The sequence below is a fragment of the Chrysemys picta genome, chromosome 7 (genome assembly GCF_011386835.1).
Source record: "Chrysemys picta bellii isolate R12L10 chromosome 7, ASM1138683v2, whole genome shotgun sequence".
Classification (NCBI taxonomy): domain Eukaryota; kingdom Metazoa; phylum Chordata; order Testudines; family Emydidae; genus Chrysemys; species Chrysemys picta.
The window spans coordinates 9,214,500-9,286,588 of record NC_088797.1 but is presented as its reverse complement, the minus strand read 5'-3'; the positions used below and the strand labels follow the sequence as shown (position 1 = coordinate 9,286,588).

The following is a 72,089-nucleotide window of genomic DNA, read 5'->3' as shown; positions in this document are numbered from 1 at the left end:
TCTTGCACGACTATCCCATTCGCAGAGAAAACAGCAGTACTTTGTGTATCCAGTCTGCAGACCAAGCAAGAGAGCAACAACCTTCAAATCGCCACAAAGCTGCCACTGATGTTGGTCATAGTTTATGCACCTCAAAAGTTGTTTCATGTTGTCGTAGGTTTCCTTCATATGGACTGCATGACCAACTGGAATTGATGGCAAAACATTGTCATTATACAGTAAAACAGCTTTAAGACTCGTCTTTGATGAATCAATGAACAGTCTCCACTCATCTGGATCGGGAACGATGTTGAGGGCTGCCATCATACCATCGATGTTGTTGCAGGCTACAAGATCACCTTCCATGAAGAAGAATGGGACAAGATCCTTTTGACGGTCACAGAACATGGAAACCCTAACATCACCTGCCATAAGCCACTATGGTTAAGAAAGCCTATCACCTTTATTTTGGCTGCAAAATTGGAGATCAGGACAAGAGATGGCCCCACACATATGCTGCAACACTTGTGCAACAAATCTTCGCTGGTGGTTGAACAGGAAAAGGAAATCTATGCCTTTAGCAGTGCCAATGATTTGGAGAGAGCCAACAGATCATAGCAGCAATTGTTACTTCTGCATGGAGCCTCCAGTTGGGAAAGGTGTGTCAAAGAAGAAAAAGTGGACTGTGCATTATCCAAACATTCCATCAGCTATACGCCCAGTACCCCATGGAGAAGGACTGCTGGTTCCTGATGCACCAGAATCATTCTCACTTGAGTCAGACGAGGAAGAGGAAGAGGATGAAACTTCTGGTCCTGAACCATCAATGTCACAGGACCCACATTTTCTCCCATCCTCCTCCTCTGAACCACACCTCATAACACAAGGTGAACTGAATGACCTTGTCAGGGATTTGGAACTATCCAAGAGTAAGGCAGAGCTGTTGGGCTCCAGACTACAGCAGTGGAATCTCCTGGCAGGTGATGTTAGGGTTTCCATGTTCTGTGACCGTCAAAAGGATCTTGCTTTTGTGATGCAAAAGTCACTTCACCACAAACATAGCAGAAGTTATCTGCACTGTTCACACAAGTACGAGGCATCTCTGCTCACTTTAGCTAAACAAAAATGTGTCCCTTTGCAAAATCAAACACTGACAAATAAGAGAGCACGACACTGTATGATTTCTAGAGCTGATATAGGGCAATTTGTTCAGCAGTGATGTAAGCTTCGTTATGATTGCGTCATCCATGACTTCTAGGAATAACATGATGCAATTCATATCATGTATGACGCAATACCAGCTTCAGATTGCATCATTCATTGTTTTGCCTAAAAAGCAAGTACTGTCCAAACCCAGTCATAGATTTATTCATAGATCCAGACAAAGATGTATTTTAGTCATTTCTGGTTTAAATTGAGATCCCTTCCCTTTATAACTCACTTATCCTCCGCCATTCCCAAGTCAAGGGTCGTATATACTGACCCAATAGCATATCTTGAAAACTAGAGCCAATCAACAATTTTAAGCATCATTTTCATTCTCAGTGACCCAGAATTAGTAAAGTTTGACTACATTTATTTCAGAAGCATTTTGGCTGTAGAGCAGTGTTATGGACCTGATTGTAATCATGATATTCACACCAACTAGTACCTTACTCCTCAAGTAGTCCCACGGGGTAAGGTCCTGTGCTGCATCTCTTAATGGCACCACACAGAATTCTCAGCCTGGAGCAGGGCTAAGATGGCTTTCTGGACTGCTCCTGGAGGTTTTAGCAGCCCTCACTATAACTTAGGGGGTCTAAGCATATGTCTACAGTGTAAATTGGGTCCACTCACTTCTGATTCTTTACAAGAGTCCAAACCTATTTAATTTACCTCCCGATGGGAGGGTATGCTACACTGCAAACTAAGGTGTGATTGTGGTGTGGGTAGACATACCCACACAAGCTTTAATCTAGCTAACAGAGGTAACAATATGAGTCAAGATGTCATGACATGAATTTCACTGCAAATAGCAATCTGAGTGCACCCCCAGTGAGCTTATACTAGGGCACTACGTCTCTACCGTTGTTACCCATGCTAGATTAAAGCTAGCGCAGGTATGCCTACCCACACCTTAGTTTGAGGTGTAGACATATCCTAAATTCGGGAGGTTAATTAAGCAGATTAGGACCCTTAAAGATTCAGAAATCAGTGGACCCAAATCTGCTCACACACGCATAAACTGGCTTCCCAAATTAAGCTGAAGGCAGGGATTTGGTTCAGAAGCTTTCAGTCTCTCTTTCCAGCATGAATTCTGGTAATGGGTTTGGACAGTTTTATAAAAGGCTGCTGGTGAAGTAGGATCTTTCAGGCCTATTCATACAGCAACAAATAAAATAGCCAAATACCTACACAATGAATGCTGTAATCTTAGCTGACACTGTCCAGCTAAGAATGACAAGAAAAAGAAGACATGTTGCTGATGCTACTGATCCCAGAGGGTTGGAATTCCTGGAAGGTGCCATGTCAGCTTCAGGACTATGACCAAATGAATTAATTAAGACAACCCTTCCTTTAAGTTGTAAAACAGTAGATTTAAAGACTCTCCTCCAATGGAAATGGAGTATATGAAATGTAGAATGATTCCAGTTCACGGCTCCTAATGGCAGTTTTATAAACTGAGTAGTCCTTGACCTCTACACTGCAGACCCCTTGGAAATGAAAAAAAAAATCAACTACAGCCATATACTACTAATGTGCAGTATATGAATAAGAAGGCACACTGTTCCCCAGCAATAGGAAGATATTGAAAAGTAAACTTCCACTCTGAAAGTCAACGGTAAAAATGGTTCCCTGTCTGTTAAGTCTTGTTTCCTTTCAGTTCAAATTTGCTCAGTTGCCAGGAAAAACTAGTTGTTCAAACTAGCATTTTGGTAAACAAGCCAAGCCCTGAAAATAGGCTATGTTCTTTTTGTCTCATGCATCAATAAAGATTCTGCAGGCCAAATTCTGCTCTGTGCAACTTTATGGTCTTTAAATTTTGCCCTTGGTTGCACAGGTATAACCAAGGGCAGAATTCTGCGCCAGAGCTACAATTTAATTGATAATTTTCTTGGTGATGTGCAATCCAGAATAGACTCCAACTCACTTTTCCTTAGTCCTCTTAGGTGTCAACAATTAAAGACTGCAGAATTTGGCTCAAGTGCGCTTACAAGCTGCTAGACCAAGATCTTACTGAAGCAGTTGTCACCAATTTTACTGAAGCAAAGGAGTTGTTCTGGCTTACAGCTGATCTAAATTTGCCCCAGTATGTTTAAAGTAGCCAGTAGAAACCATCTTTGACTCTGTACATTGCAGACAGAGACAGCCAGGCGTTCAGGAGGCAGCGAGAGCCAAACATTCCATTCACAAGGTGTCTCAGCATAAGCCCTCTCACCTCGGTTAAGGACCTATTAAATGCGAAACAGGTCTGTTGTACTCCAGTAGAAGCCAGAAAGATGCATGTATGTGAATCGGCACAATAACTATGTTGGATTATAAAGAACGTTTACTGCCAATAAAAGTGGTGAGTATTTCAGAAGACTCATAATAGAATTGTTAAAGATCCTGAATATAAAACCTCTCTCTAACAAGAATTTGTTGGTATTTGACTCTAGTACAGAGGTGGGCAAACTACGGGCTGCGGGACCGTTGTCCCCAGCCTCCGAGCTCCTGGGCTGGGAAGCTAGCCCCCGGCCCCTCCCCTGCTGTTCCCCCTCCCCCGCAGCCTCAGCTCGCTCCGCCACTGGCGCAATGCTCCGGGCTGTGGGCTGCGAGATCCTGGGGCAGCGAAGCTGCAGAGCGCGGCCTGATCCGGTGCTCTGTGCTGCACAGTGCGTGGCTGGCTTCAGCCGGGCGGAGCAGCTGTAGTGCCGCCAGCCACTGGTGCTCCAGCAGCACAGTAAGGGGGCAGGGAGTGGGGGAGGTGGATAGAGGGCAGGGGAGTTCGGGGGGTGATCAGGGAGGAGGGGTGTGGATAGGGGTCAGGGTGGTCAGAGGGCAGGGAACAGGGGGGTTGAATGGGGGCAGGGATCCCGGGGGGCAGTCAGGAAGGAGGGGGGTTGGATGGGGTGGCGGGGGGCAGTCAGGCGCAGGGTTCTGGGGGTAATCATGGGACAGGGAGAAGGGGTGATTGATGGGGCAAGGGTCCCGGGGGGGGCAGGAAGGAGAGGAGGGGTTGGATGGGGTGGCAGGGGCAAGTCAGAGGCAGAGGTTCCAGGGGCAGTCAGGGGACAGGGAGCAGGGGATGGATGGGGGGGGGCTATCAGGGAACAGGGGGGGTTGGATGGGGCAGGGTGGGTGCTGTCAGAGGGCAAGAAGCAGGGGGGTCGGATAAGGGGCAGGGGCCAGGCCACGCCTGGCTGTTTGGGGCGGCACAGCCTCCGCTAACCAGCCCTCCATACAATTTCCAAAACCTGATGCAGCCCTAAGGCCAAAAAGTTTGCCCACCCCTGCTCTAGTACATCTATCATTTCTAGTAAGCTGTTTGCTTTTTTTCTAAGGTAAAAGGGAGCATACAGTTACTTTCCTTAACCAATGGAAACATTTTTGAAGGCTCAAAAAACAAATAATAACTGACACCAATTGTACTCTGGGATAATTGTACTGACTTCAGTGGGTAGCTTTTGATTTATACTGGTCTCAGGGGAGGATAAGGCCTGATGAAGCCACATATATTGTGTGTGTATCTGTAGGCTTACTACTGTGAAAAAGCAGTCTGCACTCCTGTTAGTGAGAATTGTCACTGTCTCACTGAGGTTTTCCTAAAATTCATTTAGAAATCTTTTTTATTACTTAAGAGATAACCCATCAGAAATCATCTGCTGTATAGGCCAGATTCTCAGCTGCACCCAGCCTGCAGGGGAGTTCTAAAGAAGTTGGTGGCAATCACGCCAGCATAGGTTAGAGCAAGCTGGAGCCTGCTCTAAACTACCATACCTGGTGATGGACCCCATTTCCTGAATGAGTTTATAGTCCTTCTGCAAATAAACAGGTTTCAGATGCATACATTCCGAAGTAACCTATGCATCTTTTCAAATGGAAGTCCACTTTCATCCATTGGCAGGGAAGTATTTCAGTGCGACACCTGCACATTTTTACCATTTAAGATTTTTTTTTTCATAGTTCAAAAGTTTCTCTTTGCACAGGTACCATTTTCAGAAAATAGTTTCCAGCTTTTCGAGGTTATGTATTGATAAGAAGAATGAATCAGGCAGTGTCAGTCATTCTGAGGAGTGCCCCTGCGACAGTTGAAGTAACACGACCTGATTGAATTCCTCAAAATGAAAAATAAATTAGAGCTGAGGCACTGATCAGTTTTTATGGAGGGTCAAAGGTCTCCCACTTTTCTTTTAACAAAGTAGGGCCTTATTCACTACAGGTGGAATTTATCCCTGTGCAAAGGATCAACATGAGATCTCTGCATGATTTAAATACCACTTAAGTGGTGGGCAAGCTTTGGCTGGCCCTCTCCACAAGGTGATGTTCACCCTACTTAAGGCAGCAGCCTCTTCAGGTTTCTCCAGTTCCCTTCTAGTTTCTGGCTTTAATCCCAATGAACACATTCAAACAACATTCAAAATTAGGTAAATGATAAATTCAGACAGATTGTTTATTATCTTCTTAATGCACCCATGATTGCACTGTCTAAGAAGATAATGTTATATATTCTTACACACACATTCTATATAGACACACTCCAGAAATCTGTGTAACAAAAACCTCTGTGTGAACACGTTGACAAGCTCCAGAGATAGAAAAGTAGATGAATTCTTCTCTGTTGAGCTCCTCCAGCCAAATAAAAAGGTTTCAGTGCTGAGGATGCATCTTTGAACTGATTACTAACACAAATTAAGCTTCCCTACATCATTGCTGAAATATGCCCATAAGCAATTTGAAAGGAAAGGAAATATTGTTCCAACATTTGGAGAGGATGCAGGTGCCAAGTTCTCTAAAGTTTTTAGAGATTAAATAGATGTGATGGGTACACAATTTAGCAGTATCACTGCATCCATAATGAAAAGGAAAATATGTACTCTGCTTCAATATGATCGTGTAAGTAGGGTCTAGAGAGTAAAATAATACAGGGCCTATTAATCTCTTCCCATTGAAGCAAACCAATCAGGAATAAAATTTAAGGAGAGAAAGGTCCTGTCTATTTGGTAATTTATAGAGGGCAATTTTCTAAATAAAAAGTATTAGATCAAACAACACATTGAAAAGCAGTTACAGGGGAAAAAAACAAAAACAAAATAGCTTTATGCCGATGGAAAACAGACAATGTGTGTGGGCAAAAAGGAGATCACATAACCTACAGGAACCCACAGACATTTGGATGCCAAAACCAAAGTCTGAATCTGCAAATCTCCTTCCTATTCCCGTAGCATATATAAAACAAGTAAATTATATTAAACACAATCACTGTGTTAGCTGCATGCATATTTTTCAGTTAATTGCTATTCAGTCTTTACAACTAATGAGTAGGGTTTTTAAAAATGAATTTTCTGTGCAACGTGGGGGAGATTTGGGGCCTGCATATTTTCATTTAATTTAAAACAGAATATCCCTTTGGCCCAAAGCAGAATCATTTATCTTCCAACCTTTGGTTATTCAGATACAGAACCCCGGTTCCAACCACCCTTATTTTGCAAACTAAAAAAAATACCCAAAGAGACTTTCCAAAGCCAAATGCAAAATTATACTGGTATTTCCCATTTCTGTTTTTCCAAGTATTATTCCAGTTGGTGAAATTTACCTCTGTGTGCTCAGAGCCAGCACAAAGTCCATGCATCAATTAATTCCCACTTAAGCCTTCATGAAGGCCCTCTGCACAGGGCCGGCTCCAGCTTTTTTGCAGCCCCAAGCGGCGAAGCGAAAAAAAAAAAAAAAAAAAGATGAAGCCGCGATCGGCGGCACTTCAGTGGCAGCTCTACCGCACTGCTTCATTCTTCGGCGGCAAGTCCTTCCCTCCGAGAGGGAGTGAGGGACCCGCCGCCGAAGTCCCGGACATGCCGCTCCTTTCCATTGGCCGCCCCAAGCACCTGCTTCCTTCGCTGGTGCCTGGAGCCAGCCCTGCCTCTGCATGGAGATAAATTTCAGCTACATAGGGCTTAAATACCAAACTGATAGGTGCTGCATAAAAGCCTAGGATACATTCTCATGTTATTCCAATTATGCAAAGACAAGCCTGATTTATCTACATACACCCAGTAGTTGCTTTTCCTGAGACCACCTTCACCCTTCCACCTTGTGAGTTAACACTCATTTTGCATACCCATTGAATGCCAAACTGGTACAACTTACACTACTTTATTATTAACGGGCCACACCACCTTGAATGGTCCCATGGACTATGTGCTAACTGCCTGTACTAAACAATCTGTTCCATCTTGCATTTTGCTGTGACTCTTGGAGTACCTTTCCCAGACCTGAGGAAGAGCTCTGTGTAGCTTGAAAACTTGTCTCTCTCACCAACAGAAGTTGGTCCTATAAAAGATATTATCTCCCTCACCTTGTCTCTCTAATATCCTGGGACCAACATGGCTTCAACAACACTGCATACATATCGCCTGCAAATTGAATCTTTCTGTTCATCGGATTCTGACTAGCATTTGCTGAGTTGCAATCCTCTCCAATACTTTTTCATTGTTTATGCAGTCCATTCTTATATTTTGAGACTTCTTCTATAACACCATAGTTAAAAGGATTGCATTAGATTTTAGGAGCTGTGTATTGCTAGCCATTATCAATACTATCTGAGCATCTTCTGCATTAAATAGATTAGCAATAGTGAAGCCCCTAGGGAGTTCAGGGAGTCTGTCTTTCTATTTCAGGTTTCAGAGTAGCAGCCGTGTTAGTCTGTATCCGCAAAAAGAACAGGAGTACTTGTGGCACCTTAGAGACTAACAAATTTATTAGAGCATAAGCTTTCATGGATGCATCCGAAGAAGTGGGCTGTAGTCCACGAAAGCTTATGCTCTAATAAATTTGTTAGTCTCTAAGGTGCCACAAGTACTCCTGTTCTTTTTTCTATTTCAGGTTATAGAAAGATCTGCTTGGGGTAGGGATGATTTCAAGTGGCTAGTGTGAGTTGGTTGTGGTTGAGAATGTCGCTCTCTTTATCGTGATAAAGTTTTATCAAATAGGAAAGCTCTGCAGCATTTCCTAAAGGTGCTCAGTCTCTGGATTTGTCTAATCTCCTCTGGAAGTTCATTCCACAGCTGGATCCCCTCAAATGAGAATGCTTTGTCTCTGGCTCTCATGCGCTCTGCCTTGAGCAATGTGATCTCCACTCACCCAGAGGAGAATTTATGCACAAAATAGATAGAACATAAGCAGCAGTGCAAACTTCTCCACATTGTTCCAGCAGGGAACCGCCAGTAGTCATGAAAGGATAGTATAGTCTCCATGCCTTAAAATGTTTTCATGTAAAATAAATAAAATATAAAACTAAGCAGCGGTTTTACAGTATGACACAGCAGTATTACTTGCATTAGGCCAATTTACCACTTATGATAGCAGTAATAGCACTAAAAGCCAATAAAAACGGTCTGTTCGTTCAGAGATTGGCTTTTATGGCTTATTCTAAATATTATCAAGTGAATCAAAAGCTGTCATTATAGTGTCTAAAAAGCCTTCGTACCTTGTAAGCAAACAGTGTGACTTTGACAAATAATCATTAATATGCCTGTGTGAGGCCAGGGCAAAGAAAGAAAGAAAAAGGAAAACCCAATATTTCACCTAACATAACTCATTACGATAATTTCAGTTAGATTTTAAATAAGACAGTTTTATACATAAAATGCCACAATTTCCCCAAGATTTTTTATCTGTGTATAATTTTCAGCCAACCAAAAATGCTTAGCTAGGACAACAATGAGGCGTTTAGCTGGATATAGTGACATATCTTCATCAGCTCTGGAAAATGCTTCCGGCTCGATTGTGCTTTTAGGCCCAAATCTGAGCAAGGGGTAGCGCACAACCCTAGGAGGCATTTTGTCTCACAAGCATGACACTGAGGCCCTCTTCCCCGGCTCTCTTCTTGCTCCAGGAGGGAAAGTATGCTACTGCAACCCTTGAAAGAGTGTAGTGTATTTCCTCCTTTACACCTGCCCAGCAAGAAGGAAGAGAAGAACCAAGGGTCCAACAACTACCAACCACTCTCCAGCCACTTTCTATCAATTTGCCTGTAAGAGAGGAGTATCCCAAGAGCAGGGCTGAGTAGGCCTAACAAAGGAATGGGAGATTTATTCTCTCATGCTGCCCTACGCCGCTGAATAAGACAAGCTGTTACATATTTGATTGAAACTCCACCAGACCCAGTCTTAGCCATCTACATTTGTCATTTCTAGCCTTCGAAGCCCTGACCACACTATACCTCGAAATGCAGTACCTATCTTGTTCTGTGCTTGCAACTGACTTGCAAATACAACCATCGCTAGCATGACTGCTAGCACAATTTCCCTAGCCAGTTTTGACAAGGAAAACAGCCATGCTACTGCACTTCTACAGACCACCATAGTGTGGGACCATAGCATAGCTTCTTAACACGACTGTATCACTGTGTAACCAGGCTAGGTGTGCACAGTTGTTAAGCCTGACATTTCAGAAATCTGGAGATTTCACTCACATGACTTAATTTGCCTAGTTGATTAACATGCATCATCTTGTTTACACAGATGGCAGCAAATGTCCTGCTTACCAGAATGTAAGATGGATGAGGCTTCAGCCTGGAATGAGCTTTAAGGACACAGGAATTGCTGTGCTCCTGCTGACTCGCCTGGTGCCCTGCTTGCTCTTTGTCCTAAAAAACTGTGGTGGGGTTGCTCGGGCTGCTGCTTGCCCTGGGCTGGGGTATGGAGGGGTAGGCTGGCACCTGAAATCAGCTGGGGGAAGCTCTGGCTGGGCTGCTAGCTCCAGTTGGGTACCTAGGCCTGGCTGCTCGTTACCCCTCGCTTAGGGGCTTTAGCTGTCCTGCCTACTGCTCCTAGTTATAGCTAGCAGACCCCTGGGGTCAGGGAGAAATGGCTGATCCATGTCACTGTAGCCATAGTTCCACTCTATGGTTAAAACCTTTGCAGGGGTGGGGGTGTTAGAGTCTAAAGTCCTTGAGGACTCTAATCACAGAGACCCTGTCTAGAGGAGCAGCCTAGAGTGTCTCCTCAGCTCTCCAAGCTGGGCGAGAGTTAAGTCCCTAGGCACAGGCCTCCCAGCCAAGCCCATAGCCTGAAGGGTCTGGGTCTAGGCCATGTTACCATAGCAACACCCTTACTAGGCCAGAGGTCCTGGCCGGACAGGGCCATCATTGCAGGTTCCTCTCTAGGCTCCCCTTCTTGTTTTGTGGGGTTTTTCCTCATGAAGGCCCTCTGCATGGAGGTGAATTTCAACTTAAATACCAAACTGATAGGTGCTGCATAGGTGCTGGTTGGGGTCCCCCTCTATCCCAGTAAACACTTGAATGATCCCAAGTGGCAGGGGCTTTGGACATCTCTCGTGTTCAATCAGATAAAGATATTGAGTACAGTTTAGAGGCAGATGTCTGTGCAGAATGAACCAAGCTGAAGCCAGGATTAATCCATTTATTTTTTCACTTCTGAACATTGTCATTCAAACAGAGTCAGATTTCATGGCCTAAAGGGACTATTATGTTCGTCTAGACTGAACATAGACTGAACGTAGACCATAGATTTCATCCAGAAATTCCTGCATCTTGGCTAACAAAAGCAGGTTGAACTACAGCTGCTGTTCAGTGGCCAGCAAGAGGTACAGTAATTCAGGACTGAGGAGTACAGGCTGCCTGGTGAAGATGGTAATACCAGTGTTGCCTATCTGTCACTTTCAATAGCACTCTCCAGGATCGGCTCCAGGCACCAGCTGAGCAAGCTGGTGCTTGGGGCGGCAGATTGTTCGAGGCGACATTCTGCCCAATCCTAGGGCGGCATGGCCGCTTTTGTTGTTGTTGTTGTTCTGCTCCGGCCGCCCTGTAGGGGGCGGTGGCGCGGAGAACCAGAGCGCTCTGCAGGGAAGTCCTCTTCCTTCCCTCCCCGCCGACCGGAGCAGAGCCCTCGCGGCAGGCGGCAGGAGACGGCGCAGCGGGAGGGGCCGCGTGGCAGCGCCCCTGCTGTAGCCCTGGCCGCCCCCTTCTCTCTTTCTCCCGCCCGCTCCCTCCTCCTCCCCTCCCCCAAGCCGTTCCCCTGCACCTGCACTCCAGCCGCGCCGCAGGTTTTTGTTTTTTTTGCTTGGGGCGGCCAAAAAGCCAGAGCCCTGGCACTCTCCAATAGTGATTCATCACCCCTTCCTCTATCTCAAAAGTTACTACAAAGTTAAGAGGTAAGAGAAGAGTCTAACTCTGTGAAGGTTTGAGAGCTTGGGAAGTTTGAATTTAATCTTATGAATTTGATGTGCGCGTTGATCAGGTGACTAGCTCATATTCAGCTATTAGTCATGATTCTCTGTTTTAGGGTGAAACTCATCCCAGTGCAGAGGACCAACACAACTTCAAAGCACACTTAAGCCCCATTTTAGGCTCTGTTTTGAAGACTCTGCGCTAGGCACAATGGTGAATTTCATCCCTAGAACCAAAGCTGCATCACACCACTGCCACATGCAAAGCCCCAAATGCAGTGGAAATACAGAATTTTTGTTATAGTGGCAGGAAAAAGAGTCAGCACAAGAGATTCAACTACCTGTTGCACACCACAAGGCAGTGGTCCACGGTGACTGGATGCAGGAGTGTTGAGAGAGGCATTGTGGGAGGGCCACATGAGTATGGAATATGATTTTAAGCAGAGTTTTATGACAGAGGCCCCGATTCAGCAAGATACTTAATTCAGTGGGATTTGTGCATTTAAAGTTAGGCACGTGCTTAAGTATTTTGCTGAATCTGGCCGTAATAGAATAGGAAGATGAGGAAGGCTGTGGGCATTACTTCTGCCAATAGGCTGTAATACACTCTGTGGCCCCGGTGCAATGTTACTTATCACCATCCCTTTGATTTTCTGACGGGGTAGGTACGAATCTGTCCTCCCCTGACTCCACCTGTGTAAATCCATTGTGGCTTTGCCTAGTGGCCCAGGACTTGGCCATATTTTCCATTTTTCCTCTTTAGTGAGACATATTGATATTTTTACCTATGTGTATTTTGTTTTGTTAATGGGAACTTTTTCAAATACGGTGTGGTAATGGACTGTGGCGTATGGGATTATACATTCATTATTCTCAAGAGCACCGTGTAGACTGTACCATTAAGACACAAGCAAAACTGCAGATCAGGAGCTTGGATTCTGGCAAATAAGCCCTTCCAAGCTCACTGCTCTGTGCCCATCAGGGTTGGTTTGGCTGCCCTTTAAAACGTTGTGCTGACTGAGTTCCGATTGCTCCAGCCACATGTGTTACAAAGAGGCTGAGACTCTCCGACAGCGTGAGATCACTGAGCACTCTGCTCTGGGTCAGTCAGATCAAATCAGGGTGAAGTCATGGCCATTCGCTTAAAAAACAAAAAAGCACTGGAAGCAACTGGGCATTTGGTGTTTCAGTTTAATAGATAAACTGTTAATGGGGTTCAGGATGGACAACTTACTAAGTCAAGGTGGAGTTCTACTACTAGAGGTTTTATATCTGCTGCTTTCAACTATACCTTTAGCTTCCTTGGGTTTTTCCTGGCTTTTACAGAAATGAGAGGCAATTTTACACAAGTAAAAGACTGCCATTTTACCATGAAAAAAGCTGCTTTACACCCTGAGGGGCAAATCGGGGCGGGGGGAGGGATTCAGGATTTTGCCCTTTGCGATATTTCACTTTATCTGCACCGAAAAAAAGAGCAGAGCAGCCTTTGCTAATGGAAGTAGACGCATTTCAGCTTTGATCAAATTCATGAGTAATTGTGAAAAAGAAAATCTCTGGTTGGGCCCATGAATACTCAGTGAGGGGGAACACCTAGTATTTTTGCATAGTTCTACTGACTGAACAGTTTACAGCCCTGCAGAGAGAACTTTAAACCATTGACTTTTCCAATAAGACAGGTGAGAAGACACTAATAATGCTTTACACCTTCCACTATATGATGTCAATGTACTTGGCTGACTTTAACGAGCTAAGCCTCACACCTTTGAAGGTTGGCCTGACCCAAAACTTTGGAAACTTGAGTGAAACTCTGCTCCAGATCTGAACTTTGTGGCTGGATCCTATTTCTATAATGAACCAAGTCAAACCTTACAGGTGAACCTTCTCGAACCCTGAGGAAGTTCAGATCAAAACTTTGCAGACTGGGTTCACCCTATCTATAACCTTTATCTTAGAGGTTGAGAGACTGAAGCACAGAAATGCAAACATTTAAAAGTGGCCACTGATCTTGTTTACCTCATTTTAGAGTGCCCATCTTGCACCTTATTTTCAGAGATGCAACTCTCATGGACTTCATTTGGAGTTGTAAATGCTCTGACAGTTAGGCCCTCTGTGTTTTAAGTTGGTCAACCAAAACTTGTGCCACCCAAAATCACTGGCCCTTTTTTGAAAAATGTGGCCCAACAGCACAAGGAGCTAAAACTGCCACTGGCTTCAGTGGGAGCAGGATCGAGCTCAAAGTGACCTAGTGTCAGTACTGCATTATTAGAGTCTAGGTTTCCTGATTCTCGGTCTCATACTGCAGTCAGGACTCCTATTTACTTCAATGGGCTTTGGATCAGGCCCTTAGTGCTTTCAGGAAGGAAAGTTTGGTTATTTTAACATGAACTGGATGAAAATACAGCCCTCTCTGGGTAGGAGATGTATACGGGTTAGGAAAAGTCCATTTCCAACCTCTGCTGTAGCTACACATTCTCCTCCTTGCTAATACCTCTCAGTGTTTGTTTCTCTCGCTTTCTATTTTTTAACTCTTGAATATTTTGGTATACACGTTCCATGAAAAACACTATATAAAATAAGAGCCTAATCCTGCAAGAAGCTTGGCACCCATGCTTTGAATGCTGGGAAAACAGAGGGCAGTGAAAGGGCCCCGTAGTGTTTGCAGAAAGGACATTTGCCCTGCACACGCACACAAATATGCTCCATCAGTTAAACATACTTAACCTGATGATTTTCAGTTACAGCATCTCTCTACATCATCGAGCTATAATGCTGCGCACTGCGATAACTGTGTTTGCTCTGCAGCTAAGATTATTCTAGCAGTTGCTTTGGAGGAAGGCCATCTTCATCCTCAAGACAGTGTACGCTCTCCTGTATCCAGTGTCAACTAGTATTATTAACATGTCTCTTTTAGCGGCTTATTCCCATTAATTTGTAATAATATACAAACCCATTCAAATAAATAATTGCACAGACTGAATAAAAAAGCAATTTATACTGTTTTTTTATCTGAGACAATTTTTACAAATAGTTCTTTTAAGTAGTCTTAATAGTATCTCTTTAATATTGCCATTACAATTCACCAGAGTTCAAGAGCAGAGCAAATTTACATCTGTTAAAATAATGGAATTGACACTGATATTACATCATTGCTATTTTAAATAATCATTCTTTATAATTCCAACCTATGTGCCTCAAGTTGAAAATAAAAGACTTGATCCTGCTCCCATCAAAATCAGTGGCAAAACTATTGACTTCCAGGAGAGCAGGATCTAGCCCTAAATGTGGGGCCTAAATTGACCTTACGGTTTAGATTTGACAGCGTTCACTTATGTAGTAAAGAAGAATAATTCTCTTCACTGAAAGAATTTCTGGGTGAAATTCTGCGGCTTGTGTTGTGCCATGATAGACGATCAAGTGGTCTCTTCCGGCCTTACAAATCTATGAAGCTAGGTAGACAAGTGTGAATTTCCAGAGAATAATAGTTATCTAATTTTATCCTTTTTTAAAAAAAACAGGAAAATAGTATTTTATAGCTTTATTTTGTTTTGATTTTAATGGAATTTTGCTTCCTGGTGATTTCAGTGGGATTTTGATTTAAGATCTGTATAGTTTGAAATTTCACAAATTCACCTTCTCTCAGTACAATTTCAGGAGTGTCACTGGAATTAGGCAAATATTTACCTGCAAAAATAAAAACTAAACTAAAAAGGGGCTGAAATGAAAGATAAGGTGATTCGTGAGGGTCTTCAGTAAGCCATGAATGCACAGTCACCGCAGACAGCATAGCTTGGAAGAGGCTAGTATTATTGCTGAGGATAGTGAAATGAGTTTCCAACATTTTCAAACATAAATCATACATAGGAAATGTAGCCCTTTCTTTGATCAGGGAATAAAGTGAAATGATAATTTCAGGAAACCCAGTGTAGGATGATGATAATTTTCAAGACTATATAAAATTGGAGAATCATGGCTTGTGGTTAAGGCGCTGGCCTACGGGACAGATGAGCAACATTCAGTTCATGGCTCTGCCACTGACTTCCTGTGTGAGCTTGTATAAATGATTTGATGAGGGAGGCAACCTAGTGACAGAGGAGGTGGAAAAAGCTCATGTACTCACTTTTTTTTTTTTTGCCTCTGTCTTCACGAACAAGGTCAGCTCCCAGATTACTGCACTGGGCAGCACAGCATGGGGAGGAGGTGACCAGCCCTCTGTAGAGAAAGAAGTGGTTCGGGACTATTTAGAAAAGCTGGACGAGCACAAGTCCATGGGGCTGGATGCGCTGCATCCAAGGGTGCTAAAGGAGTTGGCGGATGTGATTGCAGAGCCATTGGCCATTATCTTTGAAAACTCATGGCGATCAGTGGAGGTCCCGGATGACTGGAAAAAGGCTAATGTAGTGCCCATCTTTTAAAAAGGGAAGTCTGGGGAACTACAGGCCCGTCAGCCTCACCTCAGTCCCTGGAAAAATAATGGAGCAGGTCCTCAAGGAATCAATTCTGAAGCACTTAGAGGAAAGAAAAATGATCAGGTACAGTTAGCATGGATTCACGAAGGGAAAGTCATGCCTGACTAACCTAATTGCTTTCTATGACGAGATAACTGGCTCTGTGGATGAGGGGAAAGCAGTGAATGTGTTATTCTTTGACTTTAGCAAATTTTTGATACGGTCTCCCACAGTATTCTTGCCGGCAAGTTAAAGAAGTATAGGCTGGATGAATGGACTATAAGGTGGATAGAAAGCTGGCTAAATCATCGGGCTCAACGGGTACTGATCAATGGCTCCATGTCTATTGGCAGCCAGTATCAAGCGGATGCCCCAAGGGTCAGTCCTGGGTCCAGTTTTGTTCAGTATCTTCATTAATGATCTGGAGGATGGCGTGGACTGCACCCTCAGCAAGTTTGCAGATGACACTAAACTGTGAGGAGTGATAGATACACTGGAGGGTAGGGATAGGATACAGAGGGACCTAGACAAATTAGAGGATTGAGCCAAAAGAAATCTGATGAGGTTTAACAAGGACAAGTGCAGAGTCCTGTACTTAGGAAGGAAGAATCCCAGGCACTGCTACAGACTAGGGACCGAACGTCTAGGCAGCAGTTCTGAAGAAAAGGAAGCAGGTGATACAGTGGACGAGAAGCTGGATATGAGTCAACAGTGTGTCCTTGTTGCCAAGAAGGCTAACGGCATTTTGGGCTGTATAAGTAGGAGCATTGCCAGCAGATCGAGGGACGTGAGCATTCCCATTAGCACTGGTGAGGCCCAACTGGAGTACTGTGTCCAGTTTTGGGTCCCACACTACAAGAAGGATGTTGAAAAATTGGGGAAAGTCCAGCAAAGGGCAACAAAAATGATATAGGGGGCTGGAGCACATGACTTATGAGGAGAGGCTGAGGGAACTGGGATTGTTTAGTCTGCAGAAGAGAAGAATGAGGGGGAATTTGATAGCTGCTTTCAACTACCTGAAAGGGGGTTGCAAAGAGGATGGATCTAGACTGTTTTCAGTGGTACCAGATGACAGAATGAGGAGTAATGGTCTCAAGTTGCAGTGGGGGAGGTTTGGATATTAGGAAAAACTTTTTCACTAGGAGGGTGGTGAAGCACTGGAATGGGTTACCTAGGGAAGTGATGGAATCTCCTTCCTTAGAGGTTTTTAAGGTCAAGCTTGACAAAGCCCTGGCTGGGATGATTTAGTTGGGGATTGGTCCTGCTTTGAGCAGGGGATTGGACCTCCTGAGGTCCCTTCCAACCCTAATCTTCTATGATCTCTCTGTGCTACAGTTCCCACGTGTAAAATCCTCAGACTTCCATATTCCATATTCCATTAGATTGTCAGCTCTTTCGGATTGCCTCCATCTATGTGTATGTAGAGCATGCGGAGCTCCAGTCATGGGGTCTCTAGCCACTGTTGTTAATACTACTATTAATAAAATGCTGGGTCACTGTGTTTTACTAGAAAATCAAACAGCTCAGGTGATTGCTGGAGGTATTTATGTACTATAATACTGGGAATGTTAGATGTTTTTTGGGTGCCAGCTACTCAGTACCCTAGAGAACTGTCTTATTAGAGCTACTCTAATAACTAAAATAATTTCAATCTTATTTTATTACCACAGCATTACCTAATATATATAAAACAGCTACCATAGCTTAGCAACCTGGAGCCAAATTCAGAACTTGTTTACATCAGTGTGAAACCAGAGTAACTCCCTTTGTGTCTTGATGCATTACACCAGATTTAGGTAGATGTGAGAGAGAGAACAGAATTCAGCCCTTTAATATTTTAAAATAAATAAGTAAATCCAGGAACGGGCAGGCTTCACTTTACTTCTTCCCAATCCCTTCTGCCTCCCCCACTCTTCCCCCCAAACTACATTAAGGTTTTTTTTCTGTTTCCACAGCAGGACATCTGCCAGGCTGCTTATTTAGGAAAAGGGAAAATCTAGCTTGGATGGTAAAACAACGTCTTAAGAGCAAAGATGATTAGGCAATGGAATGAACTGCCTAAGGAAAAGGTTGAGGCACTGTCACTAAGAGGTGTTTAAGAAGAGGTTAGAGAAAACACCTAAGGTATTAGCCTACAGGAAAATTTCACTCCATGCAAGAGGTTTAGCTAGTTGACCCATGGGGTCTTTTCCAACTCCATCCACTGTGATTCTTGTTGGCATTGTTCTTTGGCTTCAAAACCCAGGCTCATCCAGTTCATGCCTGTAGCACTAAGTCAACATGATGGCTAGTAGAAGCCAGCCTAGGGGCTGATGCTGACTCAGTGAATCTGATTAGCGATGCACCTCTTAAACAGAAGCTACTACTATAAATGGTCTTTTTGACCAATTTGCCTGTTTATTGCTTCACAGTCACATGCACGGCATGCTAATCAGAGAAAGGGGTGGGATAACTGATGGGGAAGGTGGATTATTGGCATAAATCCTTATCGCTCTGAACACAGGACAATTAGCCATTGCTTCCTGGACCTCACTGGTGAGAGGAGGAGGAATGAAATAAGTGCTTGAAATGATCTAAAAGGAAGACTCTACAGTCCTTGGCCCAAATTCTCCATTCAATCTGGCTATTTGGTGCAGTCTTTATGTCATCTTATGTGAGGATTTCCCCTTTATACAGTTGTCTTCCAATGGCACAGAAAAACTTCTGTGCCATCTATACACAACTGGGGCATAAAGGGTGTTGCCGTGGCATTCCTACACACCAGCAATCCCCTTTTAAACACTCTCCGGGGCATCAGAGAATGTACCCAGCAAAGCTCTGAGTTTAAATACAGTTTTAAAATGAATGAGGGGAACAGAAAATGTAAACACTGTGGAAAATGCTCACTTATTGAAGATGTATATTGCTGTTACTGACAATTGTGTTAAGAAAAATAGCATGCACTTAAAAACAGCCTCCTTCTCGCTTGCTGATTTTTTGGAGAGAGATGATTTCTAAGAGACTAGTAAGAGACAAATTATTTAAGATATGATTTTAGGAGCCTGGTTTTCCTCTCACATTAGCCATGTAATTCAGGAGTGACATTGAAATCAATGGGGTGAGGTTGGTGTGAAACCAGTTTAAATGTGACCCGTCTCAAGCTTCGAGACATTTATGGATAAAATGAATCATTCTTGTTTTGTGGGAGGATGATCATATCAGTGAAGAATCAGCATACAGGGCCTGATTCTCCTCTTACTTACTCCACTGTAGATCAGGAATAACTGCATGGAGATCAATGGAGTCACACTGGTCTAAAATCAATGAAATGAAAGGAGGCTCTAGCTCTAGCCAGATTCTCAGCAGGTGTAAATGGGTTCAACTCTGCTGAGATCAATAGGAGCTGCACCCATTTCCACCAGTTGAGGATCTGGCCCTTTAACTTTAGTTGGTTTACATCCTGAAGCCCTGCATGTAAGTTGTTTTAGGGCATTTCCCTCATTTAAAAATGACTGATTTGACAGTAGTTATGCTGTAATCACAAAATACAGCATTTCTGATGACATCACAGGCAAGAAGTACGATTTTTTTCCCCTAGCATCCGGTGACAGATATATGGATATCATCACCAAGTGTGTAAGGTTGAAGAGCCACATCATAAATTGCCTGGATTCTGCAAATTTTACCACTTCACCTGAACTGTGCCCACAAATCCATCTTCATAGGGACTCCTTAATATTCCAAACTCTCAACAGCTTCTAAGGGCTTCCATTTCAGAACAGAACAACTTTATGCTATACCACCCCACACTATCATTATCTACATATATATGCACATGATATGTGGTGATGATCTAGCCACATATGAACTGCAAGACGGGATCAGATTAGTGGTTCATCTAGTCTAGCGTCCAGTCTCTGACAATAGCCAGTATCAGTTGCTTCAGAAGAAGGTTTAAGAAACCCTGGGATGGACAGCCAGAATAGCCCTGTCATAAATCGTGGGAGGAGAAATAGTGTTTGAAAAAACAAACAAACCCATCCATGAGGATTAACCTTTTGGAGTTTCCTAGAAATTCTTCCCTCTGGGCAAAGAACTTTATGGCTATATGGAGGAGGCATGTAAACTGGCAGCCTTAAAACCTGTCTGAACCTAAGGATTTACAAGGGAATCTGGTCTCTCCTTTCTGTGGTTCTCTCTGGCCTCTTCCAACCAGAGGTCATGTAACCCAGGTTCCCAGTTTAACTGTACATTGCTCACTTTCTTCCTAGGAATGGGGAGAGTTAAAGTCACTTTTAAAGAAGCATAACTTGTGCGCAGCTGTTCCCTGGCTCCAACCCAACAAACCTGCACTGCACTGACCAGCTGCATGGCATTTGTACAAAAGGGTTTCCTCAGGCTGTGGGTGGGTGGAGAATATGTCACTTCCCTTTCTATTGATTTCCTGGCCATTCATTGTTCCATTGCTCCTGTCCACACCACAAAGCAGAGGACAGCATTTGACCTGAAGTAATTTTAGTGTGGAGCCTATTTTTTCTATAAGCACTCTTTGTTGTCATCCAGTCATGATATTTACATTGATTTAACCCTCAAGCACTGTGGGTTCCTCAGTAGTGTAGTCATTTTACATTATGCTTGTTAATATCATCTATAGATTCTACGTATTGAATGGTACTGTATATTGTACCCATTCCTGATAAAAAGGACACTTTGCCATTATATGCATATCTGCAAGGCATCTCTTTTCATATCTGTGTCCTGTGGGATCCATGCAAAACTAGAGATTATATTTATTCAGAAATTAAATTAGATTAATAATATTTAAAGTAATTTATAAATAGCAATCGACCTCTGTAATGAAGGTCAAAAGAAAAAGGACATATTAACAATTGAGTATCTCCCCTCCCCTTAAAAATGTTAATACTTCATACCTGTTAATAATCAGGAAAATATCCTTTTCAAGAGTAGCATTTGCAGAAATTGGTAGGATCATTTTGCTAATTCTAATAGTCTTTTAATGAAATAATTTGAAATAAAAAAGCATGGAGACTGAATGCCAATAGAAACATATTGCTGATACAATAAATTGTTAATGTATTTTCTAAATGAATGATTTAAAATAGCTATTAAAGTAAAGAGAATGAGCTTATGTTTCTAGTAATGACTTTTCTTCTTCAAAAAGAAATCTGTAAATCCCTGACTGCAATTTCACATCCCAAAAGGACCAGCAGTCCTTAGACGGGTGCGTATTGCCTTTATGTTTAAAAGTAGTATGCTTGATTTTATGTCATGGTTTTAAATATTTAGATTTACAGTTGTTTATGCTTTTCTATTTTAAATCAAATCCTGTTATTCTCTTTGACACTCAAAAACAACGCTCTCACCCAGTGAGGTCTATTTTTGTACATATACATACATACATATATACACACACATACGCAATATAAGTACAATTTTATTCATAGGAGTGCATAATGATTCAGGCTGTGATTGTTAATAAAAATGCATTTCTAACCATCAAATTTGAGTCTATTATTCTGAGTTAATTGCATTTGCCCTAAAGAGACTTACAACTGGCTGTCAGCCTATTTGTGTCAGTTTCATTTTATTCATCAGTCAATCTTGTCTTCCCTTTTCTTGCATCCCATATATTGATCAAATAGATTTGTTAGCGTGCCTCTGCAGCTTTTAAAAAAGTTTATGTTATCCATCAGGTTTATTTGATTACTATATTAGTTTGCATGTTATCTTAATTGATATTTCAATAGCAAATAAATGCCCTTTTGATGGTCCCACAAGATTTCCATTACTCTAATCCAAGTAACTAACTTGTGGATGTAATGAAAGGAGTGAGAAAAAATACAAACATAAAGCCTATTTTTTAAATGACTGTTAATCAGCAACAGTGCCATGTTTGAGCATTGTATATGATCGAAAGAGAAATAAGTACAGTGTGAAACTTGATTTTTATAAACATCAGTGCTATACCAATATGTATTATGCTGCATATAAAACCCATTAACAAAACACACACCGTTGGTAATATAAATTAAGATGAAATCAGATCTGGAACAGAGTGTTTTAAGGGCAGTGGGGAATGAAACAAGAAAGCATAACACCTTGAAAAAAATTGGGGAAGCTGAAATTGAAACATGGGGCGGGGGGAACAATGTGTTACATGGGGCAAGTTGCTTGTAGGGGAGACAAAAATAGGTACAGGTAATTACTAGAGCAAAAGGAAAGCGGCTAAACGGTGGCCCTTCCTTCTTCAATTAATAAGGATGTGATCCTGCTCCTATTAACATCAATGGGAGTTTTGCAGTCAGTTATACAGAAAAAAAATCTGAGCTGAAATCTTGACCCCAGTGAAATCAATGGGAGTTTTGCCATTGACTTAAATGGAGTCAAGATTTTACACCAGTTCTTTTGCGAGGCAGAAGTGGTGCAGTCATTTTCCCATTATGAAAACCAGAGAAGCATTGTATTCATTTTCATTATCGACTAGAGCAGGCAGCTCTGGCTCATGTCAGCGAGCGCTTAATCCCTGATCCTGAATCTGCATGGATGGACCCCAGAGTCTGCATGGATCCCTCGTAGCTTGTGGGGTTGTAGCCATAATCAATGCTCTGGGACTACTAGTATGAGTAAGTGCTCACCACTGCAAACTGGGGTTATGCAATAAGTGCCCTATTGGCAAGATTTTCCCAACATCAGCTCCCACATTCAGATCCAGATTTTTCAGAAGGGCTCAGCTGTCATTTCAGATCAAACTAATTGGCCAATTTTCAAAAATGTGGTGCATGCTGAGTGGATCTGGTTAAAAAAAAAGATGGGAACATTTTAGCAAAAAAATGCATTTTTATTGAACATTTTTGTGGCCATCTCTACAGGTAGTCAAAAAATGGGCTCAATTTGTCATGAAAATTTGTGAGGAAAAACTTGTTTCTAGTTTTCAAAGAAACATGTCAAATTAGAAATGTTTCAGCCAACCTTTTTACTGAGGCCTTTTGATAAGTTGGTCATAAGCATCACACTTACAAGGCGAGCTATTGGATGCGGAGCACTTTTGCAAACCTGGCCTACTTGAAAATCAGACCCAGATCGCTATTGAAAATCTGTCTGGTTTCTTTGTATTTCTTCTCTTCAGTAGTCTTTTGTGGGAATCCTTTCATAACATTTCAGACTTTTCACTCAATCCTTTCTTAAAGTGACAACAGGGATTTTAAAACTCAATTTGCTCTAAACAAAAATCAGCTCTGCTACAGTTCTACGGCAGTTAGCAACATTTTTAAGATTCAGAACGGTGTAGAATGATAGAATAGCACAGAGTTTCAAGCCAAAGTGTTACAACCAACCAGAACCAAATATAAACAGGAACAGATGAGAAAAATACAACCTCAACATCTTGGGACAACAAAGAAACAGGGAAATGATTGCTACATAAAAGACATTTCAAAGACCTCCCTGAAAATCAGGCATAAAAATCCCCAATAAAAAGGCTCAGAAAGAAAACTGTCACACCCCTAAGCCTCAACAGACTTTAACAAGATGTTTGCATGAGCCAGAGATTGTCTCCTTCGGCAGAAGACAAAAGGCATAGAAAACAATTCTGTCTAGCGTAGGATTAGGAGGCAAGAGATAGATAAAAAGGATTCCTTAACCTTACAATTAGAAATCCCAACTCTCCAGCCAAGAGGATAATCAGAAACATGCTGAAAACCTATGTCACACTAACCGTTGTACCTTTCTTTACTCTTTGAAAACTGATAGATATATATATTGCATCCCCTGAGAAATGCTTTGATGACCACTCGATTACAGGCAACTCCTGCTACCAAACCACAATCCAGCACATGTGGCAATAACATTTTGTTTCCCATAGTTCATATTTCCATCGCCACCCACCAGACCAAAATTAGATTACCAAAGCTCAGACCAACTTTCCAAACAGAAGATTCCAGTAAATGTACTGCTAAAAGCAAAATTAAACATAATGCACTATGCCTCTGACAGACAATTGGCTTATCGTGGCCCAACCCAGATACAAATACAACTCCCTCATGCCAAATATACTAAATTAAATAGATTTTTCTCTGGTTAAAATGGAAACAACTTAGCTAATATACTGGGCACGCTGAGTTTTATTGGCATTACTAATGCTCTGAAGCAAGAGGGGGAGTATTGGCAAGTGTAGAAATGAGACTGAGGGGGAAAAAAAAACAGGAAACTTGCAGGCTGGAAAGACATTTGCGAGCCTATCAAGTTTATCCTAGCTATTGGAGCTAACTAGTGGCCATGAACTGAATAGCTACAGAAATTTAATTATGTGCAACATAATTCACCACAGATTAAACTTTCTGCAGCTGAATTGGCATGTCCAAAACATCACTTTATAGAAAGGAGTTGTCCCCGTTTTACAGAAGATAAATCGGGGCACAAAGAAATTGAATAAATAGCCCATGTTCATTTAACCTCTGAGGAACTGTCAGAGTTTAAAACATCATAATTCTCAATTGTACTTTTAAGAAGACTCTCAGCATCCATTTGCAAATGGACTTCACTATGTAATCCTTTGCTAGAGGCACTCTTGTTTGTACCATCTTAGAGTCACTGACGAAGGAAAGGGGAAGACACCTTTTCACACTCATGCCTTACCTGCTGCTCATGGTGGTTCCTCTCCCCAGGGCCGGCTCTAGGTTTTTTGCCGCCCCAAGCAAAAAAATTTTTGGCTGCCCCTCACCCGCACCCCCTGCTGCCCCAACCCTGGGTTCTCCCCCCCACCCCACCTGCCGCCCCAGCACTGGGCTCTCCCCTCACCTCCAGCCGGTCCAGCGCTGGCAGGGTCGGGGTAAGCAGCGGGGCTCCCAGGCCGCGCCTCAGCCCAGGGTCCCTCTAGCTGGGGCTCCCGCCTCCAGGACCGGCCAGGACCGGGGAGGACAGAGCCGGGGACAGCCCCGGCAGGGGGCTGAGGAGCCAGGGCAGGGCAGCCCCAGAGGGAGTGGAGCCCCGGAGAGCGGGACGCGGGCCCTGCACGGCAGCGCCCCGCCCTCGGCCACCCTGCTGCAGTCCCTGGGCGGCTCTGTCTGCTTCGCCCAGCCCCGGCTGCGGTGCTGGGGGCGGCCGCCCTGCGGCACCTGCAGGCGGCTCCATGTGCCCCGAGTGGCGGCCCCCAGCCTGAGTGTCCCGTGCTCGGAGTCCGCCCGGCTATAAGGTGCGGGTGCTGCTCCCCGACACGAACCACAGCGGCCCCAGGGCACCCCCGGTGCAGGACGCACTGCTGCTGCCAGGGCCGGCTCTAGGCTTTTGCCGCCCAAGCATCAAAAAAAAAAAAAAAAAAGAGGCTGGCTGGAATGCGGCCCCTGAAAATGTGCTGCCCCAAGCACCTGCTTGGTTTGCTGGTACCTGGAGCCGGCCCTGCCTGCGATCCCAATGCACACGCAGAGTATTAGAGCAGGTGTCCTGGGCACATATCACTTCATTCTGCCTAGCTATACTCCATCTCAAAAGATATTCCTCTTGATGACCCAGCCTAAATTTTTGTATAGTGTTGTAGAGTGGAGGTTAAACACAGCCGCAAAACTCTTTGTTTTCCACTGGTGGGTGAAATGATCCCTCTGTAGGTAAAGTGCTCTGGGACCATTCAGGGTGAAAGTTACTATAGACATAGCCTACAAAGTGCAATTGAGCTCATTCTGATCAATGGGAATTCTGCACATATGGCATGCCAGTGGTACAAGAGAGGACTCTGTCTCTTCCGTAAAAATAGTAGGGCTTTAGGATACATATATTGGTTTTCTGATATCCAGGCCATACTAGTGCTGCTACAAAATCCAGCCTCATGATGCTTTCTGTTTAATTCTTGTTTTTCAGAATTGGCCAGTCCTATCTTACAGCCTGTTGGAGACTCAGGTAAGCTTCCCCACCTCTCTGAGCTACCCCTTTCTGTGAGGAATATTAAATGGTGTTACGGTAATTATAACCATTTATATAGCACCTGTCATGCAGAAGAAAGAATTTAATTATATATAATTTACTATTGCGTAGGGAACCTGGTCTCCATATCATTTGGCTTTATTTATTGATCTGTCATCTGATTCAAGTCAGCCCATCTCTAGAAGGTGTGTGCATATTTATTAGAACCAGCAACAGTTTAAGATGTGTAAAATAATGTATCCAACTCAGAACTACGAAGGAAATGTATGTAGGCCACCGTACCATCAGAATGAGCTCAATTGCACTTTGTATTTATTTATGTCAGCTGTTTGCAATATTGTTGTAGCTGTGTTGGTCCCAGGATATGAGACACAAAAGGTGGGTGAGGTAACACCTTTTATTAGACCGTTGGTCCAGTAAAAGATATTATCTCACCCACTTTACCTTAGTTGGGCACTTTGCTTGGATGCCTAGGTTAAACACTCTTTCTCTTGTGAATATTGCAACAGCACCTTATGACAGAGCTTTTGATAAATAGCCGCGAGGATCAGAATGTGAGCTGCATGAAACCAGCTTGTTTCAGTTTGCAGAATTTCAGCTGCCCGAACCCAGCGGTTTACTTTGGGTGGATGCAAAGCTGAAAATTCCGGGCAACTATCGCTGGCTGCCTAATGAATCTTGCTGTTGTTTTTTTTTTTTGCTTAAACCAGAATTTAACTATCTCTCATCCCAAAAGATCGCACCTCTGCCCTACCTTTATTTATCTGCTGGAGTGGAAAGGATCACAAAAGAACTCCCCTCACATCTGGCCACTTCTTGCTGCTTTAGGGGACTCTCTCTACCTCTTTAATCCAACTTAAGGCCCCTTAAAGGAGTGGGATGTCTGCCTGCTTATCCTCTCCCCATTCAGCCGCAGCAGGATTGGAAAACGTCCATCCAATCCCTCTACTTCTGTAATAGCCTTTACCATGAGATGCCTCAGACAAAGCTGGCAATTGAGGCCATTACGATCACTACCATGACTCACTCCACGTCACCCCTGACCTGGCCTTCTCTGTGTTTCTGCATTAGATTGTGAGCTTATAAGATTGTGCACCAAGCACATTTTGGGATGTTCTAATAATAGGCTGCTTGCATCTAACATGTTTGTAAAGTATCGGGCACACTTCTGGCACTCAATAAACAAATCAGACTAGTAACCATTGGAATAGGTCTCAGAATGTTCTGCTATTGCATTGAACTGAGCTGAATACAATAGTTCGGTGCTGCATTTTTTGATTGTTCCCCTCCACCCCCACTGATTGAGCTTGCTTTGATCAGAAACTAATTAGCAGGAAGCTCATTGAGGGGTAGTTGGGCAAGGTCAAGGCGACAATCTGTGCTGCTAAACCACGATGAGGCAAATCGTTCAGTGTAACTAAGAAGTAATTCAGACTGCACTTTTGGCATTTTTCCCCCCTCTTTTGTTCTGTCAGTCTGAAGAGAACAGCTCGTGTGATGTAATTTAGAATAGAGCTTTTTTAAAGCTTTCACTCAGGAAAAGCTTCTGGAGCTCTGGGGGTATAGCTTAGCTCAGAGAAAGAGAAAGAAAGCAAGTTTGCATTGACAGCTTGATCCCAGAGAGAGGTGGCTGCCTGCTTGTCTAACAGGTCCTTTGGGTCTGGATGAGGCAGAGACAGAGGAGCAGTCATATTAAGTGAACGTGTGCTGCCAATGTTAAAGGAACAATTACCATTATTCTGCATAGTTCACTGTTTGCTTCTGCTATTTCCTTCAATAAAACCTCTTTTCACTTGCCAATTGGAGCTTGTCATGTAACAATATTTCTCATGCACAATACACATACTGAAATGCCCTTGTGTTTTTAATACATTTATAGTTGTTAACAATAGCGGTATAGTGACAGAAAAAACGTACTTGCTTTGAATACAGAATAGATTCAAAGAGGAATAAACCAAGGGCCCTGTTCCGAAAGGATTAATGCCAGGCTTAGCCCTGGATATTTGCCTGATTTTGGTGTAAAAGTGGTGGCACCTCTTTCATTTAGTTGATGTCTAAATTCACCTCCAAGGTCCAGGCTGTGACTTTCTTACTCCCACTGGGAAGGAGTTACTCACACGAGTCTTCAATGGTGACTTCAGTGCGATTACTCATGTCGATCATGGGTTCATGGTTAGGTTTACAGTTAGGTTCCAGATTGTAGTATATCTTTCACACACAGTCTTATAATACATCCATAAAATGGTGAAGAAGTCCTAAGGGTGACAGAGGAAGAGTGGCATCAGTATAAGTGAATAAAGAATACTGATACTAGGATGCACGTTGACAAACTTGAGTGTGCCTGAGTCTGTTCTGTGTGTGTTACATGTCCCTCAGAAGTGGCTGGTCCATACAAGATTTAGTCTACTACACCTACCAGCTAATGGACACCAAAGTGGCTGTGGGTCATGCTTTTGGCCATGGAGATCCTGAGTTCAATCCCCAGGGCCAACAGTAGTCATTACACAAACTCTTATATATGTTAGCAGAGTTACTCGTGTGCAATTATTTACAGGATCAAGCTCTTAATTTGCACAAATAGCGGTTGTGATGGGTTGGATCACAGAAACCCCCCTGGGAGCTGCCAACTGATGTGCCAAGACTACCTCTGCTCCTGTTTTCCCTGCCAGCTCAGGACTCCAGCACCCTGTCTTGCTGAGCCAGACACTCCCGTCTGCTCCAACAAAGACCCAGGGTCTGAATTACTTGCCGCAAAGCTGCAGGTTTACCTGAAAGCAGCTCACAGAAGTGTGCTTGTCTTTAGCACTCAGATGCCCAACTCCCAATGGGGTCTAAACCCAGATAAATCCGTTTTACCCTGTATAAAGCTTATGCAAGGTAAATTCATAAATTGTTCGCCCTCTATAACACTGATAGCGAGATATGCACAAGTGTTTGCTCCCCCAGGTATTAACACATACTCTGAGTTAATTAATAAGTAAACAGTGATTTTATTAAATACAGAAAGTAGGATTTAAGTGGTTCCAAGTAGGAACAGACAGAACAAAGTCACCAAGCAAAATAAAATAATATAAAAGGCGCAAATCTGTGTCTAATCAAACTGAATACAGATAAGATCCTCACCAGTTCCAGAATGCTCCCTTTTACAGACTAATCTCCTTTTAGCCTGGGTCCAGCAATCACTCACACCCCCTGTAGTTACTGTCCTTTGTTCCACTTTCTTTCAAGTATCCTGGGGGGGTGGAGAGGCCCCCTCTTTAGCCAGCTGAAGACAAAATGGAGGGGTCTCCCACGGGTTTAAATAGACTCTCTCTTGTGGGTGGAGACACCCCCTCCTCACTCCTATGCAAAGTCCAGCTCCAAGATGGAGTTCTGGAGTCAGCTGGGCAAGTCACATGTCCATGCATGACTCATAGTCTTTACAGGCAGAAGCCATTGTCCACATGGTATCTTGTATGTCTCCAGGAAGACTTATGTGGATTGGAGCATTCCAAAATTCATTGTTCCCCAAATGCTTCCTGATCAGATACTTAACCTTGCAAATTCCTTCCTAAAGAAGCTGACCAAATGCCTCACAAAGCTTACTTAGAAATCAAGCAAGCATACAGCCCATATTCTTAACCTCAGGTACAAAGTGATATAGTAGACCATATAGATATAGTAGACCATAACCTTCACAGAGATATGTTACATGGCACAGGCAGCACAAAACATATTCCAGTTATGTCATATTCCCATAAAACCTCATGGGAGGTACCGTCACAGCAGTTATAGATGAGATTTGCAAAAGTTGCCTAAGGGGAGATAGGCACCCAAATTCCACTGAATATCAATCAGATTTTGGGAACCTTACTCTCTTAAGCGCCTTTCAAAGCCCACAAAGCTAACAAATCAAGCCAATAGTACTTTTGATGCGATTACCGTGCAGGAACAGGGGCAGCAAAAGGCGTTATGGGAAGAGGAAGAATTGCTCTTATTTCAGTTGTAACCTCCTTGCGGTTGGGATTGTCTTTTTTGTTTGTTTGTTTCTCTAGCACCAAACACATTCTTGGCACTTTGATATATCAAATTAATCAGAACAAAATATTGTATGCCTCCAAGTGGGGGAACTACAGTTGGATGAAGCCTCCAAGGTAGTTATCAAACAAGCTTGCATCCGATGCCAGGGATTCATGGCTCCCTAGTTCATTCTTTTAGCCTGATGGAGTTTTTTTTATACATCATGAAATCCCACTTAAACTTGCATTCCTTTGGCCCCCCTCTCCTCTCCTCTAGTACTGTGATAAAATGGAGGTCGTTAAACCCACACCCTTACACTGTCGTATAGTATTTGAACCACATTAGCCAGAAGCTTGCTTAACCAGAGATCTTGCAGGGTGTTATGATGCTTTCCTTGATCAGTGCAGACATGGATTGACTGTGTAATAATGCATTTATTAAGAAAACACTATAGATGAGTGCATTAAATGGATTTAGAATGCCCCAATGATAGAACTTCTGCTTGTAAGGGCACTCTAGAACACAAGAGAGTTTTGGAAAAAGTTCGATAACATGGTTCATCCTTGTCTGTTCCATAAAAAAATTGTTAAGCCCCTTGATAACAAGAACTATAACTGAATGAGAACATCAGTTGGAGAGGACAATGGCAAAAGTTGTTTTGGAGCCTGATCCAAAGCCCATTGAAATTAATGGGAGTCTTTCCATTGGCTTCAATGGGCTTTAGTTCAGGTGATACTGTCATATGCTTCAGAATTCAAAATAAAGTAATTTCCTCCTCCTATCTCCCAAATATAGAATATGTTCAAGTAGTGTATGAAGTTGAGAATGCAAAAATAAGAATAGTGGTTAGGACTGGGCGGTGCAGAAGGAACAAGACACCACAGAATCTTCATCCATTTCTAGGATCAAATGTAAACCAAAGCTTTTTAATTAGTAAGAGATTTGGATTTTTTTCTTTTAAATCACTTCATTTTTCAACGTACAACTTGGAACCTCCAAGGCTAAATTTTGAGAATAGCTGATTCTCCTGTTATTTCCAGCTCAATTTTTGCATATTCAAAAGGTTTGGATACTTTGTCATTCAGAAAGTAAACCACTGCCAAAGAATAAGGAACAGGAAGGGGGGGCTGTGCTAATTTTCTTCTGGAAAATCCACAAATTCTGGCCTCTGATCCATGCAAATGTTTCATTTTTTTAATAGATAGCACTGTACAAAAATTAAACTTAAAGCTTGAAGTGGTTCATAAGGTTTCATTAAATGACTTTTGTAAACATTTCCCTCCTAATATACTCAGCATTAGTCTTTCCCCCCTTTTTTAATTTTTTAAAAATATTCTAGCAGACTAAACAGAGCAAAACAATTTAAATTAATCTCAAAACTATTAGCAATTATTATTGAGAACTCATGTAGGACTGGTGAGGTCCTGGAGGGCTGGAGAAGGGCAAACATAAAACCTTTAAAAGGGGGAAGAAAGAGGATCTGGGGAGTTATGGACCAGTCAGCCTAACTTTGATACCTGGAAATATACTGGAACAAATTATTAAACTGTCAATTTGTAAGCACCTAGAGGATGATATGGTTATAAGGACTAGCCATCATGCATTTGTCAAGAACAAATTATGTCAAACCAACCTAATTTCCTCCTTTGACAGGGTTACTGGCCTTATGGATGGAGGGAAGCAGTAGATGTAATAGATCTAGATTTTAGTAAGGCTTTTGACAGTCACAGATGACATTCTCATAAACCAACTAGGCAAATGTGGTCTAGATGAAATTACTGTATGGTGGGTGCACAACTGGTTGAAGGATTATATTCAAAGAGTTGTTACCAATGATTTGCTGTCAAACTGGGAGGGCATATCTAGTGGGGTCCCCTCCTAGGGATCAGTCCTGGATCTGGTACTGTTTAATATTTTAATTAATGACTTGGATAATGGACTGGAGAGTATGCTTATAAATTTACAGATGACACCAAGCCTGGGTGGAGGAGGGGAGGTTTGTAAGCACTCTTGAGGACAGGATTAGAATTCAAAACTACCTTGACAAATCAGGGGAGACCTACTAACAGTCTTCAAATAAGAGGACTGTGATCAATTTTTCTTCATGTCCATTGAAGGTAGGACAAAAAGTAATGGGCTTAATCTGCAGCAAGGGAGATTTAGGTTAGATCAGGGGTGGGCAAACTTTTTGGCCCGAGGGCCACATCTGGGTATGGAAATTGTATGGCGGGCTATGAATGCTCATGAAATTGGGGATTAGGGTGTGGGAGAGGGTGAGGGCTCCAGATGGGGTGTGGGCGGTGGGGCCAGAAATGAGGAGTTCGGGGTGCGGGAGGGGACTCTGGGCTGGGGCTGGGAATGAGGGGCTGGGGGTGCAGGAGGGTACTCCGGGCTGGGATCAAGGGGTTTGGAGGGCAAGGGGCGGCAGGGCTGGGGCAGGGAGTTGGAGCACCTGGAGCCCCAACTAAGGACCAGGACTCCATTGTGTTAGGCCCTGTGCAAACATGGAATAGAAAGACCATCCCTGCCGCAAAGAGCTTATCTGCTTCTCAAGACTTAGCAAATAGAAAAGTTCACACAGATTTTCTTGCCACCAGCTGAACCAAACAGAATTCAGAGTAAAAAAATAGGGAGCCAAAGGGGGTCTTGAGGTGGCCAGATTCATTATTATGAGGAAGAGCTTATAGTCAGAAACCTCAGGCCACCATCACAACCACTAAAATGTACAATGCAAACCAAAAAGAAATCTGGTAGGAATTAGAGATGGGCCAGAACCAGAATTGTAGACTAGAACCTCCACACAGTGTAGAGATTCTGATCCAGAAACAAAACTTGGCGGCTCAGGCCCAAGTACACGTGAAGTACATAATGATGGACTCAAAGGACCAACTTTTCAAACATGATCACCATTGATGTATTTTCAACCCCAACCCCACCCCAAATTGGCAAACACCATTGAATGATTGTCTGCATGAGCCATTTCCCTGATTGCATGAATATCTGGCCACTTATTTTGGTGCCAGCTGGGGAACTAAATACTTTGAAAATCTGACCCATATTGTGAGTGCGGAGCATTTCAAAATGCTCTGAATACACACATGCATGTAGACAGATTCACACACTGTAAATGCATTTGACTGTTTTGCCGAGATCTATATTCTGAGGACAAATTATACCTAAGAACTGAAGTGGATAAGATAGGTAACGTAATAGGGGTGTTTTTGGATTAACACATCCAAAAATATTCTATAAAATGCTTGGTCAACCTTCTTTCAAGGTCCGTTACAACTACAGTTATCTTTTGTGTGAGAAAACAAAATAGAAACACACTGTTCCTTCCAAGCATGGTTCGAAGCATCTTTAAATTCAGCTTTTTTTTTTTTTGCAGGCTGTACAGCCTTACTTTTTATAGTTAAAAGTAATTTTAAAGCAAAAAAGAACATAAACAATATACACTGACTCTTGACACTCCATTGCTTTCTTAAACTAGAATAATAAAAATTTGCAAATGAACAAAAGAGTGGGAGGAAGATATCTAATTTACAATGTTTTTGAGATAAAGAACACTACAAAAAAAGATCAATGTGAATAATAAAGCATTGTTAACTGAGTCATGACATTTCTATTCTCAGTGAAGATTTGAACAGTAGAACTCTGCAAATGAGCACCTTATGCCATTTTCAAAGTGGGAGGAAGACGTATAATTATAATTTTTAAAGTGAAGAGAATTAAAAAAACTCTGTGAAAAAGTTTATTGAAAAACATATCGACATATCAATATGACATAAATTACTTTAATTTTATTAAACTAGGAGGGGGGGAACTCTCTCTTTTTTTTCTTTTTTTTTTTTAAGACTGGCTGCAGAATATATTCCTTGAAAAGAAATTGCTTTATGAAAAAACTCTTTTGCTAAGATGAAACAGCACTGAATGTCAGCACTACCATATATTTATTCTGTAACTCTTCCAACAGCTGAGATCTATAAAAGAAACATATTTTCAAAACAGTTTTAACCTCCATTGTCTTGATCACTTGAATTAACATTTTTCATGTCACCTTCTGAAATCCCTAAAAGGAACCTTTTAGTCAGTCAAAATTAACAAATCTATTTTTAAAAACAGCCGCTGAAGAGTCAGAAAGACATAAGGTTGTGTATTTTATTTGACATATATTTTCAGCTGTCTCTCTCGTTTGTGGGATGAGAGCAACATTTTATACTGATGTTATCAACTCCGGGGAGGAGGGTGATTTTGAGAGTGAGGAAAACAAAGTCTGCTCCCACTGCATGTGTGCCTTAAATTAAGAATAAAAATATAGTGTTGATCAGATCACTCGGATGGAGCCTTTTACTGTCTTGGCATTCATGAAGCTGGGAGCCAGCTGTAAAATTATAGTTTGGGCCTAAGTTTATGCTTAGATATATGCACATGGCTCCCATTTACTTCAAAGGGAGTTGCGCACATGACCAGAATTTGACCTTCACCTCTTCCATCTTTAAGCCTGCACAGAGCCAGAGTAAATAGGCTAAACACAGGCAATTTAAAGGAGTTAGGGACATAGAACAGGATTTTCAAAGTGACTAGTGATTTTGGATGCCCAACTTGAGAAATCTCAGAGGGTGGGTGTGCAGCACTTTCTGAAAATCAGACCCCTTCTATGTTTCATTTTGGGCACTCCGAATCACTAACCACTTTGAAAATCTTGGCCATAGAATCTATTCCCAATACAAGAATAAGGTGCAGGGAAGCCCCTTCGTGGCCCAATCTCTGGACTGGCTTGGGAGCCCTGCCAAACCGCTATTAACTGGCTCCTTCTGCCCACTGGAACTGTGCATGCCACCGTGCCCGCATAGGCAGAGCTAGCATGGAGTACAGTGCAGTAGTCCCCTGTTATATCGTAGCTCTCATTGTGACTCCTGCATGGCATGAATTTCACTCTTTGGATCAGCTTCTGCCACCTTTACTCACTGAGAGTTGCACTTTATTCCTTGATTAGTCCCATTGACTTCAGTGGGGATTACTCCAGAAGAGAGGCACTACTCGCTGTAAGGATGGCAGTATAAATATTCATATAGTGTGGATAACCATGACAGGGGTGGCCAAACTGTGGCTTGCAAGCCATATTCGGCTCTTTTACCATTAAAGTGCAGCTCACAGAGCCTCTCCCCCACCCCCATTCTCCACCTACCAGACGGGGGAGAAGCTCAGGACCTCTGCCTTGCAGCGGGGTGGTGGGGTAGGCCTGATCCTGCAAAGACCTTGTCATCAAATCAAATCACACCGCATAAAGTTAAGCACATGCATAATAAGCCTCTGCAAGATAAGGGCCAAGGAGAGGGGGAAAGGATATATTATACTCTGACCAATGGTGCACAAGTATTTTTATGTCACTAGGTGGGAAGGCTTTGGTACTAACCCAATTGACTTTCCTCTTTATTTTCCCTCCTATATCCATCTATTCCTCACACATTTCTTGCATTCCGCATTTGCCTCCCGCTTGTTTCTGTGCCCAGCTGTTCTCACTTCCTGAATCTAGATTAGTAAAAGGAAGTAAATTAAACCATTCATTGAACAGATTTCAATATTTTAAAAAACCCCAAAACCTCAATTTCATTCATCACATTAAAATTCAAAATGAATAAAAAATGTTGAAGGTGGAAAAATGGGGGGTGGGGTTGGGTGTTTCTTATTTCAAAACCAGTTAAAGTTATATACATATATTGGCTTAATTAATTTTTAGAATATCTGTATAATTTGTAAGAAGTATTAATGGAACTGGATGGGATGGGGTTAATCAACACATTCCTGTCAGACTTTAGGATCTGGGCCAAAATGTTTGGCCAGTCCGGTGATAGACTTATAATGAGTCAATAGAAGACTTTACAGTCTATTGGGTCACTGATTCATGAACTAAGAATTTATGTGATGGGGTCAAAAATCCCTCCTATAGAGATCACATCATTAGCTTTACCCTTCCAACAGCAAAACCCAGTAAACCCAAAGCTTCTGTGCATTACTAATCCATCATCATAAATCAGAAGAGAGGAGCTCTCACAATGTCATGATAAGCCCAACATGTATTTACAGCCTTGCTTCCATGCTGCAAAAATAAGCATGTAAATCCCTTGTATCCTAAAGCCTGCACCCAGTAAAATATGGTCGGCCTGAGATAGTAAAAATGGCCATGAATATGCTCTCCTTTAACAGTTGGGTTTAGAATAGGTGCAGCTCTCTCTCTCTTTCTTTGAAATTAATCAGAACAGTTCTATTAAGGTGTGTTCCCTCAAAGTATTCACAGTGGCAATGAGTAAACAGGGAATGATCTTGTGCAAGATATGGAATTTCAGAGTTCTTAAAGCACCAAAATACAGTGAGATTTAAAGGACCATAACAGCAGGACCTCCTCACCTAAGGTCTTGTTGCTCTGGGAGGAGTATGCTCACTAGCCAGCCTTTAGACTGCGCTGGGGGAGATGATGCCCATCCAGCACAGAGGGAGAGGAGTTCCATACAGCTGCCCCTGCAGTGACTGGCCCCTGGAAGACATCAGAGATAATGGGCCTGCTCCTCTAGTCCCCCAGAAGACCTGCCACAGCAGGTAAGATATGGAGGCAGGGGGCTTGAATTGCAGGACCTGCCCCATCTCCCCTGAAAGGCTTCTTTGCTGAACAATTCAGAACCTCAAGTGAAGTTCACCTAGTGTTTGGTACTGAGGATGTGTATGTTTAGATTCTTGGTAAGATTCCATAACCTTCTCATATTCTCATTGTAATCCCACAGACTCCACTCCTTTCCCAGCCTTCAAATTCCCTGTACCTCCGTAAGGCAGTGGCTGTTGGGAAAACAGACCAAACTGAAGTCAGTTAAAAGAGCTAGAAAGTTCCACCTTTTCACATGGCAACACAAACCTTGGCTTTTGGTTTTACTTTTGCTGTGACTCTATTCAAGCCAAGTGAGCTCAATTCAAAACATTAAAAATACAAGAGTTATTTTCCTTCAGGTCCAATGTAGTCCTGCCTACTTCATCTAGGGATTGAATGGACATGGCACATAGCTATTACAGTGATGGGTGCATGATAAATTAGATAGACAGAATGACAGAGATATATGAAATAATGGGATAAAGAAGATCAGCCAGGCATTCCCTTTTTAACCTTTTCTCCTGATACAAGAACATGGTGACTCTCGATAAAATTAAAAAGCAAAATATTTAAAATTGATGGAAAATTTTCCCATAATACATAATTAACCAGTGGAACTCTTTGCCACATGATATTAAGGCAAAGATCTTAGTCTGATTCTAAAAAGGCTTGGACATTCATAGGGATATTAAAAACAATATCGGCTTTAATATTAAAAATGTATGAGAGATTTCAACCCTCATGCTTCAGGACTTACGCCAACCACTAACTTCCTGGGCTTAGGAAGAAACTTGCTCAATAGGGATGTTATTTCAAGATTGCACATTGGTGGTGGGGGCGGTTAACACTTTCCTCTGAATCTTCTGGTACAGTCTATGGCTGCACAGACGGACCTGAGGAGGTATATGAGTAGACAGAGACTTCTTCATCAGGGTGCATTTCTTTCCCCATCCCCTCTTGATTTGTTTCAGTGGATAGTTTGTTGAAGTTGATTTGACTGTTAAAATCACGGCATATATGGGTATATGATAGCTATGCTACACACATAGTTAGAAGGTGGCAATGGGGTTTGACCTCCTGCCAATCTCTAATTGTAAGTTATTTTTTATATTCACATTTCAAATTGATGATAAATATCAACTGTACATAATATATTTTAAAGATTATTTGGCTTCATTTATTTTTCCAAGCGCTAAACCGATTACTGACCATTATAGTATCAAACTATTAAAAAAATGCTACCCACTTTTTTATGCTGGTCTAGCATAATCTTTATTTCTTTAGACACTTTGTGCAAACATTAAATTGATAAAAGACATAATGCAGATAGACCCACAGCTGAACTTAAGGTAATTACATAAAAATGAAATGGAGATCTATAACGGTACACTGCATTCTCCCCTATTGCATTGTTTTCTGGAAGCAAGGAACCTGCTGGTCATAGCAAGTTGCTTGCTATGGTGATTGCATCGTGACTCGATCTAGCTGTACAAGATAAGTATAACATTACTTAGGGGGAGAGTCTGACACCAAAAATGTACTGTATTTTCAAATATCAGAGGGGTAGCCGTGTTAGTCTGGATCTGTAAAAAGCAACAGAGAGTCCTGTGGCACCTATAAGACTAACAGATGTATTGGAGCATAAGCTTTCGTGGGTGAATGCCCACTTGGTCGGTTACATCCGACGAAGTGGGCATTCACCCACGAAAGCTTATGCTCCAATACATCTGTTAGTCTTAAAGGTGCCACAGGACTCTTTGTTGTATTTTCAAAGATGTCGTATTCTTCAAAAAACAGAGACGTCCTTGAGTGGCATCTTTTGTTACTCTTTGGTTTGACGGTGCTGTACTGAGAAATTCAGGTTGTGTCTATGCATTTATATTTCTACTTTTGATTTCTCCTCAAACGCACTTCAAGGATAAAACTTGACTTGAAGCACGAATACTAGCCGTCTGTGGATGCAGTAAATGTTAGACTGGCACTTATTGACTATTTCCATCTGATTTTTCAGTCTAGTTCCATTGAAGGAATAAGTGTATTGTGAGGGCGAGTGCATTGTTACATAACAGGGCAAAGTGAGCACTTGACATATTTGCTTTCTTATTAAAAGTAAAATCCTGCTCAGATGTTAGGGGCAAATTCTGAAAGGGTCCAATTCTCAACCTGGCCTCTATATTTGCAGTCAAACACTAGTTTGTGATCACCAACAAACGCTGGTGCAAATGATAGAAATCAAAATTTTAACTAGGCTCCATCTTGCAAGCAGCTCTGCATAGGATGGACTCCTGGATCTGCACATTCTGAAATCAGTGGGTCTCAGAGTGGGTACGGAGGGGTCTGCCCATATGGATCTGTTTGCAAGATTGGGACCTGAGTGACCTGTGAGAGTGAATGTCTTTTGCACCCACAAATCAGGTAGTTGTCTACATTCTATCCCTTGTGCCTGCAATTGGTCATGACCATCAACTGTGGGGGAAACATTGATTGTGTCTAATGTGGGGGAGGGATAGCTCAGTGGTTTGAGCATTGGCCTGCTAAACCCAGGGTTATGAGTTCAATCCTTCAGGGCGCCGCTTAGGGATCTGGGGCAAAATCAGTACTTGGTCCTGCTAGTGAAAGCAGGGGGCTGGACTCAATGACCTTTCAAGGGCCCTTCCAGTTCTAGGAAAAAAAATATTACTGGCCTTTTTTGAAAACCGGGCTTTCAAGTGAGAATTTGTTTTAGCATTCAAATGAAACAAAATGTACTTTAATGTAAGAGAGCCAATATTTGTTCAATTATAGGTGGGTCTATCATCAGCAACTCATAAAAATAGATTCACCCGCATATGTACCTACATCCACATTTTCATATCTATATCTGTATCTATATCTATATCTGTACACCTATATTATAGTTTGAACAAGATGTATATGGTAGTAAACCAACCTGCTTCTTGAAATACTTGTAACTGGGATTAACATATCAGTTAAAACAAAATATGACCTGAGGGAAAATGTCACTGATTCTAAGTTTGATTGAAATCAATGGGAGCGTTGCCTTTAACTCTTATCAAAGCACAATCAGGTTGCTGGTGCAGAGACTTCCATATTTGCCTGTAACACTTTCACTTTCCTGAACATGTTCTAACATTTCAGAACATTTCTGTAACCCACAGAAAACTAAATTCTGCTCAGATACACCTGTGCAACTCCAGTTTAAGTCAACACACTGGATACCAGAGAGTACTTATCACAGTACTTATCAACGAATATTCAGGCGCATGACTTTTATTTGCTTTGTCAGATAACTATAGTGTGGACTATGCAATAAAACCCATGTCAGAGAAAAGCTTACTGATATGTTAGAAGTAAATTGCTTCCTCCAGAGATCTGATACCTCTATTTGTGCATCCTCTTTTTTTTTAAGCCTCTCCTACTTGGAGATACTACATAGTACAGTGTCATCAAATAAAAATGGCAGAAACATTTTTGATTAGTCCCTCATCTATGTAAGGTGGAAAATGCCAGTTCATGCGCTTGTAAATACACTCCAAGATAGTCAATTTTACTGCATTCTGGACTGACCAGGCTGGACAATGAATCAATATATGTTCAATTTTATGCAGTTGATGTGAACGAGATGGTTATCTTCAGGAAGGGTATATTATTAAACTAGCAAAATCCCCTTTCAAACAAGCCCTCCCCTGTGCTGCCCCTCACACTTCGGGAGGAGCTCCCCCTAAACACCTGCAAAGCTCCCAAAGGCTTGGGTATGCTGCAAGCACTGTCTAGTATGCTGATCAATACTGCCTTATTGTTTCCTTGTGCTCCTTTGTCTGCCTATATTCACCAATTGTCTCTTGTTTTTTGCTTGAATTGTAACCCCTTTGGAGCAGAGACCATCTTTTTGTTCTGTGTTTCTACAGTGCCTAGCATGATGGAATGGGGTGCACAGCAGGAAAGAGGGGAATGGGGTTAACATGAAGTCATGGGGCGAAATGGGGTCCCGGGAATGGGTGGAGGAGAGAATGAGGGGAACAAAGAACCTCTGGGGGGAGGGAGATTGGGGGGACATGGTATGGGGATAAGGGGGCACACAGAGCTCATGGCATGGGGGCACACAGCCCCTGCCATGGAGGGAAGTGGGAATGGGGTATACACAGAGCAGCTGGGATGGGGGGAAATGGGGGACCCTGGGTATGTCAGGAGGGGGCAATGAGGGACACACGGAACCTCTGGCAGAGAGGATGGGGGGAGAGTTGCAGGAAGTTCCTGGAATGGAGGGGGATGGGAGGGTGCATACTGGAAACTTAGTGGAGGGATGAAGGGAGGCAAGGAGCTACAGACGCTATGGAGTGTGCACCCCTTAGTAATAATAAAAATAGTTTTACCAACAACAGCTCTGCTCCCTTAGAAGCCTATGTGGACAAAGGAGGGATTTTCACTCCAGAGTTAGCGTACCTTATCTTCTTTAAAAAAAAATCTCTTTAAAAAAGGGCTCAAAGTTAAAAAGTAAAATATACAGCCCCATACTTCAACTTTATATTCTCCCCATGTTCTTATACTTCACTAACCTCTAGCCAACTTTTTGGTCTCTGCGAATTACTTCATGTACAGGCAATTTAAATTACATGCAGGCTGACTATGTGTGATAATTTAAACTGATTGTTAATTAATTCTGTAAGTAAATAGCTACTGCAATCTCTATAATCATCAAGGTTTCTCTAGCTATCAACCTTTTCCTTAGCTGCTCCTTATTATACAGTACGGAGCAAAAGTATGTGGGGGGGGGGGAATGACATGCAGGATCTCTTTCTGGATCCTTGCAGCAGAAGGCAGCCCAGCTTCTTGAAAACCTTTATGGCTCTTCTTAGAATTAAATGTTTGCAAAACTGAGCTGTTTGTAGAGATTGATTTTCTGTATATAGCTTAAGAGGAAGCATATCATGAGATTTAGGTTAGATAAAAAGTAAGGCTTTGTGTGATGTGAGGTGCCAGCATTAATCAACTGGAGATAAGAGTTGATGAGGTTATATCATCCCAGTACCAGTGAGACTGACTATTAGTTATGTTTCTTGGCCCCTCGGTCACTTTGGAGAGCAGGTAGAAAGCAGATATCAGAGCAAGTTTACTAGTGCCTGAGACATTCCTCAAGGCTAGACTGAGCTCAAAATTATCTTAAACTATTCCCTAATTGGTCCTTAAAATTAAGAACTATTTGGAAAGTCATAATTTCCCCCCTGGTTTTTAAGCTGCATCTCTCACATTACTATAGCCCATCTTTTAGTCCCCAGAACTAGGACATCCAAGGCACAAATGAAAATGAAGTCCTGAAACACGGCGTAAGGGTTCTAATCAGAAACCACCTGGCTCTCTTTGCAAGAAAATTATGAGCCATGGCAAAAAAAAAAAAAAAAACAATCCGTGCTGTCCCAGCTGCACACAGGTACCACCTACATGCAGTTGTACATCATGTAGCTGGCTGCCAGTCTAAAGAAAACAATGATGCAATTGAAAAGTAGTAAGATAACTTTTTTGCCTCCTAGTTGACTGCCAAGAATTATAGTTGCAACGGCTAGCATGCCACTCCAATTCGATTCCATTTGAATAAAAGTCTGTATAGCCTAGTTTGATCACGCCCCATTGAAGTCGATGGTAGTTTTTCCACTGAATTCTCTGGGTGTCGGAGAATACCTTAAACGGTAAGCCTGCAAACCCTTACTTTTTGAATACAGTTTTCCCAGGCAAATATTCCCATTGAAGTCATTGGGACAACTATGATGAGTAAGGCCAAGGCTGGGGAGTAAGGGCTTATAGGATTGGGTCCACAGGTTGGGAAAGTCTGAAAATGTCATTCCTTTGGTCCATTGGCTTAGTACTACATGTAGACCTTTTATTCCCTTCCCCCAGATAACCAGCTTACAAGTGAAAAACATAAAGACAAGAAACCTATGAAAGGTATTATGAGTTCAGTGTCGGAATTCAGCATCACAGACGCTCCATCCAAGGACACCAAAAATGAGAAGAAATTGTCAGACTCTAGTACATCATCATTATCTTCCCTTGAGAAGTGCAGGACACAATTCACCTACATCGAAAATGATGCATCAGTTCATCAGAGAGACAGTGATGGTATGTTTTGTAAAACAGATTAAGTGTAAGCAGATTTCTAGATAATATCCGTTTAAAGAGTGCCCTGAAACACCTGCTTAAACATTGGACAGGAAGTTAAAGAATCGAAACTAAGCGATCATGAGATGTCCTAGAGATTGTTTACTCTAGACTTGGGAATCTAAGGAAGATTGCTTTAAAGCGCCCATGACATGAGGGTTCCTATTGCCGGGCCACAATATGAGAATTTAAGTCCAGTGGGGACATGTCTGTGCCTGTGCATGGGTCCTAGGAAATAGTCTTGCTCAGATATATATAAATAGGATGCTCAGTAGGCATTGGAGGGACAGACTCCTTCTCCCGAGGCAGCAGAATAGCATTGTTATTGCTTCTGCAGCTGCGCCTAAGAGCACAGAACACCCCTTATGCACAGTGGCTTGCCTGCTGGATCCATATAGTTGTGGATCTATCCTTCCCCCTTCCCTTCCCCTCCCCCAGTCCCAATTCTGCCGCTGTGAGCCTGCTGCAAAGACTCACAGAGGATCTCAGTGAAGAGGCCTTTTCGTATTCTGCCCCTACTTATGCAGAATCCAGCCTCCTGCTTATGCTGCTTTCAAGCCCTGATTCGACAAGGTACTTAAACATTTGCCTAACTTTAAGCCTGGTAATAGCACCACTGACTTCAATGTGCTTAAATATAGGCATGTGCTACTGAACCTAGGTGAAGCATGGCCTTAAGGCTTTTGATTCTGGCCTGCCTTTGCTAGCCAATCTGACCCCATATCTGCAAAATACTAATGTTTATCTCAGTACGTCACATGACTGGGTTTTTAAAAACTTGTTTTCTCCCAACTTGAAAACAAAATGCTATATAAGGCTGTTAAAATACAGAACTCGCATGGCTTTTGCATACTTTGCAAGTGCACCTCTAACCCAAAGAAATGTTCGCACTTTCTAAAAGGAAATGTATTTGGCTGCTGGTCCAAAATTTGCATGTGGCTATTATTTGGGGTTGTTTTTCTTTTATATGTTCATATAAAAACTTTCTCTTTCATTATTACACAAGTCATTAATGTGCCAACACAATCATTGGCTTTCATAAGAATTTCACTAACCATCATATATCCATGCACCAAAGCAGAACACCCAGGTTCTGTAGACTTAGTACAGACTACATCTTGTGTAAACTAGCATAACGACACTGAAGTCAATGAAGTTACGCTGATGTACAGCAGCCGAGGTTCTAGTCCTAAATATGCTCCTAGACATATCTGTGATGCTCTTGTTCCTTGACTAAAGTTCCTTATGTGGGCATTTTATAATAAAGCTGAAACGTGTCAGCTATATCATGTTAATGATCCTTGCATTAAGAACTACTAAGTACAGATCAACACAATAAACCACAATGCTCCAAAGGAACCATTATGATATATTGTATCACTGATTCTGTAATAATTGTAGTGCTTCATATACTTCTAGAGATATCAGAGTGCATTCAATCTTCTTTAAAGAGGTGAAGTAGTTATTCCATTAAGGGGGACTGATCCAGCAGTTCCAACACAAATTGGTGTTTTACCTGAGTAGTGATTACAGGATTGGTCTCGTAAATTGTTACTGGTACACAGGAGTGGTACATATGTGAAGTCAATAACAGATTTCACACAGTTAAAAAACGAAAAGCAAAGGAAATTAACGAAAACAATCTGTGCTCAATTAAGAATGGACCTAAGCCAAGAAAGGCAAGGAAACTCCAGATTTGTGTTTGTCACTGAACACTTCATTCAATCTATTCTGACTCGTTATTGTAGCTGATTATTAGGCACACATATGGCCAATTCCTATTCTCTGATACAGCCATGGAAAAACCCTAAAGCCAGTGAACCCCACTGAAGACAGCAGTGTTACCTGGCTATGACTGAGAGAAGAATTTGGCTCACTTTGCAGAAACTGCTCTAGGAAAGTCTGATCCATAATCCACTGATGTCAATGGAGAAGAGGCCCATGGCTTCAATGAGATTTGGATCAGGCCCATACCGAGACTCAGCAGTATGAATTAAGGATGGATTGACATCCACAAGCCACGAAGAGCAAGAAAATGTAGAGCAAAGGCAGACCCGGAACACTATTAAAAATAGTTCTTTTGTGGCAATTAATCTAATAATGTAGAAATTGAGAGCTGAGGTCATTGTTCTCACTGAGATAAATGCAATAATGCCTTTCACAAGCAGCAGGGAAAACAGAAGAGAAAACAGGAGATTGCATCTTCTTTTGTGCAGTTTGTGGCTAATTTATTTTCAAATATATAAATGAATGCATAGGAATGGATGCTTAATTGCTAATATCTATTATTTATATACATTACTCCACTTAAAACAGAACAAAAAAGCCTCACACATGCAGATTTTGCAAGATGTGTTACATCCATTAGCACAGTTCATGGTGTATGCTCTGATGGGAATTTAAAAGCATCTTTACTGCACATCACAGACTTTGTGCTGAAACATTACTTTATTATTAAAGTCTTGTGCTTTTTCCGTGGTCCCTTTCCTGGGCAGACCCTTAAGAACTATATCTATTCTCAGAAGATTATGTGAGCACCAGTAAGGTTAATAAATTCAGGAAAATCTGTGTTATTAGAAAACACATCTTATTTTTTTATTTTAGAAAAAGCTGAAAAGATCCCTAATTGCTGTATTATTTTGAATTTGATACATCTTATCAAGGTGCGAGGGGGAAATTTCATAAATATAAGATACCTAAAAAGAATAGTCTTAATTACACCATGGACTACTGGATAAAATGATTACATTTTCTACACTGTAAATTTCATACAATTAAATGCAGCAGTGTCACCTTATAAAATGTTTCAATTTTCTAATTATTTCAGTTCATTTACTCAGAAAAAAATATAAGCATGAATTTACTAAGTATCACCAAAATCTAGTCATTCTCATTCTACAGAACTGACTGGGAAGTTAGTTGTGCTTGTCTGAACTTAAATAGATCTTGACATATTGAAATAAGTATTAAAATTGATAACATTGCCAATGATATGCTACTTACGGAAAGAATTTCAATCACATGCTATTTATTCTTTATTCTACCTGCTGAATAGACGTTTTTTAAAAAAATAAAGACGTTGGAGTGATTTTTTTTTATTTTATTTTTTTTTAATCAAGGAAGCTTTAAAAAAAATTCTTCTGGAAACTTTCTGGCTGTGAACTTCTCAGTTAACTTCACTGGTCATGTTGCATTATGTTATATGATATATATCATGCCACAACAGGACAAATGCAGCTGAGTAGGATCTGACAGTTTGTCATACTAGAGCAAGAAATTTGATAACATCCAATATTTTTTCCTGAAAGTACCAGTGAAAACAATTCTCACTACTGAGAAATATTTTCCTTAAAAAAATAAAGAAAATAAAAAACAGTTGAAAAGTTTTGGGCCTTGATAATTACTTGCGTTGATCCTTCAGGAGGAAAAAAAAAAAAAAAAAAAGACAGAAACCTTTGTTGATAGGCATTACAAGGTGCAGTCAAGTGTGGGTTCTGACATGGTATCACCACAAGTATAGCTTAAGAATAACAACCAACAGAGAAAGAGAAACAAAAAGCTGAATGAGCAAGGGAAAAGGTCAGGTTAGGGTTTCTGAAATAAGTGAATGCACTGGAAGTGCAAATCATTGGCAGAATCCACCACACTTCAAACTGCGTCTCCGCCAATTTCCAAATAGTTCAGATTTGCCTCTGAACACCTTATCTTGCTTCAACGCTAACAAATGGGAGCTGAGCTGTTTGGAAAATCGGGCTCCAATTCTAGGGGCCAAGCACGGGGAAATCAGAGCCTGGGTGAGCACATTAAGGCAACCTTCTGGGGCATGTTATATATCCTGTAAGTATGAAGTGGCTGCCAAAGCACCTGCAACATTACAGGACAGGTTTCAAAGTAACAGCTGTGTTAGTCTGTACTCCTGTTCTTATTACAGGACAATTACTCTAGTCATAAGCTAGTTCTTCTGGGGCTGATGTTTGCTGATATGTAAGAGTTACTCCCTTACACAATGCTGGAAAGAAAACGACTTCCCTTTAAAATGTATCTTTCCTAGTTGATACTCTTTTTCCACATTTTTTTCCCTTTTAAAAATTAACAAGCATGTGAATTAGAAGGTGAAAAGCCTATTTAAGAGAGAGGGTGAACTGTGACCCCGGGCAGAGCATAGAATACCAAACTGCAATGTGTTAACTCTACTCTGTACTCTTCCTTTTCCGCCCCCTTTTTGGTAAGTGTTGCAAACTAGCATTCACTGAACTTCACTGAAAATTGAAGCTAGACAAATTCAGACTGGAAATAAAGGCATCATTTGTTAACAGTAAGCGTAATTAACCATTGGAACAATTTACCAAGGGTTGTACTGGTGTCTGCATCACTGACAATTGTTAAATCAAAACTGGATGTTTTTCCAAAAGATCTGCTCTGGGGAAGTTCTATGGCCTGTTTTATACAGGAGGTCAGACTAGAAGATCACAATGGTTCCTTCTGGTCTTAGAATCTGTGAATCTATTAAATCAGACTCCTTATAAAAATCAGACTAGAAGCATGTGATTAATCTGTGCTGTTTTACACCACTCCACAAGTGAGTTCTGCTCTCACCCATAAATTCATCTAAATCCTCATCCATCTGCCATAATTCTGTGATTCAGCTATACAGCATCATATGCATCGTAACTGACCCTTTCCATCTGAACAACTAATAACTAAGCTTTTAGCAGACTTTAAGAACCTGATCCAATTCTCACTAAAGCCAGTGGAACTCTTTCTGTTGGCTTTAGTGAGCATTAGGTCAGGCCCTAAAATGCTTTGATGGGCTGACAGCCCAGAAAAATATTATTTCAACACCAAGGGCCCAATCCTGAAATCTTTACATGCAGGCAAAATCCTCACTGGAAGTTTTGCCTGCAGAAGGGGTACAAGATTGGGACTGAGGATTTCTACATTGAATTACAAATTCCTATCTGAAAAAATTAAAATCTATTCTGTAGCCTATGGCAGATGCTGTGTATGAGTGGAATTACTGGCATCACACTAGAGATATGATTGTGCTTTTTTGTAATAATGTAGTACAATGGAGAGTATCCTCATTGAGTGAAATTCACGCCTATGCAGAGGGCCAGCCCAGGGCATCAGCCCTACTTAAATCCCTCTGTACAAAGGTGAGTTTCACTCATATGGAAAACTTTCATCCAAAAGATGGTGGGTTTTTTTCTATCCAGACCAAACAACACTGGACATCATTTTATGTAATATGTTTTACTGCCGTAATTTTTCAAAATTATATTTTAAGCTTAGTTCGTAGTCTGCAGAGATCTCTGACTTCTGGGTCTCATTTAAATGTAGTTACATCTGCCTGAATTTGGAGTACTATGGTAGTGAATCAAGCCCCCTCTCTTTCCTGTATCTCACTCTTTTTCTTTTTTCTTAGATGAATGTGCATCTCTTATCCTGGCCTGCTTGTTCTGCCAATTTTGGGACTTTCTTATAATGCTGCCTAATACCTGTGAAAATTGGTTGATAAATATGTGCTGTCCATCCTATAGATATCACCATACCTCCAGCGAAAACCACTCCAACAATGACTGTAACTGTGACTGTGACATTGATTGCAGCATTTTTGAATCCTGTCACGAAACCAGTGAATGTCTGGAACTTGCCTTGGAGATTTCTGAAGTCTGTTATCGCTAATAGGAAACAATTGACAGAATTCCCACAAACTGTCTGAATGGAAACTGACACAGTAAAAAGGATATAAGATTTTTTAAATAATTGGAGTGTTTGCTAACCAGGGCTGTGTGCATTCTCTGATGTCCCTTTGGAAGAACTGTATAGCATTACCAAAGAAAATTCTGCTTGTATGATTTCACAAGCCACTGAAGCCAATAAAGAATGAAAACCTGTTTCCTACCTTGCAACAGATGAAAACAAAATTCCTAAATACCAGCTGTGCTAATTGCTTTGCCCAGGGTCAGTCTCATGCTTTTATAAATCTCTCTATTGCATTCAACATGGATTTCCCTCCATCCACAAACATAAGACACATTAGGATATTCTTTTAGGAATAATATATATTAAGTCATCTTCCTAATGGATTCATACATAAACATGTATTACATATTGTGGGGTATTATTAATAATGTATGCTATAACATCATTTTATAATTAAAAATGTATTTATACAATCTCTTAAAACACACTTATATGCTCAGTTTAGGTAGAAAAGAAAATTAAGTGAATTAGAAACCATGCTAGATGTAATTACAATAAAGGTCTCTAAAAAATCTCCAGTGAATTTTGAAGAGGATGCATTTTAACAGGGTACTGCAATTCAACAGTGTATTAATGTGTGTGCCTATCATTATGTAATATCAGGTTATACCTGTTGTTCATTAGTTTAGGAAAGAGCTCCTTAATTTTAATTAGCATTAATAGAAATTGAATGCACACTTCTAGAGGAGAATTTCCCTACGGATAGCCAGTAACGCTTTTTCCCAATTTGTTTGTATGATTTTTTTTTTGTAAAGAGCAAAATATTGTAAGCAATAACAGTGTTGGGAAACAGACAGGAGTGCACAAAAGATAAAAAATGCACAAAAGATAAAAAATGACAGTATCCAACTTGGAGGCACTTACTACAGTCTGTAACACTCTCTGTATTTTTCTTTTCTGATAATGGGTCTGATTAATAAAAATGAAATGAACATTGTACATTACACGTGTGACAACAAAAGGATGGAAATTCAGCTACCAAGGGGCGGAGAATCTGCATATTGAGCAAAAAGGAAAATATAATAAGTTACTCGTTCGTGTGGGAGGTTTACATACTGAAGCTGGCCTGCCCTGTGGCAGCATTTGCTTTCTATGTGCACGCACAGATTTCCAAGCAAGCCCACTGATTTCAGTACGGAAGAAATATAGTGCCTATAGGGTCCAAAACAGGCATCGTTGTGGAAAATGTACAAGATCAGATCCTCATCGGGTACAAATCAACATAGTTCCATTGAAAGCAGTGCAGCTATAATGCACAGTACGTCTGTACTACACGGGTTGTGACTGCAACTCAAGCAGACATATTCTAACTAGCTTTAATCTAGCTAGCTCAGATCAGTGACGCTCTGGTAGTACATGCTTCGGACCGGTGCAGGCTAGCTCCACAAATAATTACCCAGGGTACCACTCCAGTAAAAGCTAATTTGGGTAGGTCGACTCGAGCTGCAATCACAACCCATGGCAGTACAGATACCACCTGGGATTACAATATAGGCATACCTTGATTTATACCATGTGAGCATCAACTCTGAAATTTACAAGAGATTTAAAAAGATGCAACAACTACTCGTGTATTTCTTTTCTTAAAAAAAGACCGTACAGTAAAAATGTTAGATTGGAATACTCTTCTTATAAATATTTTAAGGCCTTTTAGTCTCCTTTGCAAATTCAACACTTTTTATTATAATAAAAATATATATTGCATCTGGCAAAAGGTGCAGTAGACTCAACTGATTTCTGTGCCTCTTGTTCAGCTGGGGGGGTGGAGTAGAATAGGTCTGTTTACATTTTGTTGTATTACGTACCATACAATGTCAAGCTTTTCTCAACTTCAGCCAGTTTAAGGATTAAAATGTGTGTTTCCAAATTGTCTATCCTGTGCCAGATGTCCTACTGGGGAGTAAATTTTCAGTGTGGAGAACTGGACGCAGAGGTCTGCATCCTTCAAACCTTTATTCACATTAATTCTCCTTTCCTTATTTATGCAAATAGTTTCATTGATTTCAATGCACATATGTGAAAAGATAAGGAAGATTACTCATGACCCTGACACTGCAATGTGATGCATTCTGGAGGACCTTTGCCCAGTTGGCCTCAGTCAGATTCATCAGGAGCAAAGAGGTCTGTCCACGTGCATCGCCTAGCAGGATCGGGGTTTATTTGACTAAGCCTTTGTAGAATTGGGCCCATATTTCCAATTACCTTTCAAAGCCAGCTTTTCTGCATATTGGAATCCATGGGTTCTCAACCTGTGCGTAGGGGAATGGAGAAATGGTGAGAACAGGACCAGGAGAGTCACAACCACAACAATGGCTAGATGAGTCAGGTCTCCCAACACTTTTTTCTGCTGTGACATGCGGTCAGCACATGGAAAAATTTGAGAACCACTGCAGCAATCAATGATGATCTTTTAAATAGTACAGAAGTGTCTCCTCACCTAATGGTTACGGGGGCATGCTATTTGGTTTCTTGTTTTATAATGCAGATGGATATTTTTGTGCTCTACAGCATGAACTAAGAAACCCTGGAAAATGTTCTTCATCCTTATGTTACCTTAATCACCAAAAGGACTAACAGTTCATGTCTTCCCTCATAAAACGGTTAATTGTAAAATACAGCATACTGCATGTTCCTGACACAGAGGAACTATTTAGCACATTTTGATCAGACAGCAGAGCAAGTGGGCTAGAATAATTCCCCCCCTGAAATATTCCAGAAATTAGCTTTTCTATTTAGAGATCCATCTTATTCCCACACAGACCTGACTTTCACAAGTCAGACAAAAACCATTCATCAGATTCAGACTTAGACAGACATTGTACAGACAGGTTAAGCACAGGTACTAGAAGCAATTCAGAGCTGCGTTTTTTGTTTCCCTTAGAGAAAGGCCTACTCACCCAAGTGGGAGGCATTTGGGTGGCATCATTGGTCCATGCTGTCAGAATCAGCTGTGCTGCCAAAGTGAATGTCAGCTCTGCAATGTGTGAAACCTCAACTCTTTAAGACATAAAATATCACCATTTTGTAAATGGGAACATCTCCCTGATACTCTGCCTTTCTTCAGCAACTTTATTTTTAATCCATAAAACACTGACAGATTGGGTGGAGGAGAGAGCCAATCACAACGAGCCACTTGTTCCCCTCCTACAGAAAAGGATAACGTCCACTGCAAACTTTCTGAGAGTCTCCTCATGAAGATTCCTCTGCATCCTCCTCTCCCCCACCCCATCCTGGAGAAAATGGCCTTGCACTTCACAGAAGGTGCATAGGGCACAACATGGATTAGGCTGCAATCACTTTAAAGGCAGAGATTGCCATTCACTATATGTTTTTACAGCTCCTAGCACAGCGTGGCCCTGACATGATTGGGCTCTCACTGCTGCTGCAATATAAATGTTAAACAAAATAAATAATCATGGAAATCCAGGCTTTGCACTGAAACTCAGTTCTGTTCCCACAGACCACAGGCCTGGCGTCTGCTTCTCCATGGCAATCTGAATCCCTCAAGATGTGCAGGAGAAGAACCCAGGACCCGTGTCCTCAACCTAAGAAGATGGCCAGGTATAGAGAGGCGAGCAGGCTGAATTGGCCCCCTTCAATATCCTCCAACTTTTGAGAGCTCCGGGGCTGATTTTACCTTCTGACACAATCTCAGCTTAACCAGGATGACCAATGTCTTTCAAGCTGGCAGTGGTGGTGTGACTCTGACTAGGATCCTTAGGCACTGCTGTAATATAGATAAATTACTAATTATTATTATTATATCATTCCTGTGTTGTTTTTTAAACTAAGGTTTCTATTGAGAAATTGCACATTATTTCATCGAACAGCATATAAATTGTACAGCCTAACAAGTACAGGCAAAATAATGAACCCCACATAATGACCTGGATTGTCTAAATATTGCATGTGAGTAAGAAACATTGGCATCTGATCTGTGCTCCGTGGCCTAGATAAAATGAGTTGGTGGACCCAGGCCAACTCCTAATGGGCATGTGCCTACATCATAAGCACCACCAATATAATAGGCACCCTGAGCAAAGATGCCAAGGATTGAGTGTACACAGAGCCCTTCCTGGCCCTTACAGTAGCTCCTCCGGGCCCTGGGTCAAGGCACAATGTAAAGAGCAGTGCCTGTGGTGCGTCAGCTCCCTTAATAAAGGGCTTTGTTCTCCAGAAACATCAGTTGGTGTCTGATGTCCACTTTAAAATAAGGGTAATAATATAATTCCGAAATCTAGGGATCAAATTCTGCCTCCCCTCTAAACTCAATGGGATAGATTGGGGGGCAAATGGGGACATAATTATGCATCAGAATTAATCTAGATCTCAAAATGCTTGAGCATCCATTATTATCCCAATTTTACAGATGGGGAAACTGAGGCACCAATGTCATTGTGATTTGCACAGGCACCAGGCCTGGGAATAGAACCCAGTTCTTTTGACCTCAAGGCCAGTTCACTACCCAGTGGATCATGCTGCCTCCTTATAAAATTGAAAGGAAAAAAAAGCTGTTCACAGACATTCTAGGGAAGGCATGCCAGAACAGAATGTGTTAAACGACAAAATAATATTGAAAAACTATGCTTCTGTCTTAGACAATCTTGCAACTGAAACATAGTTATGTTCATCCCCAGACAACATTATACTAAAATGAACATGGCACAAAAGGAAAAAGAATCATATGAGTGCACAAGCAAATGATCATCAATGTCATTAAACTGTATACACAATGTATATTGCCAGCTTTGCCATGTTTTTCTATGAAATAAAAATAACAGCAAAGAAGAGAGGGAGATTTTATTAGATCAACTGTATAAAAAGCATGAATGGCTTCCATTAGCACAGCACAGTTGAGAAAGGACAAGATTTAAGTCTAATATAAATATGAGAAAATTATACAACTGAAGTGACATGTCCTGTTTAGAAAAGACAGAGCACAGAGAAAGGAGTAAGAAGACAGCTGAGAATTTAGTTTTATAGTGTTAAAATGTATGTTTCGTCTTGTACAGTATTTACAACTCCCTGGCTTGAACATCCTGTTAATGCTTCTATTTTATACGGTACCTGCTGAAGCTATGTAATAAGTGCACAGCTAAGTTACAGGAACATCCTTTGTTCATCTTTATTCCAGTAAATGGGTATCATCTATTTCCCCAAAGTTTTAGTATTCTTTATCAGTAGATAAAGTAATTACACACACACACACACACACACACACACACACACACACTCTCTCTCTCTCTAAATATTATAGCTGGCTGGAGAATGACAATTACAGGTTTTGAAAAGAGCGAGAACTGTATTTTTCTCCGACATTTTATTTCTGCACTGGAATGAAAACAAAACCTTTCCAATGTTTTCACAAAATGGAATTGTATCAAGATATCTGTTTTTCAGATTTAAAAGGTCAGGTTTTCTCTTTGGGTCTCCCTCTCTCTGGAAGGGACTGGACAGTCCACCCTGAACCTCAGGAACTTTGTCAAAATCAAAATGCCTCTGCAGAATATGTTGCCTTTGCCAAAACACCACATTTCGACAATAAAAATTGTTAAAGAAGTTTTGGCCAGCTCTATTAGATATACACACACACAAACACAGATGATAGATAGATAGATAGATAGATAGATAGATAGATAGATAGATAGATAGATAGATATTAGCCAGTAACAAAAATGGCAAGTGATCTTTAATTTTCCTGGAATTTTCTCTTGCTGGTGTAACCTCCACTCTTTTCTGCTATATTGGAGGCAAACGTGCAATGCTATATGCTGGAAAAGAATTTGCAAAGCCACGTCTTATTCTGTGGATATGTACTATTCACTAACCCCTGTAGTTTTCACTTTCTTCTCTCACTATCTTATTTTATGACCTGCTCAATCATTTCCGAGTTTACATGTAGCTACAGTTTTTAAAAGAAGTTTTCTAAATATTTAATTTCAGTAGAGCTTAAAATCAGGGACACACATCAAGATTTGACTTTTCAAAAATATAATAACCAACAATTAATCCATTTCCAAACCCTCACTTTTAATATAAAATTCAGAGTTTTGTATAGCCTATAACCCATACATACCCATAAAGTCATGACATGAGAGGGAAAACTGGAAACATCCAGTTGGAAAGCACAAGATATATTTTTAGTTACATTAAGCCAACTGCATGCAGCTCTGCACACTTGTGTAATTCCAACATAAAAAATAATCCATAATATTCCAGAGGAACAAATCCAATTCTTAGTTATATAAATTTTCATATAAGTCCATCAAAACTCATTCCAAAAATGTCTCAGTCTCTTTGAGAGCTAGAGTTGGAACAAAAGACCGAGTCCTTTAAAATGCCTTTAGAGCTTCCAGAGATGTTAAATCTAATTGCCCATAGCATAGCAACCATCCACAAAGGTTTAAGTCATGGAAAATGAGTTTTACTTTTATAAAAGTTATACTACACAAAGTTTATCATGGCACAATAAAGTCAAATATAACTTGCTCCTTACATATTCCAGGTGGAAATAAATTAACCTTTGATGCTTCACCTTGATTGCCTAGTCGGGCCAGAAAAATGTATTTTCTTACTAAAGAGCTACATATTTTTCCTTTTGAGTGGGTCAATCCAGTAAGAAATGATTGGAGGCCAAGGCACATATAAAGGTTATGCATGAGGAAGCTGTTGAAATCAGGCAGAGCCAAGATCAGTGTTATTTGATAACCTTAAGAAGCTGCTTTATTATTATTAATTATTGGTATTGCAGTACCATCCGGAGGCTCTGACTCAGATCAGGGCCCCATTGTGCTAGCAGTGTATAGACACCTTGGAAGAGACTGTCCCGGCCCTGAAGAACTTACCATTTAAATAGACAAAGGATGTATTATTATTACAGATGAAAATCTGAGACTAAGGCCTTGTCTACACTACGGGGTTAAATCAACCTAAAGTTACGTGAATAACGTAGCTGGAGTCGACGTAACTTAGGTCGACTTACTGCGGTGTCTGCACCACGTTGGGTGTGTCTCCCGTCAACTTCCCTTATGCTTCTTTTTCCGGTGGAGTCGATGGGAGAGTGATCTGGGGTCAATTTAGCGGGTCTTCACTAGACCCGCTAAATCAACCCCAGGTGCATTGATCGCCGTAGCATCGATCCCCAGTCAGTGTAGACACACTCAGAGAGATGGAGAACTCCACCCTAAGGTACTTGCCTGGAATCTGGGATGAGCCAGGAACTGAGCCCCAAGCCGCTGAGTCCCAGCCCAGGGCCTTAATTGCAAGACATGAAACAATTCAGGATGGACATGTCTATAGAAAGGAGAGAGAAGGAACAGCAGGAGACACAAATCGTTTTAAAACGTCCTTGCAATAATTCAAAAGGGATCTTGGTTCTAATTCTTTTTGATATCTGATACGTTTTTAGACCTTGCCCCCTGCATTCTGCAGATCTGAGCCATTTGTTTCTTAGGGCAGGGTTAGATACACAGGCGTTATTCAATATGGACTTCAGTTAAGTCTGGAGTCAAGCCCCAGCAGCCTAGGACAGGCTAAGAAACATGGACCCCTCTAATCCTGGTTCTAACACCAAATCCGTCTGCAGCCTTAATAAGAAAGAGCTACATAGCTGAGAACAAAATTTACGGCTCTCTGTGCTACAATACACTTCAGATTGATGTTAAGTTTATTTTTTAGGTTGAACTAGATTGCCCTGCATCTGTGTCTTGGGCTCGCCTCACAAATTACCTTGTGAAAAACCAGGTGATTCAGCCAAAAACTTTCAGACTTAACTTGCATTTGGAAAACAATTAATAGACCAGTATGGCCTTGGAATTCTTCCCCTCCCACCACACCAAACCTGTTCTAGTTCCATCAAGCGCCAAAGGATCATACCCCCACCCCTTATGGAACCAGAGAGTTCCCCGTCTATAAAACAGAGTTTAAAGGCCAGCTGCTGTTACAGTCTGCAGCCTCATTTGCCAGACCCCAGGATCTATATAGGCTCACAAAGACTGTAAAACGTTTGGTGCAGAGAGGGGGGAAAAAAGGGAAAAAATTGCCTGAGAGCTCTGCCAGACATTTTGTGCTTATTTGCACCCATGCCAAACGATTGGCTACCTCTTTCAGGGGGCACCAGAATGTTACCCTGCATATACCCTGGAAGTCAAAGTGTTTCCCAGATGGCCAGCTATCACCTTCTCCAATGTCAGCTCTCTACGAGACAGGACCAAAACAGAGTTGCCCTCTTCCTATGACTTGGTTAATTCTGGGTTACGTGCATACAACTTTGGCAGGTTGAAGCTCAGTTAAAGTTTTAGTCTCTCTGGCAGTCTAAGAAACAGGGACTCCAGGGTCCTCATCCTGGCTATGACGTCAAATCCATCTGCGGCCTAGGACGAGTCACTTAACAGCCCTGCCTCAGTTTCCCTATCTGGCAAATAGCACTAATACCTACTTTGAAAAACTGTCCTGAGGATTAATTAAAGGAACATTGTCAACTTAAAAAAACCCCCCACTTCTCTCTGAAATAGTCATCTCTTCTGTTGTTGCAACCCTAACTGCTACAGGGCCTGTGACTAGAAAGCAGGTAGCAGGGATTAAAAATGGCTGGTGTTTTAGTTTGTTTGCTCTGTACTTTGGGCAGCACTTTGTGAAGAGTCAGTGTTGCTGTTTTGATGCTGGTTATTGGCACTTCCTATATCTCGCAGTGGTGTGATGACATCACCTTTATACACAGCTCTGCAGGGAGCTCATGTGCAAGTCTTCCTCAGGCCTAGCACAAGGTTGTGTTGCCGCTACAGTCGCAGAACGGCTGCTGTTTCTCACTTTGTGTCTAGAACGGAGTCTTTTCCTGGGACCCCTGTACAGAGCCGGAGAACCAGAAGCCAGGTAAGAGGAAGCACAGATGATGGTTGGGGGAAAACTCATCTTTGCTCCCCAGACAAGCAAAGGGCTGATGAGAAATTCAGACCAGGACGCCTCGGAGCAACCGTCCTGCTCTCCAGACTTCTGCACGGTGATAGGTAACATCAGCAGCTGGGGCGTGGCCACCAAGCGGGCCCCATCTTTCCATGCAAAGCTGGCTGGAAGGAGCAAGTTTAAAGAGATTTAAAGGAGGCGAGTGAGAAGAGGGGTGAACAAGGTAGCTTTGGGCACTGGTGGCAGTATGATAAAAAGGCTGGTGTCATAACTGGGAGAAGAAGACCAGAGGAGTGACACACACAGCACATAAGAAAGAGACGGTAACAAGCTAAGATCCAGTCTGAGGCTGAGGTGTGTAGAAAGGTGAGGGCAAGCAGCTTGACCGTGGAAGAAACAAGAGGCTGAAGGTTTGGGTGGTCGCCTTTGCCTTGATCACAGCTATTGCTAAGGGTCTAAAAACAAATGTACCCTGTCCTGACATGGAAGGTTTTGTAAAGAAAAAGGAACATTTTAACTCAGCAGCTCTTTGGCCGTCATGTGTGTGTGTTTTATTTGCAGTTTTCCTCTCTCTGTAGGTTGTTCTTGGCAACACACGTTCAAGCAGTTTGTGCTTTTGTGACAGCAGTACTTTGTATTGCAATGAGACAGGCTGAGTTGCTGATGTTGCCGAGAGTTGAGACAAAGAATATTTGAAATGAAAGAAAAATTATTTATATTACAGGAGCGCCCAAGCTTTGCGAGGTACCATACAGACATCTAGAAAGACATAGGCCCGATCCAGAGAATCTTAAAACATAGAAAAACAAAACAACAACAACAAAAACAGTTGAGATGGCAAGGAAAGAGATGCAAGATTCAAGTGAAGTGGTCAAGGTGATGATGGACAAAGGAGTTGTTAGTCCCATATTTTGGTTTGGTTGGTATTTGTTTGTATTAATAGTTTATTTAATTCTTCCTAACTGCCCCTCACCCTAATATCTTAGGGTTTTTTTTTTAAATTATTGTGTAAACACTCATTTTTTGAAGGTGATGCTAAAGAATGGCGAAAATTAAGAACTCAATGCTTAATAGTAACTGTGATCCTGATCATCAGATCTGGGCAAGATCTGCATGGCACAAGATCTGACAGGGAGGAAAGACGGGCAAAGGTGACTGATTTTAAGAACAGAAGGAAGCATCATGATGGTCTAGTCCAGTGGTTCTCAAACTTTTTTTTTCGCGAACCACTTGAAAATTGCTGAGGGTCTCGGTGGACCACTTTATGATCTTTCCAAATGCTGTTTGTACCGTTAGCTAACTATTGTAAAGCACTTTGGATAAAAGCGCTATATAAAAAAACCTTAATAATAATTGTTTTTTGTTCTACAAATAAAAGCACACAACTCATTTTAATATCAGTAGTCTTACTTTTCTAATGCAATCGATGTGCCCTCTCTCCCCTGCTGCGGCAGCCTCCGAGCTGGGGCTGGGAAGAAGGGGGGGGGGGCTCTCCCTCTTTCCCCTGCTGTGGCAGCCCCTGAACTGGGGCTGGGAAGAAGTGGGTTGTCTCTCCCTCTTTCCCCTGCTGCGGCAGCCCCCGAGCTGGGGCTGGGAAGGAGGGGGATCTGTCCATGGCAGCTGCAGCCCTGGAGCTGGGGGAAGTCATCTCTTTCTCTGGCCGCTGTAGCCCTGCATGTCCCAAATTCCCCCTACCCCCTCTTCTCACCCCACTTCCCCCTCCCACCTACCCCGTATTCTCCCAAAGCCACCACTTCATCTTACATGTGCCTCTTCTCAGGGGCTAGGCACCTAATTAGTGGAGCCACGCCTGTTCATTCTCTCACGTGCGGCTGCCCAGGTGCGCACCTTAGAGGGAACTATCTACAGACCACCCGAATGGAGCTCGTGGACCACTGGTGGTCCACCGACCACAGTTCGAGAACCTCTGGTCTAGTCTGACCTACATGACACAGGCCATAGAATATCACCCAGTGTTTCTTGCATCAAGCCCAAGGACTCAGGTTTCAGCTAGAGTACGTCTTTTAAAAAGACATCCAATTTTGATTTGAACACAGCGGGCCAGATCCTCACTGGGGGCAAATTGGCACAACTTCACTGAAATCAGTGGAGCTGTGCTGATTTACATCAGTTGAGGACCTGGCTCTTTGTGCATACCCAAGTCTGGGGATTGCTTTGGCTCCATACGCAAGTTAGAACAACCTCCGGACTCCTCTAATGTATGCCACCTTGTGAAAGCTCCTTGGGCATAAGGCACTGTGCCAGGGTGAGAGAAGCATTGACCAATAAGTACCTTGCTCCTATACAAAAGCTAGATTTGACAAGAGTCACAGGGTCAGTGGCGTCTCAAGGCAGGCAGAGTTACCAGTGCAGGTTGAAGAGAGCTTACTTCCACCAGTCCAAATTCTGTCTTCCCTCACTCCTTCCTGTACAACATCGCTCACTTCTGCCTGTGCAACCTCTGTGGTGTAGCACAGGCAGAAGTGAGAACAGAAGTTGCCCCAGTAGTGTGATCCGAGATTGTTAGTGGACTGAATTTTGTCAAAACCTGTCAATAGGACTTTGTTCGTCCCACTATTTTGAACCTTCCTATGTACAACAGTTAAGACTCAGATTTGTCAAAACATGATTGGTGCTGCCAGAGGATTAGTAATTCATTTTTTGTCCCTTTACAAAGCCATTTTAAGGAAAGAAACAACATGTCAGCGCTATGCCAACAAGTGACTGTACCACCAAGGAGGGATTTGATGTATTTTTCTATGCTGCAGTGACTGTTATAATAAAAGACAGCAGTGCATTAGTGAAAGATTTATGCTAGTATTTCAACAATGGAAAACATGAGGGTGACTGTGTTCTCATTCTCCCTGAGACAGGCAGCCAGGGCACATCATGTAACAATATTTCCAGGAATGAAGTTACAGCTGAAGAAATGCTGATTTGCTCATGCAGTAAGACAGTTCCAAGAAGCAGGGCAAACCCTAGCTTTATTTGTCATCTCAGATGGAGAATTTCATAAGGGAACCACCCATCCCAGCCTGTTTAGGAGAAACTACTTTCCTGATCCCAGAGTATGATGAGAAAAGGTGATGCACCAACCTGCCTTGAGTCAGCCACCCTGCCTTGGAGGGCCCAAGTTCCTTTATGGTCCCTTCCTAAATGTAGCGTCCTTGGTAGCATCATAATCAAAGCCATCTGTACCAGGAAGCATAACTACAAGCTGATTGAATTGACTAATGATACATTCTCTAGAAACCTTTGGTTGCTGAACCCAGCATTTTGTGCCCAGAATTAAATTACAAACAAAAAGGGCATTTGGTAACATTTGACACCGTGATGTCCAAGTAACCAGTTTACAGGAAAATCAACCCATAAAGGCCCACTCTGTCCAAAGCCAAAGGGAGATTTGACTACCGACGGAGATAAGAACAGGACTGGGTCCCTATCAGGGGCATTGGAGCTATGCAAGATTACTATTAATGTTTTGTTACACATTTGTATTTAAAAACCCACCCATGGTCAGATATAACCAAAATGAGAGGGAAAAAAAGTGAGTGAGGACAGCCATGTCATCCCAAAGCAGAGAAGGGAACTAGCTTCTTTCCCAGCCGCCATGTACAGGTTGCCTGGGACTACACGGAAAAGTGGGGTAGAGGGGGGTCAGCTGCCTTCATGGCACCATCCTTCTCGTTCCTTGGTGCTCCAGAGAGTCCTATCTAGGGCTGGGGACCCATGCACAGGAAGGACAACGGGGAGCATGGTCTCCATTTCTAACAAGCACTTTGAGGCAGGGGCCATGTCATCCTCAGTGTTTGCAGAGCACCTAGAACAATCAAGATTGGGGTCTCCAGTCACCATATAAAAGATTAAATAATAATAATTCTTCCATTACCCTTCCCAAAAAAACCAATGGGGAGCTTACAAGGGCTATACTGACTGTTCACAGGGAGATGCTTGGCACAGGCAGAACCCCCTAATCCCATTTACAAGAAGGCTTGAGGGGCAACTGCTGGCAGGGGAAGTCCTGTGAACTGTGAGGTATCTGCAAAGGCAGGCAGCAGAGAGTCCCAGGGTCTCCAAGCCACAACTTGATGCCTCCATGAATCCCCCAAGCATTCTGCATAGATTGTGGGGCACATGTGTGTTCCAGGTGCTAAGCCCTCTACTCAGTTTCATGTTGCACAGTAGTAGGGCAGGCTCCATGATTTTCAGTTATCTGCTCATGTTTACGCAGGTACAGGAAGGGTCCAGCCAGGAGCGGTTAATGCAGATAAAAATACAAACTAACCAATCCTGGCGGCTGTACGTTGTTGTCGGTGATGACATCATATGATGATGCAACACTCCATGGGGAAGCCAATGTGGACAAAGGAATGAAAATTTCTGAAGGCACATACACACACACTTTGCTGTGTGGTTGGCTACGTGTGTGTGTGTGTGTGTACACACGCTTAGCGCCCAATCCTCCATGGAGGTCAATGTTCATGTCAGGTGTACCAAGGATGCAGTAGTAGTCTCCCAAGTTGCTCCCAGGGGTGTAATGAATGGGGAAGAGGAAAGAAAAAGGGCAGAGAATTACAAGGTGAGTTAAACGTTGTATCCCTCTTGGAGATGAATCTGAACTCAACCCATTAAATTCAAAAGGCCAACTGTTGTGAGTATGAAAAACAGGGTTTGGCTGCTTATTTGTCTCACTTACTGCTGACAGCTCTCTGCTCTATAGAAAGGGCATTCTAGCAGTAGGGATGAGTAGAGATGGCTCCTATAAAAAGCCCCCGATGAGAAGAGCACATATTTATGAACAAGCCAAGTGCTTCAGTGAACATTTTCCCCCTCTACAGAAGTCTGATCCAAAGCGTACTGACGTCTATGGGTTTTGAATAGGGTCCTCATAGAACAGAAATATATAAACAGTAGGATCTGGGAGTTGTACTCATTTAATGGAATGGACTACGTATGTCCATGGACTTAAAAATAAAGCTTTGAGGGGCTAGTTGGGTTTTTTTAGACTTCCCTACTTGCAGCTGGGACCATAAAACTGTTCTAGCATGAGTCAGAGAACCAGACTTGGCAAAGCTGAGCCTGCCACTTTAAAAACAGAACACTAATTAAATAAAGTAGCAACAAGGAGAATAAAATAGCTTCACTCCCCCCCCCCCCCCCTCCCAAAACTAATCCAGCCTGAAGTGAATTTAAAAATATTTTACCTGGACTCCATTCATATACAAAATAAAGAGAAAAAAAACATGCTTGCAAAAATTCACTTGGCAAAAGTCTAACTCAAACTGCCCTGGCATAAAAGTGCAGTATTATTTTTTTAAATAGAGTCTAGATAGGAGGAGGATTTAGCTCTAAGTGATTGCATCTCTGAGGAAAGGTCAAATGAATAGACATTTTAGAGCTGTTCTCTGCAGACCTCATGCTGATTTGTGGCCACTCTGCTCATCTAGTGCAGTGTTGGCAACACTCATGATTGTGGTATTTGGCGTTTTTCCTAAAGCATCAGCTCCTGGAGTCATGTTATTACCTGAGACTGTTAGCTTTCATATTTTTTTTTAAAGAATAGGTATTTCCAGCCCTCAAGGTTGAAGAGAAAAGCTTAAAAATGTAAACCTTAAAGGCTCCAAACCCAGAACTCCAATTTATTATTATTTAAAATCTCAGGATTTTTAAATTAATCCCATGATTTCTGGAGGGGCTTGACTCGTGATTTGAGAATGCTTGGAGTTGGCTGTACTGGTAACAAGCTTATGAAGTGTGTGCCACATTCCATTCTAATGGATAGTCAAAAATAGAAGGTAACAGCCTGCTACTACTGTCACCTAATGGAATTGCTCCTTTAGCCTGTGCTTTTGAACTAAAGGTCCTGTATACAAATGTTAATGTGAGGGTTATTGCAAATCTACTGGCTACATTCCTGCTCCTTCCTACAACAACATTCCTCTGTGTTTCCAGGGATAGAGTGCCTGTAGAGCAAAATTCTGCAATACATAGGTGGTGTGAAGGTCCACAGCTAAGCTCTATTTTGGTCTGTCCTGCTCTGCACATTTGAGTGCAAACATTCCAGAAAAATAAGACCAATTTTGAAGTCACAACAATATGCAAAAATGTTCCCATTTTCAGCACTTCAAATTGCTTTGTGGACATTTGGCAATTTTCTTAGAGATTAGCCACCAATTTGTATCATACCCCTTGTTTATAAGAAACAGAAACTTAAGAAATATTAGGAACAGCGAGACACTACAAAGATTAGTGGGACAAAAGCACCAATAATTTGTCAGAAAACAATCTATTTATCTAATACAACTAACTCCCTAGTAAAGCACCCTACGCTTCCGGTATTAGTCAGGAGCAGATCTGAAGCTTGAGGCTCAGTGGTTTGAGCATTGGCCTGCTAAACCTAGGGTTGTGAGTTCAATCCTTGAGTGGGCCAGTTAGGGATCTGGGGCAAAATCAGTACTTGGTCCTGCTAGTGAAGGCAGGGGGCTGGACTCGATGACCTTTCAAGGTCCCTTCCAGTTCTAGGAGATAGGATATCTCCATTAATTTATAATTTTTATTTATGAAGCCTGTGTTATGCAGGAGGTCAGATTAGATAAAGTGGTCCCTTCCTATACAAATATTTCAGCCAAATTTATGCAGAAATTCTGCTCACTTTAGCTAACGGTCATCCCATTAACTTCAATAGGACACCACTTATGTGAATAAAACAAGCAGGACTTGCTCCAGAATTTCTGTCATCCCAGATAAGCGGCAATGGATACAAAGTGCACAGCCTGAAGTTATTCATTCCCAAGATTGATTTTTATTGACCGGTATTTACAGAAGTATCTGCAGCGGCACATTTGGGGCTCTCTCTAGGGCCAGCTTAACCTACCCAACGTTTCCCCAAGCATGAATGCATGTGCAGGCATGTGTGCTCCTCATTTTTACATGCTGCAGCCTGTGCACTGTAGGTTATTGTTATGGGAGGACTGTGCATTCCCTATGCATCTAAAGCTTCCAGTTACTTCAGCGGGAGATGTGAGTGTACAGTGAATGCAAGCTCATGGCTAATATGGGGTGGAGCACATACTGTCAAATATTATAGGGTCTTGATGCACATACATAAATCCCATTAATGCTAATTAGCATTCCAGGCACACATTGTAAGGGTAATAATTGACTGGTGTGCATGAGAGTTCATAGTGAGTGAGAATCTACCGAGGAACGATGCGACTCCTATTTATGAATTGTCTCTCTATATTCTACGGGCTACATTTGGTTTTCAGTTACAGCTGGGTAAGACCATTGGCTCAGTGGCTCATGCAGTGTCTATGTCTGGAACTTATATGGCCCCATCAACAAAACATTCTGAGCCCCTCACACGCATTGTTGAATTTACTCTCCCAACACCCTCATGAAGAAGGGCAGTATTATTATACAGAAGGGGAACGGAAGCCCAGAGAAATCAAATGACTTACTCAGGGAGGCTGGGGCAAAGCCAGAAATTAAACCCACATCTCCTGATTCCCAGCTCAGTGCCTTAACCAGGGGATCATCCTTCCTACCTCCTGTAACAGAAGCCATCGTGTGTTTCTAAATGCTCATTTAAATTACATTTAATAAGGAGGGTATGCGAGGTTTTATTTACAGAAGTTTCCTGTTCAAGGTAATAGGAGAAAATAAAAATCTATTGACTGTGGCTAGAGAACAGTAAGGACACAGATATTGTTTATTGTCACTGTGTAACTACAGATAAAAAATCATTGACTATCACTATTGTTTATGGCTATCATCTGCAATAGTTAAAGGGACAGCTCCTACCTTCTTTCCTCACACACAACTCCCATTGATATCAGTGGGTAAAATACAGTCATAATGTTTTCTCTCAGTACATGATAATTTCTTGACAACTATATACCTGAAAAATTCTCACTAAATCATAGAAGTGTAGGCTCGGAAGGGATCTCGATAGGTCATCTAGTCCAGTCCCCTGCACTGAGGCAGGATTAAATATTATCTAGACTATCCCTCAAAGGTGTTTGTCTAACTTGTTCTTAAAAACTTCCAATGACAGAGATTCCACAAACTCATGGGAGGCGAATGAACCGCTGGCTGGGGGAGGTTAGCCCCCAGCTCCACCCCTTTTGCCCAAGGCTCCGCCCCTTCCTCCACCATCCCAGCCAGGGCCCAGAGGCCCCTCCACCCCGACCCAGTTCCACACCAGGCTAGCCCCCGAGCCCCAAAGGAGTGCCGGGAGGGTGCACAGCCCCCAGTCGCACCGGGAAGTGTGGGGGGGTGCTCATGACCCCAGCCTTGGAGCTCTGGGAAAACAGCCCCCAGCTTTCCCAGACCCAGCCAGAGCACTGGAGCCTGGAGGACTGGAACCGCACACAGTGAGCGGTGGTAGGCAGGGGACGGGGCCACGCCTGGCTGTTTGGGGAGGCACAGCCTATGCGACCTGCCACCCATGCACAAATTCCCTAGGTAATTGCTTTCCAGTGCTTAACCACCCTTACAGTTGGGAAGTTTTTCCTAATATCTAACCTAAATGTCCCTTGCTGCAATTTAAGCCCATTTCTTCTTGTCCTGTCTTCTATGGCTAAGGAGAACCATTTATTACACTTTTTACATTCTTGAAGACTATCATGTCCCCACTCAGTCTTCTCCAGATCAAACAAACCCAATTTTTGAAAAACCCAAGCTAAGATTTAGTCAGGGATATTTACAGTAAAACTCATGGACAGATCATGGGCCATGAATTTTTGTTTATTGCCAATAACCTGTCCATGACTTTTACTGAAAATACCTGTGGCTAAATCTTAGCCTTACTTATCAGTGCTGAGCGGAGCGGAATAATTACTTCTCATGTCTTGCTTACTCCTGCTAATACATCCCAAAAGATGTTCGCTTTTTTTTGCAACCGCATTACATTGTTGATTCATATTTAATTTGTAATCCACTATAACCCCCATATCCCCTTTTTTCAGTACTCCTTCTTAGGTAGTTATTTCCCATTTTGTATTTGTACAGTTGATTATTCCATCCTAAGTGTAATACTTGGCATTTGTCCTTATTGAATTTCATCCTATTTATTTCACACCTTTTCTCTAATTTGTCAAGATCATTTGGAATTCTAATTCTGCCCTCCAAAGTGCTTGCAACCCCTCCCAGCTTGGTATTGTCCACAAATTGTATGTGTATTCTCTATGCCATTATCCAAATTATTTATGAAGATATCTAATAGAACCAGACCCAGAACAGATCTCTGGGAAACCTCCACCCAATATGCTTGAGTGTGAACCATTCATAACTACTCTCTGAGTACGGTTTTCCAAACAGTTGTGCACCCACCTTATAGTACTATAGGTTCATCTAGGCTATATTTCCCTAGTTTGTTTATGAGAAGTTCATGTGAGACTATATCAAAAGCCTGACTAAATTTTAGATCTATCACTCTACTGCTTTCTCCCTATCCACAAGGGTTGTTACCCTATCAAAGAAGGATATTAGGTTGGTTTGACAGATTTGATTTGACAAATCCATGTGACTTGTTACTTATCACTATATTATCTAAATGCTTACAAATCGATTGTTTGATTATTTGCTCCTTTATCTTAATGGAAGTTAAGCTGATTGTCCTCCTAAACCCACCCCCGGTTGTCCTTATTCCCCTTTTTATAGATAGGTATTATATTTGCCCTTTTCCAGTCCTATGGGATTTCTCCTGTTCACAAGTTTTCAAAGATAATTTCTAGTGGCTCAGAGATTCCCTTCAGACAGATCCCTAAGTATTCCAGGATGTATTTCATAACCCCTTGCTAACTTGAAGACATCTTTTGTAATTCTTAACTTGTCCTTTTGCTATTTTAGCCTCACGTCCTACCCCATTTACATTCTCTTAGTCATCTGATCACTGCTAACCTTTTTAGGGAAAACTGAAACAAAAAGGTTATTTAACACTTTGGCCATTGCTGCGTTTTCTGTTATTGTCTTTCCCTTCTTATTGAGTAATAGGCCTACTATGTCCCCGGTCTTCCTTTGGCTTCTAATGTATTTGTAAAATGTCTTCTTCTTGTCCTTTATGTCCCTAGCTATTTGCGACATTTGGGCCTTGGCCTTTCTAATTTTGTCCCTACGTGCTTTTGTTGCTTTTTTTATATCCATCCTTCATAATTTTAACTAGTTTTCACTTTGTGCATGCCTCTTTTTTGGGTTTCAGGTCATTGAAGATCTCCTGGTGAAGCCAGGGTGGTCTTTTACTGTACTTCCAATCTTTCCTGTGCATTGGTTTAGTCTAATCTTGTGCCCTTAATAATGTCTCTTTGAAAACTGCCCGCTCTCCTTAACTTTTTTCCCCTTAGACTTGCTTCCCATGGACTCTTACCTACTGATTCTCTGAATTTGCTAAAGTCTGCCTTCTCGAAATCCATTATCTTCATTCTGCAAAAGTGTATGTCCCCAGTGGAGAAATATGTTTTTAAAAGAAATGAACTGTAAATACCTTCCCTCCATCTACATTCCTACACTTGTTAGCTTTTCCTCCCAGCTCTCCTCTGCCTTTCAATATGCTAAAAGGGCCTGGAGAAGAACAGGACATATGTATTATGAAGAGTTTCTGTCTATAGGCTGAGCATGGGACCTTAAGCACATGCATAAACTTAAGCACATGCGTAAGTGTTTTGCTGAACGGGGAGTTAATTTTTTTTATTCCACAGAAATCTATTCAAATGAATTCTTATAGTTGCCCTGTGAGTCTGTTTTGTACAAATATAACCAATTGCCCATTGTAGGAAGCCTGTAACAAACTCACAATACCTCCTATTCCTCATAATACAGGCAAATACTAAAGCTGTATTTGAATCAGCATTTCTTTCTGTTCTGACTAGTTGTAACATGACTAATGCCGTTGATTGAGCGGTATACATTGAAATATAACATGCTTTTCTATATAATTAATGGAACTTTGATTCCGGAATAAAAATAACGCAGCAGCTTTTCTCTAGGATCTCAAAAAGAACAGGAGTACTTGTGGCACCTTAGAGACTAACCAATTTATTAGAGCATAAGCTTTCGTGGACTACAGCCCACTTCTTCGGATGCATAACGCCCATCAGGACCCACAGCTCTTTCTTTCTTTCTTTCACATTTGCCATTCTTTTCCAAAGTTAAAGCCATTTGACTATCAAAGCTAACTGGTTCATTTTTCAAATGGTAAATTAAAAAAAAAGTATTTCTGCACAAAATATGTCCATCCTCATTAGATCCATTTTCTCAATTAAATTCAAGTTTCTACGTCCAAAAGGCATAAATCTGGGTATTGATTTAGTCATAAAATAATGAAACTCCCAGAAGCCTTCTAAAACTGTTTTACTTGGATCAGCATATAAGCTTTTAAAATATCACGTTATTCCAGTATTTAATACACATAACTGCTTTCAGAGGTCTAAGGCAATAAGGCATATCTCCCCATTCCATTTGAAGTACCACAGTTACAAGCAATGGTTCCCTACTATTTTTAAAGCTTTGGACTGTATTTTATTCAGTGTGAGCATGATATTTTTTGAACATGAACTTTATACCCTGGAGCCAAAATCAATAACCTATCGAATCAAAGCTCTGTAAAGCAACAACAGGCTCCTGGTGTTGTGCCCCCATAAAATGCATTTGAGTCTAAATCTATCTACACTTCCAAAATAGTCTAGTTCTGAATTTATTGCCCTGTTCCGGCAAGATTACTGGATAGTCAATGTGTACCGCCAAAAAAAACGTTTTTTATGGGAAAAAACTGTCTTCCCTTCTTATCAAAGCAAAGAACCAAAATCAATCACGCTACATTTTTTATTCAGGGCCCAATTCTACAGTCCTTATTCACACTGAGTAGGACATGACTATGCAAGTAGTTCCATTAATTTCAGTGGGGCTGCTCATACAGGGTGAAATAGATCCTTGTGCAGAGAGCAAGCCCTGTGTACAACTTACATCTCACTTAGGCCCCATTTTTGAAGGTTTAAATTAGATTTGTCTGGTAAATGTACATAGGATTTATCAGTACATAGGTCTCATACTGGCCATTTGCACCAAGGTGAATTTCAACCATTGTAAGGATGGTGGAATCAGACCCAGGATAAATATCACAATTTTACCTAGTTTTACTTTGAAATCCCATCTACATTCCAGTCACTGCTTGACAAAAAATAATCATACACAGTTAAATGCAGTATTTTATGAGCATTCAGACATTTTCTTTTCTAGCGCAAAGTGAAATATACATGGAGATGTGTTACTATGAAAACCTATTTTGCTAAATCAGCATATATACTGTGTAAACATTTTTTTCTTCAGTCTACAGAGTTTAACAAACAAACCTGCCTTGAATAGTGCATCATTTACTCTTTTGATAACTGGGAACAGCACTCTAAATTTGGTGCTTTTGCAACATATTTGATACTCCAAATTCCTTCAAAGGCTATTTCCTCACATGCCTTTAACAATAGAGGGCTTGATTTGTCACTGCACTACTCCTGCTTCACAGCGGTGTAGCTCCAAGAGTTGTAAAACTGGATTAACAGACCCTCTGCTTGTACATGTAAATGAGAAAATAGCTATTGAAGGAACTTGAAGTATCACTATCACGTTTCAGTGGAGTTACTCCAACATGGAGTTACAATGGGGCATTGTAGTGGTGAATCAAGCCCAGAATATTACTAATGAGCACAGAGAAATGTAGGGTCATGCATTTATGGGAGATTCATATAAACTCTTTAAACTATGATCTCAGAACCATCAGGTAGAGAATGTACAGTACATACAGTAAACCAAATTCTGCAGTCCATTAAACTGAGAAATACAAAGCGAGACCAAAGACTTCAACCAAAGCTAGTATGCTTACTTTTGTTTGATGTATCCCTCACCTTTCAATTCACTCCCATAAATATAACCAGGGTCTTGTCTTTTTCAGACAGCAGCCACATCTCCTCTCTGTACTAACCATCACAGAACCTAGGAGACAGACCACCTTTTCTTGCTTGATCTGTCATGTGTTTCCCAAGAAATTAGTTCTTTGACTATGTTGATACCCAAGCACCATGACTATTGTATGTTCGTGATCCTGTTCTCCAAACTCAATAGTTTCAGTGACTCTTATTAACTCAAAGTCATTCTTCAAACCCAGGGATAATGACAGGATTAACAGCACCTGAAATGTACTTCTTCCAGAATGAAATCCACTACTGTAGCTATAAAAAGGCAATGCCCAGCTTTGAAAGCTTGAACAGCTGCAGAGTGGGAATACAGCCTTTTTGTACTTCTTTTGTGACATCTCTTGTTTGGGCTGGTGCTTTTTTTGTTATCAGAGAGATGGTCAACCAAATGTGCCGGAAAGTCCATTTCTAGGAGAGTGGACCAGAGTTTTGCATGACAAACGGTAACATTTGATTTTTGTGCTCCACCACCTGGCCTGTAGTTTCCTCGGTCTCAAAATCAGAGTCCTGATTATGAATGTTTTCAGCTTGACACTATCATTTATCAAGCGTCTTGTGGTTAAAAGGATGCAAGCGGCACGTAACAGAAAAGGAGACATTGATGCAGAAGCATCCACAGAAAGCATTGCTCGAGCTGTCTACAGACTCCAAGATTAAGTGTGAAATCTGACAGGAAGAATATGTATTAAAAATATGTGTTGACAGAATGATTTAACTAATATTTTAAAGGCAAAACATCAACTGCATTTCCATATCGTTTATAATCTTGGTGAACGGGGTACTTCAGAGCAGGCTATCCCCTTCTGCCATCACCTCCTTATTCTCTACTTCATTTTACAGCTCAAATATGTTTTAGTAAAACAAAGCTTGAGATATAGGACCAGATTCTCAGCCGGTGTAAATCAACATACACCTCTACCTCGATATAACGCTGTCCCCAGGAGCCAAAACATCTTACCGCATTATAGGTGAAACCGCGTTATATTGAACTTGCTTTGATCCGCCAGAGTGCGCTGCTTTACCGTGTTATATCCGAATTCGTGTTATATCGGGTCGCGCTATAGTGAGGTAGCGGTGTAGTACTATTGATGCAACTGGGTCACTGATATCAATGAAGCTGCACTGATATACAACAGCAGAAACTTAACCATAATTGTTATGCAAGTTCCTGTAGATACAGACAAAATAGTCTCAGGAAACAAATATCAGTGACACAAACATTTAAAAAAAAAAACCTTCAGCACTCCATTTATGAGAAGAATTTACTATATGGATTCCACTGGGGTGTTTCCATTATCCCACGAGGATGAAAGTATCCAGGTAAGACAGCTGGCCACCCTTCCTGCTAGAAGAGTCTGTAAGATGATCATTTTTCAGATGATGCTCAAGTCTCATTCTCTTTTTCCTCCATCTCAGATTCCACCTTCTCTTCACTCTCCCAAAGCCAAGTCCTCAGCTGGTGTAAATTGGCAAAGATTTATTGAAGCCTGTGCAGCAACACTAATTTATACCAACTGTGGATTTGACCCCCCCAGTGTCTGAATGAGGCAAGTATCTCAATGAAAGCAAACTAACTGCAGTTCAGCACAGATTCATTGGCACTGAAGCTTGTTGGCAGGATTGCATTCTCACCATCTACTGAAGATGCATGCCCACAGTCTCAGGGTCCCATTGGATCCATTACTGCTCCTCTACTCTCAGATGACAGTGTCCCTTCATATTTCTGGCCATACACAGTTTAGGTTAGAGTACTCTAAGACGATCTCCTTGGGGCTAGCCTTGAAATCCACCTCGAAATTCTAGCTGGGGCACAACACGGCTAATCTGAGTTCAAGATTCGGCACTGGCTTCCGGGTACAATCCAAGGTAACTCAGTCTGGCAAGCAACGATCTGAGAGATCGTCTATGACCTGCTGGGACACTTAAGATTGGCTGGGATGTTTTGTGTTCCTGGAGCTGATCTTCCCA

The 72,089-nt window shown here is 41.7% G+C and overlaps 1 protein-coding gene across 1 annotated transcript; it reads left to right on the top strand.

Moving 5' to 3' along the window:
• Window positions 1-17,231: 17,231 nt before the first annotated feature.
• On the top strand, window positions 17,232-48,639 carry MDFIC2 (MyoD family inhibitor domain containing 2). Its single transcript, XM_065552761.1, has 4 exons — window positions 17,232-17,328; window positions 25,638-25,676; window positions 42,232-42,453; window positions 47,918-48,639. The coding sequence occupies exons 1-4, from the start codon at window positions 17,232-17,234 to the stop codon at window positions 48,175-48,177; spliced, it is 618 nt and encodes a 205-aa protein (XP_065408833.1). The 3' UTR covers window positions 48,178-48,639.
• Window positions 48,640-72,089: the final 23,450 nt, after the last annotated feature.

Coding starts and splice junctions, on each gene's coding strand:
- MDFIC2 (XM_065552761.1), top strand. CDS start 17,232: ATGGGGTCTCTAGCCACTGTTGTTAATACTACTATTAATAAAATGCTG. Junction 25,677..42,231: donor ACAGCCTGTTGGAGACTCAG/GTAAGCTTCCCC, acceptor CCCTTCCCCCAG/ATAACCAGCTTACAAGTGAA. Junction 42,454..47,917: donor TCATCAGAGAGACAGTGATG/GTATGTTTTGTA, acceptor CTTTTTTCTTAG/ATGAATGTGCATCTCTTATC.